Below are 71519 nucleotides of genomic sequence, written 5' to 3' on the forward strand. Positions count from 1 at the left end.
TGGGACTCTGCGGCTTCACAGAATGTTGCCCAGCCTGCCTGGCTCCCTGTCCCTTGCAGAGCAGACAAAATTTGGCTCAGTTTTGTTACTTAGTTTTAGTTTGCATTATTCTTTATTCAAAATAAATTAAAAGCCCCAATAGAATTAGCTTTCCAACCTTTCTGGCTTCTGGAAGGTCTAGAAATGAACCACTGAGTTATTTTTTCCATGAAGTTACAGTGAAGCTTGGTTCTGCTTTTTTTTTTTTTTTTTTTTTTTTCCAGTGCTGAAGTGAAATTTCACACTCTGTTGCAAAATACATAGATAATACATAAGCACAGGAAATCTGTGGTGAAGTAACTTGCACTGCTGCTTGCATACTTGTTCCTTCATAACATATAAGAAAGTGTTACAGAAAAAAAACCCCACATCAAATCAAAATCCAGCAAATGGAAACAAAGAAAAGAAGGGAACATAGTTTTTTAGAGAGGCAGCAACAGCCAGAATACTGACATACGCAGTTCACAGGATCAGATGACAATTCAGGTTGGAAGGCACTTCAGGAAGTCTCTAGTCCAACCTTGTGCTCACAGAAGGTCAGCTATGAGGCTGGACCATGTTGCTCAGGGTTTTGTTTAGTTCAGTCTAGAAAACCTGCCAGGATGGAGCATGTAGAACATCGTGGTGCAACCTCCTCCACTGCTTGTCAGTCATCGTAGTTCAAAAGTTTTTCCTTATATCAACTCTGACCCCTCTTGCCTCAAGTTACGCACATGATTTATTGTCCTCCTGCTATGCACTCTTCTGAAAAGATTGGCTCCATCTTCTCAGTACCCTCCCTGCAGGTATTGCAAGGCTGCCACTACGTCCACAAAGTCTTCTCTTCTCCAGGCTGAACAAACCCAGCCTCCTCAGCTTCTCAAGGTCCCTTTGCAGAATGTGAAATTAATCAAAAGTATAAATAGACACAAACATGAACTCATGAAAACAATGAAAGTGGCTCTTTGTAATAGAGAAATTTATGATTTACAGGCAGAGGGATTTTCTCATAAGAATTTCTATATTGCTTGTGACTGTATGCTTATCCTCCAAGTATAATGTCAGACCTAGAAGTGTACTGAAGAAGTGCTTGTCGAAATCCTCATACTGTTTCTGCTACATGGACTTGCTGCAGGAGGACTTTTTTAAGAAAATAACTTTCCCTGTGAAAATGGGCAACCGCCTTATCCAAACATTCTTCCTGGAGGCTGAACAAAAGTGAAAAGGTTGTGAGAAGAGAGAAAGCAGACTTTCCATGGTATTTTAACTCTTTTCAGAGGGCTCAGTGCCTGCTGCTACCAGGAACTCCACAGCAATTGCAGGGACCTGTGCAACTAACAGGCCCCTGAACTGAGAGCTGTACTTTTATTTGTGCCAACTTCAAACTTCTAAAAATGTGGGTACTTTAGCCACCATTCTTAATGTTTGTTGGTACATCCGTGTCCTTTGCTGGTTTGTCAGTATTGCTTGTTGGTTTGTGTTTGATTTTTCAGAACTGGCAGACTGAAAGCCCAGGAACGTCCAGCTGAGGCTTCCATGTACAGTTATGCAAATGGTTATAAACCTTCTTGCTCTACTGACTCTGCAAACATAATCACACTCCAGATTTCAGTCATAATAAGCAAGGCTAAAGGCTGATCCTTTATGTTGTGGAGATGTGAATCCTCACCTTTCAATCTTTCTCTTTCCTTCCTGAATATATCGGCCAAAATTTCATCTGAGTTAAAACACTGGTGTCTAAAATTTGGTTCTATATAGGAACCTAAAGTAATGAATACTCAACTATCTGAAACTTGGTATTGATATTGCAATGAAACTACACGACATATAGTTATACATTAGAACATATATTTTCCAAAGAAAACAAAAGCTGAAAAGCTTAAGAGCAGGTAATTACCTGTCCACATGAGGTAAACAATTTTAAGAAATGGCTAATCTCAGGGGTATGCTGAAGGAGAACTCAAGTCATTACTGAAACACAGGAACCACCATAGCAGCATAAATCACAGCATGACATTAGAGAGAACATTTACCATCCTACCTCTGTATGCTCCTTTATCAATCATTTGAATGATTTTCACGTGTGTGTGCTTTATTCACCTCTATCACAGTACTGATTTTAAAAAATAAATAAATAAAATCCCTTCTGGGGCTCCTTCCCAGCTAAGCTTACATTTCAACTAAAACTTGAAACCAAATTACTAGGTTAAGAGGACTTCAGCTTCCTCCAGCTGAGTATGTGTATGCCCAGCATGTGGGCGAGCTAGTAAGCTGTGACAGGAAGTATTTTTGTGAGAGATCCTCAGTAATTTTATCAGTGTGTCATGGTCATCTTGACTGTGCGTTTGTTTGTCAACATGTATTTATGTACCAGGTCTGATTTAAAGATATGTGTTGATGCTGCATTTACTTCATTGCCTCTATAACAACTTCTTATCAACTCCAGCTATTGGTTTCACTTAGATTAATATCAGTGATTTTTGGAGTGTTTCCTAGACACAAACTGGGGAAGAATTTTTCTTGCTTTGCTATTTACATTATGCAAATTTTCTTCTTCAGGAATTTTTGACAGATTCCATTTCACAGAAAGTTCTGGAGATGATCAGTTCACTGCTCTTTATAGTAGAACTGCACAGGGCATGGTCTTTCACTTGGTCTCCCTCACGCTTTTGTAGGCACAAGCAACACCTGAGCAAATTCAGTATGTCTGTTCGTGCAGTCTCACTCACAAAGCAGTAAAGAATGGGATCAGCAATGCAATTCAAACTTGTTAAGGCCTGTGTGATTCTGTAAACCTTATACATCAACTGCAAAAGCTGTGGGTCACTGGTGTAAGGTTCTTTGATGCTGCGAATAAACAACATAACATGATAAGGAGTAAAGCAAACAACAAAAGTAACTGTGATATTCAGAATAAGTTTCCTTACTTTTTTCTTTTCTTCATCTATTGTGGCTTGATTACACCTTACTACTTGGTAGATTTTATGGTAGCAAAACACAATGATTACCAAAGGGAGCAGGTACCCTGAGCATATCCGGAATAAATTTATCCGTGCCTGCCACCCTTCCAGGGGGTATTTGTCATAGCATAATATATGATTAGTGAAATTGCAAGGATCATTGAACACTTCTTTGTATACCAATATGACTGAATTGAAGGTGCTTTCCAGAAGCCAAACAACTATGCTGACAATCAATGAAAATCTTCTTGTGCGCAGGTGCTGGAGCTTCAGGGGGTGAACTAATGCCAGATACCTGTCAACAGAGATGCAAGCAAGGAATGCAGTACCAGTGTAGAAATTCATATACATAAGGAAGGCAGAAATCTGACAAAGCAAGGCAGAGAGTCTCCAGTTGTCTCCATTCCAGGCATAATCAATCCACATAGGCAGAATTAGAGAGTACAAAAGGTCAGCCAGGGACAGGCTGAAGATGTAGACTGCTAACTCATTCTTCTTCCTCACCTGAATGCAAGATGCATAGAGGCTTATGCAGTTGATTGGAATACTGATGATCATCACAATGCTGTACACAAGTGGAAATAAATACTTATCCAGGGTGTGATCATCATGGCACTCAGCAGTGTTGTTCATTCTCCACTCTGAGTAGTATCTTTGGGCTAATTCCAGCCTGGATGCGATAAAAACTCCTTTGTAGTCTGATGGGTGGTCATCTGTTTGTTAGTTCTTCAGGACCTGGTTGGTAAGATTCCAGCCTTCTGTTACCAAAGAGGAAAAATATCAGCTATAACTTTTTTTTTTTTTTTATGGGCTTCTTGGAGGGTGTCATTTTTAGAAGAAAGAAACTGTTGTTTGTATGAGGTTTTTAAACACTTCTAGAGTTAGGAGTAAATAGTAAGGGGAACCCAAATATCTAAAGTGATCAAGGTAAGTTAGATTCAAGCTTCTATAGCAGAAGCAGAATGAGTAAAGACACTTCCAGAGTGGTAGGGTCCTGCAATTTCAGGTCTCTCCTGTGTGAGAGTTGAAGGAGATGAGAAAGTGCACCACAAATAAAATACAATTCTGATGAGCAGAACAGGGTTTTGGCCATACAAATATGGCAGATTTCTTATCCCAACTAACATCTTCCCCTGTAAGTCAATGCAGACAAGGATAGAATGACACAGATTCAGGTACCACTAGATGTTCAGAAAAGAACGTGTGGCTTGTATGCAAATCCCTCTTCTATCTTGTTGAATCCTCATGCTTCCCCGCTCCCCTCCCCTCTTTGTATGTGATCCCCCAAGAACTTGCCATCAACTGTGCTACTCTAGCAAAGCTTACTCCATGTTCCAGAAACCCTCAAGTGAAACCTGTCAGGCTATTGGGTTCCTGCATGCACAGGAGAATCTGTTGGTGTGTCACTCAGCCTCATACGAGGTGGAGACTTTCTGAGTGCAATTTTTCATTTATGCTTCTTTCCTCTAAAAATTGCAGTTGCCACATATGAGTTTACCAAACCATCAGCAATTAAGGTTAACTTAGGCACTACCAGGGCTGTGGTGTCAAGAGTTTCAACATGTAAATATCAGTCAAATGGCAGCCCTGACTAAAGCAGTGGGGATGGAGGAATTGTGTGCATTAGCTTTAGAAGCAGTCAACAAAGCTGACCTTTAAAAAAGAAAGGGTGTACAACCATAACTATGACACAGCTGGTACACACTGACTGTATCACAGCTCTGATGCTCAGTAATTCTGTTCTCCAAAGATCTGTTAAGGGAATTCGAGAATGGGGAACATTTGTTGTAGTTCAGTTCTACTGACAAAAATACTGCTTTGGAGACTGCCTGTGATAACTTATCTGTGGTTTGAACCTAGACTGCCAGCAGAGTAGGTGAACAGGTGGTAGAATGAGTGGGTTGCAAGACAGCACTACCTACAAGTGTTCCCACATAGGCAACAGCACAGACTGAAGACAGCTTGGGTGCAGGGATCTTCCAATGTAGCAGGCAAATTCATTCTGCCTATTATTGGTTTGATGCATGTGTGTATGTGTGTGTGTAGGTCTGTGTGTTTATCAGAGAAACCCAAGTAGGTTTATTGCCTCTGTTGAAAGGTTATTATACGGATCCCTTTTCCAGAAATAAAACCACTTAAATGTGCATTCAAAAAAAAAAAAAAAGGAGCAATGACAGAACTAGTCAGAAAGCACATATTTAAAGTTACCAGCCACTGCTTTATTTGATCAAGTTAGCTAACTCTTCACAGTTACAGCTAAATACATTTACACGCTTGAAAGACAAGGAAAATTCTTGAGAAGGACTTGCCAATCTGGTCCATTGAGCAGCTTTACTTACATGATAATTTGTTAAAACTGCAGATGTCTGGTTTTCAGTGTGGTTTAGTAAAACCACACAGTAAATAGGGCATTGTAAGCTTACCAGTACAGATAAGTATCATGAATCAAAAATCTAGCTCTACAAATTGGATCCCAGGGTTTTGCTGACCCACTTCTCACCAAAAGCAAAGCAAACATATGCAGACTGACCAGATGAGTAAAAGACAGACTACCTACCTCTTCTTCTAATCATATTTTAGCATCTCTTTTCCTATGACAGGTCTCTTCATGTCTAACAGGGAAACATGCCCTTTCAGAAGCATGTGTGTAATGCAGCAAATGTATGAGGCAGTGTCTACTAGTCGTGTGACTGAGAAACTGGAATTCCTTCTCCCTCCCCCACAACCTCTTTCTCCATTGTTAGTTGAGTTGTTACATTACAGACTCATCATCCTTACAAGATCCCAACTTGTCTCCATGTTACTCACAATAGCTTCTCTCAAAGTTAGCTTTATCAGCTCTTTCATATGTACTCACAGACCAGCATGCCAATTTCTTGATATCACCCACTTTTTTTCCTTCAGCTTTCTCTTTTTACCTCATTGTTTCTAGAAGTTGTGTCTGTTGATCTTACTGATCGTAAGATGAAATGCTTGTCCTCATATTGCACTGTCTGAATAAATCCCTTTTTTGGAGGGAGGGGGGACAAGACTTTGCTTTGGTCTGTTGCCATCTGCATTAAGGAACCAGTATCTTAAGATATAATTGGCTAATGGCAGGCCAGGATGCTGAAGATGGGATTCAGAGTTGAGTCCACATGAAATTTGCCACCTCGGCACTTTTTTCTGTCCATTTCTCACAGGTCACTGTAGCCAGCGGCTTTAATTTTATCTTTAACCAGTATCATCAACAGCATCTAGGAATGAAGCCCTGGAGGCTGTCTGAAATCCCCCAGGTAATGTCCCAGTTTTGATGACACATGGATGCTGCTTATATGACGACATGCTTTCAATGATAGTAGTAACAAGAAGTGTGTCATACTGGCATGTATCAGTGACCTATACTGAAGTGTGTTAAAGAACCAGCAAATGAATTATACCACAGAGCATGCAGCAGTTTCTTGTGCAGAAATATAAAAGCAGAAAGCATTGTTTTGCCGCAACTACGACACATTTCATTACAGTTACTAGGGGAAAGTGGTCTGTATCATACCTCTTTGCTTAGGTTTTCACTGATAATTACAACTCCATAATGCAAAATGATTTGTCCTACCTGAATGCAACATCTGAAGCATTACCAGGTTTTGTCTCAGCTGCCGAGCGTACCTGCTGGTTTTGCCCAGGAGGATATTATTGGCTTACAGCTTTCCTAAAACACAACGTTTGATAATTTTTCCCGCTGATTTTTAAATGGATTTATTTTTTATTGATTTCTTTTTTAATGGATTTTTTCTAAAAAACTATCGAGGAATTTCTGTTTATTGATATGTAATTTAATGGTTTGACTTCCATGTACCAAACTCACTATGACTAAATCTGTAGACTTGTTACTTATTTTATAGGCTTTAGTATCAGATGTGTTTCAAATAAAACAAAACAAAACAGCAACAAACCCAACAAACAAAACCCTGCTCAACAGTAATATTTTCTTTTAGTCACGTTATTCAATGATTATCATTGTCCCTGTTATTTTGCCACAGAACGCCTGCTGTACAAGAACTCTGACAAAAGTCAGTCAGACATAAAATTCAGAGAAATGGACTAGCAAATGCTATGCTTTGATTAATATATGCAAACAAGCCCATAAAGGAACCTTGGGAAAGTTTTTGGAGGCAAGTACTCATTACATACTGTATTTGTATTGATGCATTCCTACAGTACCTTTTCCAGATTCAAAAAGAGCTTCATGAGGCCTTTCCATTTATGACATTTTGAAAGTAATAATGTAAGTATAAAGTTATACTTTCATAAACACAAATACAAAATGATATTCCATATTCTTATCTCTAAACAACTTTCTAAGGGAAGAATGGAAGAGTCTTTTTTTATTTTTCAGATAATTCTGAATATAGAATTCTACTATAGCTTGGGGAATTGGGACAGATAGAAGACTGTAAAGATTTTGTGTTATTAACAGAAAAGATTAGTCACTAAAAAAGAATAAATAAAAATCTTTCATAAGCTAATAAACAGCAGTTTAATTTTGGAAACATCTGTAACATTTCACCCTTTATTTCAAATTCAAGTTCATCAAAGGGCAAATTGCTGTAAGCGGTACTCATTATAATGTGCTAAGTTTTTGCAGGTACTTTGCTTTTTAGGTAAGCTTCAGGGGAAGAAAACAATGCTGTGTGAACTAGTGCAGCAGCTGCTGTACTGGTGCTATTGTATATCAGCCATGAGATGGAAGGACATATGGTTTTCTTACTTTCTTTTTTCTCTCAAAGCAATCTCAACAAAGTAGATACTGCTTTGTGCTCTCAAAAAAGTTATAGTGCTAAGCTGATCTCCTCAAGCACAAGGACCTTCCACAGCTGGACCTTTTTTCTTCATGAGCAGATCTCAAAACTCAGTTCGAAAAAGCTTCACAGTTTGTGAGATCTGAAACATGCCTTTCTGTAACATAGACGATTTGCTTAAAATGCAACACTAAATGTATTTGCTTCTTATGCAACACTAAATTTCACTCACATAGTCTCCATAAGATTCTGTAGAGACTTCAACAGGTCTAAAAGAACTCTCAGTCTTTTTAGCTTTGAGATAGACTTTATGGAACACATAGCAGGGGGGTTGGAACTAGATGATCTTAAGGTCCTTTCCAACCCTAACTATTCTATGATTCTATAGTTCTATGACTGTTTCATACAGCATAAAAAATCTGTTAAAATGAGCAAACAGAAAAATAAAAGCTATGTTTTGTTAGGATGTAGGCCATGTAGGCAAGTAATATTTTGCTATATCCTTATGTGCATCATATTTTCATATCTGCATACAGAAAAATGCTGTACCAAATATTTTCATGACACTTGGTATTCTAAGAAGCTACTTTTTTAGCATAGCTTATATTTCTGCTAAGTTTTAAGCATTGTGTATATTCATATAAATAGTGCTGAGTATCTTATTAGTGCCCTAAAATTTGAAAGAACAGTAATAGAAGGGCTACTGGAACCACCTGTGGGGTTTGTTGCATTTTTTTTTGCAGTGAAGACAGGACAATTCAGAATCCTGAAAACTCACCCCCAAATACTGCCTTTCTCCATCCTTTCCCCTCTCCTACGCAACAAGTATTCTGATCATGGCAATACCATTACAATAAATCAAGCTGGCATGAATTTCCTAATTCAGTCGTTTGATATCATTTGCCGTTTGTCTCATGTTTCGCTTGTGCTGGAAGTGAAATACTCCTTCTCCCAAAGCAATCTGTTCAGTCCCCTTTGTGTCCCTTCTTTTTGTTGTAGGATGTCAACATCACAGTAACAGAGAGCCAGGCCAAAATCTGTACCAGGAAGTAACATTTGTATCTCACTTCTTGGATTTTGAAGACTTACCTAGGCAGATGTTTCACCACGGAGCAGAATCACTGTGATGCCATCGGTAGTGTAACCCATGTCTGCTTCTGAAAAGAGAACTGTTTCACCAGATAAAGCAACAGGAAGCTGTTCTTGAATACACCAATGAGGCAACAGCTCACATGTCTCTTAATTATTTTTTTCCTCTTTTTTTTTTTTTTTTTTCATTTTTAAATATCTTGTTAACTTATTCATGGGGAAAAAAAAAGCAACATAGCTTTGTAGAAGTATGCACAAAGGATGTAGCAACCTTGGTAAATCTAGGAATACTTTCAGTAAATTGATCAAAGTTTTATTGAAAATATTGCCTAATTATGTAAGTGGAGTATATCATAAACCTCTTATTAATGTTCAAAACATAGGGTCTTTTTTTTTTTTTGACTGAAGGGCTTGTCACTTGTCTTTCCCAACAAATTTATGGCAGAAACATCTAAGAATCCACCAAAGAAGAGCACACAAAAATACACCACAATGACTTTAGGAGGTTGTGCAAAAAGAATTAATTCTTTTCAGAATTTGTATTACTTTTTTTGTTTGTTTGCCTACTGAGGGGAGGAAGTTTGTGAACAGTTCTAGTTAACAAAGATAACAGAATTTATACACTGCGATAAGTTGCATATTTATATATTTTTATATAAATTGAATCTGAGGTTGGATGCAGCTTGCACAGGAGTGATTCTTTTAACAGATAATTCTACTCAATTAAACAGCTGGAAAGTTTTTAAATAAGCACACTTTCTCTTTTCACTATCTGATAGTAATTTATTGTATGCTCTGATTTTTTTTTTTAAATTCTGTTTGGAACAATTCAATTAAAAAATGGGTACAATTTCACTTTAAAAAGTGAAATTACATCAATGGGGTAATATAAAAACTGGCCCGTTTGATGATTAAGATGCAGAGGAAAAATGAAACAGATGAGGAAATTTAAAAGCTCTAAAATAGGACATCCTGACATTCTTGAGAACAATACCAGGCAGCTCTCTAATATTTACCACTGCATGCAGAGATTTGGTTCCTCTTTTCCAACCAGGGCATGACTTTCTCATCCAGTTTTTCTACTAATTCGCTTTAATATGAAGCCTGAATTATCAAAACTTTCCATACTTGTGGTCACTCCTGAACTGATATCATAGCCCTCTCCAGTATGGTAAGAAGGAAACTTCCAAGCCACTTGTTAGATCAATCTCTAAATTAATTTTTTGTCAAACCTCTATTTTCTCTGAAAGAAAGGTCATTATACAAAGACCCGATTTATCACTTTTCACCAGCCTTTTCGTAACGTGGTACCTACTAAGAACAGTGTCCGGTTGAACTGGTTCTGCTGTTCAGTTGTGGGTTCCTATACTTCACTGAAGAAAAGGCATTTAATTTCTGATGCAAGCAGAACAGTTTTCCAAGTTTTTTTTTTTTTTTTTTTTTTTTTTTGAGATCCATACATGCACAGTATCTCAAATCAGTCATCTTAGAACAAAAGGTGTTCTTCAGGTTGGCTGAGATTAACGCACTATCAAGAAAGAACAACTGAAATAGAAAAATATTAAAAGTGAAAAATTATTTTATCTACAAAAGAAGCAATGAGTAAGTTCTCAATAATTTTGTTGGCTATACTGGGGCTTACATAGGGTCCAGATCATATTATCTTTGGATCATAGACAAAGGTAAAACAGGTAAAAAAAAAAGTAACAGGTCGGGATTCTTGATGCAGAATAAAAGTCCTCAGAGTCCCACCGAAATATTCTCTTCTTTCCACCAAAACAGGTACTAAGAATGTTTTCCTACACCTTTTCTTTCTGAAAAGGGGAGGCACTCAGAACATCACAGGATGCAAGTATGAGTTTTGAAAGCTGACATTTTAAGACACCTATGAGTGAATAAAAGACTGAATTCCATAGCTGAAGCCTTCTACCTGGAATAAATTGACGCATTAAATTAAGATATTATCAAAATTAGCCCATAATTCCTGATGATTTTGCAAACCTTCCAGGTGTGCAAAGCTGTATGGTCCGCTTGAATGAATGTGAATTAGGACCATGAACGTAATTCTACCTCTGTCACTGACTCACTGTAGCCTTGAGGAAGTCACCCTGTCCTTGCATGCAATAATGACATCGTATAGCTCATTTGGGTGTGAGCAGATTCATTAGTTTGTAAAGTGTAAAATGTTTTGTGTTTAGTATTGTTATTAAAAATGAAACAAACAGGAAACGTCAGTCAGGTAATGTCATCACTGAGACATCAGATCCCTCAATGACATGGACAAGAGAGGCAGTGGCTCGAATAACAGCATTCTTGATGGACAGAAATGTGCAAAACCTGGGCTTTTCCATGGCTCTGACACACTGCACACAGGATGTCAGCTACTGCATCTCCTCACTCATCAAGCACATGGAGCATCGCCTCTGTAGAGCACTTAGGTCAGCAGACATACACTTCCCCTTTAAAGGGTATTTTTGTAGGATAATCGAGCCGATCACCAATCTCCTTTTTACTCTTCTCTGAGTCAGATGCTTTCATGAGCTGGACTCTGAACGAACACCCTGGTTACTCTCACGAAGCCTTTCGCATGTGGCACTGCACTGTCTCAGCTGGTCACACTTCCGTGTCGCTGCCCCGCCGCGTGCCCGGTGAAGGCTCTAAAACAGACACCCACGCTCAGGATCCCTCTCTGAGGACGCAGCTGCCGACCCAACTGGGACGCCTCGGGAAGCCCACAGGCTGCCACCAGCCCTCTCCCCGCTGCACGCCCGGCCCTGTGTCCCGGGGCCGCTCCCTGCCTGTTCCTGTGCAAGCAGTCAAAGGTCTTTCTCACAGCGCGCTGTGGTTTTCTCCTTCAAAGTGCCCAGTTTTGCCTACTTTATAAGTGATTTAGTGGCAGCCTGAGAGTGCGGCAAAACCAGCTAACTAGGTGCTGGCGAGGGCTTGAAAATGAGGTTCACTGGGAATCACCGCTCCTCTCCCTGGAAAACTGACATGCCTTGCCAAAGGCCCCCCCAAAAAGATCACTCTGGTGTTACCCTAACATCGCTGCTCGAGCTCCACTGAACCCAATTTCGCTGTGTTCGCGCAGAAAAAACGTGTCTAGCCGTGACGCCTGCCACCCCCCCCGCCGCCAGCCAGCTTTCCCACAGCCAAGATGCCTCCACAATAGCTTCGCTCGCCGTTCAGTGCCCAGTTCCAGCATGGCGGCAAGCTTCCCACCAGTTCGAATTTGCCTTGCCCTTTCTCAAAATGGCAGCCGCTAACTTCAGCCCAGGTTTTCGCGTGTGCCGTAAGGGCGGACAGCTTTCCCCGTCCCGGGCCTTTCCCTTTACCAAAATGGCGGGGAAGAGCTCTCCCGCCCCGCCCCTCAGGTGATTGCCAGGTTGTGCTGTCACGTGACACGCGGAGTTGGGCAGCGGAGTGTTGCTGCAGGGGCGCGGCAGTGCAGAGTGCGGGCAATGGGGCAGTGTGCTGCTCTGCTGTGGGGTTGGCTCCTGCTTGGCTGCAGCTGGGGCCCGGCCCCCCCCGGGGTCGGTGCTGCTGCGCTCTCGACGGCCACCTACGAGCTGGACGATGCCTCCGGGCTGGGGAGGCAGTTCGACGGGATCGGCGCTGTCAGCGGCGGCGGGGTGAGCGGCGGCGGCGGGGTGAGCGGCAGCGGCGGGCTGGGCGCGGGGGTCCTGCGGAGCTGCTGCTCGTGGTGCTGCTCCTCGAGGCGGCGGTTTCACGGGCACTTAGGCGGGGAATTCCGTCAGTGCGAGCGTTCGGTGGCTTCGGTGCAGCCCCTTGATGTGTCTGTGAGGGAGCCGTGTTGGCTGGTGGGGGGCTGCCAGGGAGCCGTCAGGAAGTGGGGATGTGTGAAAGGGAAGGTGGTGGAGATGGGAGGACGTGAGTGGAGCTCTGAAAGGGAGCTCTGCCCTGAAAGTCCCGATGGGAGCCGTGCCGTCAGCGGTCGTGGTTGCTGGGACAGCTGGCTGGAGCCTGGCCCTGCTTTGTGCTTGTCCCGCTGTCAGATGTCCAGTGGCTCTTTCTCACTAGGCTGCTTGGGTAGCCGAGGGCCAACCACTTCGTCAGTGCTGTTGGAGGAGAGCTAACCAGGGCGGGTTTTTTATCTGTAGAGGGTCTTCCTCACTACTTGTCTGTGTGAGCTTTAAAGTGCTGGATGAAACAACAGCCAGTCGTATGGTCTCCTGTGGTCCAGCAAACAGAGCCAGGAGCTCTTGCAAGTTCTTACCTGCTCTTGGACATGCTGAATTGCTTTCCTTTACCTCCTGCCTGTGTGCCCAGTGAACTCTCATAGCCTTTGGAGTAAAGTGCATCGAAGCAGGGAGATACGAGTAGAAGAGGATAAAAGGTGCTGGGAGGGGACTGCATTTTGCTTGTGCTAATTCTTCTCTCTGGATTCTCTTTGCATTAAATTGCAAGTAGCCGAAGTACAAGGCAATTACAATCTATGAAACCAGAAATGCACTACTGAAGGATTAAAAAAGACTTTTGGTAGGGGCTTAGCTGAGTTCCTGGTGCTAGAATTCCTTTTGTTGTTTTGTTAGCTATGTGTGCCTCAACTGACAGACTGGGATGTACTTATATGTTTGAAAGTTAAGTTTTCATATTTTTGTTTTGTTTCCATTTTAGGCCACATCTAGACTCCTGGTGAACTACCAAGAACCTTATCGCTCCCAGATTTTGGATTATCTGTTCAAGGTAAGGTCGGTTTCACTGACACAATAATGTTTAATTTCATCCAGAATTTCTTATTGCATAATGTTAGACTCCTATAGCATATTCAGTACTATGTGAAATTGGATGAAGTTCCATCTTATAAAGCATCTGCTTTAATATTAGCTTTTGTTTTTGACAACCAGCATATGGTTCAGGAGCCTATTTGTTCTGATTATTATGAAAATTCCTTTTATGTTTTCACAGTATGTTTTAGAAAACATGTTTTCAACATGTTTTGATCATTCATTTGGGCTTAATGAGGATGAAATAATTTTTTTTAAACCCTAAAATGAAGGGTTTAGCTGTTTGTAGGAATTGCAGGATGTGCAATCATTGAGACAGTTTTGTTTATTTCTTTGGAGTACAGATTCACATAATGTGAAAACAGCTGTGCGGCCTGCAACGTTTCGGTACCATATCTATTCCAAACTAGTCCAGTATAAGTGCAGTTAGTTACTCTAGAAGGTGTGTGAATGTTACTGGTTTGTAAGAGCTTTAACCTTTAAGAGCTTTGTAACCTTGGAGTTACCCAACTTATTATACAGTAAAATTATTGCACTGGACAATAACTTGTTTTGCTTTTGGCACTATAAATTACTCTGGAAGAGGATGCCATGTCACTTTCAAGTAGTGCAATTCAGGTGGCTGGAGGGGAATAGTTTACTGTGTAGTTTAAAGAATTGGTTTTAAAGGGTAAGGTTAGGCATAATGTGTGACTGGGGGATCAAACCTATGTGTTACAAATACGGGTTTACTGAAGGAATCGGTATACATGTGGTAAAATAAAAATCTCCCAGAGATCATGATTTTCAAAGACTTTTTGACATGTTCTTTCACCAAAACCTCTTAAGCTGTCATGAGATACCTGGGAGGAGTATACCTTGCCTCGTTCTCCCTTGTCTGTTAATGTCAGTCAACTTTTGTGATGGGGATAGGAGACCGAATATGTTAAAGTTTAAAATCAGAAATGTGAGGAAGAGAAATGGTAAATTGAGAGTATTTGCTTCTTATTTACAAACAAATAAAGAAATCCAAAACTTGTAAGCCAAGCAAAATATTGTCTATGCAGCATATTTTTTTAATGAAACTGCATTCTGACCTCTTAAAACTTTTTTTTAGGTGCCAAAATTATACTTGGGCAATTCCATTGAGGAGGCCAGCTCATTAGTGGTTATTAAAATGACAATTAACTGCAATTCTGGCTTGAGCAACTCTTAAGCCCCTAATGGCTGGGAGAACATACTAGGAGTAGGATCACCTGTATGAGCTTGAATTTTTTATGCTGCTCCACTAGTCAGAATGCCAGGGAAAGACGATAGTGGACTAGGCAGCCATTTGTTTCCCAGTGTGGTGGTTTTTTCTCTCTTGCCTTTCTGCCTGTAGCTAGTAGATATTTTTGACCCATATGTATGCTGTTTCACATAAGCTATGCAACCCTTTTCATCAGAGAATTACAGAAATATTAGCTTCAATTATTTCTTTTTTTTTTTTTTGAGAAAACAAACTCGACTTTAATGACATTAAAAATACTGTTGTGTTCCTCATAGAGCCCATGTTCTGTTTAAAGAGTGCTTCTGTATTTTTCTTGAGCATAATAAATTAAAATCTGCAGTTGGGGAGAAGTGTCATTAATGATGCATGAGTCAGTGAAACTGACTAAAGATAAGTGTACTATTTATCTTGCTCAATTTTCTTGTGAAGAAGAGTTTTGTGTTATCTCTCATTGCATTTATAATGGATGGGGTTTTTAATAATAAAAAAATTATTGAATTTTTAGCATCCTCAATGTACTGTTATTTATTGCATTTTTCTTATTAACACCAGGATTCTGTTTGCTTTTCTGTCTCTTTTTTTTTTTTTTTTTTTAGCCAAATTTTGGTGCTTCTTTACATATCCTCAAAGTAGAGATTGGAGGTGATGGACAATCAACAGGTATGGATTTAGCATGATCAGGGTTTAATTTTTGGTCGTAGTGATGCAATAAGTAACATGTCCTGCATGTGACACTGCAGCTGAAGCAAGGAGGTGCATTCTGTAGTGGTAGTGAAGTTGCAGAAAAACTTAAGCTATGTTTGCTAACTTGTAAAAGGGAAATTTACACTAGGGTTCTGGAGGCAGTTCTCTGTCCCATGATTTCAAGGTTGCATTCTAGAGCAAGCAAGTTCTTTATTTTTCCTCCCTAAGATTAAGGAAGCTCTAGTAATTTTCTGAATTGCAGGACATTTTTCAAACACCAGTTTTGCAATACAAATTGTAACACTTGTGTAGGACTAGCTGGTTTATGTCTTAAAAGCATGAAAATGCGAAGACAGCTTGTCAGAAGCAATTATTTTTCTTTCATTTAACGAGCTGCCACATTTCACTGGAGTTGCATTTTCTGACAGTAAACCCACTATTGTTTGGTTGGGTTTTTTTTTGCCTGGCCACAATTGCAGATGAAAATGTCTTGGTGTAATTTGCCTAGCCTACTACGTTTACGTATAAGAGAAACTGTTTAGTAACTGCTTGTGATCAGATGCTTGGATGCAGTAACTAGACTACAGTTCCTTTTTTTTTTTTTCCTCTCCCCCTCTCCTGCCCACCCAAATTAAATCAATTAAATCTAGAATTAAAGCAGACTCAGTTAATAAATAGAAGGAGTAGCATTTGTAGCATTTTATTTATATTTTTTTAATGCTTGTGTCATTAGATATTCTTTATCATTCTTTGGTTTACTTTCCTGAAGAAAAAATAACATGGAGAAAACTATTATATTGGGTTTAAGATCTTTGTGTTTGGACAATAAATTGCTGGTTGGAGGAGAATGGAGCTGTCTTTCTGCACACACAGACCTTCTCTTCAAATACTTTCGCTGATGGCTAAGGAGAATGTTACATACTTCTGTGATGACTTTCTAGATTTTAGGAGATCAGCAAGAATCATATGTATTAACGCAGTAGACTGCAGCTCTTATTCTGACCTCAGAGGTGTGATCAGGAGTTTAAATTTGGAATCTAATTGCTGTTCTGTGACTCTGACAAATAGAACTTCCAAATAGTCAAGTGTCTGGTTAAAAAAAGTCAATCCTCTTTTCTGTAATGAAATATACTGTTCTAGGGGGAGGGAAGGAAGGTGTCATTGGAAGAAATCTGTAACAATTAGGCATATAGTGCATGGAATTGCAACTGTAACTTATCTAAACAAGTTATTGACTTCTGTGTGTGATGACTGCCTATGCAACACTAATTTTTTTGCAGCTTTCTAGTTTGCTTCCAAACCTTTTGCCTGAGGGAATTCAGTGCATTCCAGAAGATTTTCCTATAGTCACAGAACACCATTGAAATTATAAACTAGATCTCTACTATAAATATAGAAAAATCTCTTTCCTGTCACTGAAAAACTTCACGACAGTTCTTTTCTCTTCCTGGGCTTGCCTTGCACAGAGGCAGCAGGTTACAACCTTATTTTGTTTGCCTTTTGGTTTAGATATAACCTGCTTCTATATCTGGTTTTTCATTCCTGATCTCAATGCTGTAACTTTCCTAGTGGTTGTTGGAACCAAGATAATCATGAATGATTTAGTATTATCATAGCTAGGGATAGAAAATGCCCAATAGTTAATCTCATTCTGATGTTGAAAGCAGTCCCTTAAGAATAAAAAAATTTTTTTTTTTTTGCAAATTTAATATGCTAAGAAGGGTGGCAAGTCTTTTGTGTTCCCTCCCACTATTCCTTTTGCTTTGAAATACATACCAAGGAATATGTGAACCATGTTGGAGATATGTGCTTGCATACCATGGCAGTGAGCAATACAGAAAGCTTTATAATGTGTAACAGCTTATGACACAGAAGATAATTGTGAGCTGTCTCTTTCCTTCCTAGATGGTACTGAACCCTCCCATATGCACTATGAAAATGATGAGAACTACTTCCGGGGCTATGAATGGTGGCTAATGAAAGAAGCTAAAAAGAGGAACCCGAAAATTAAACTTATTGGTAAATTGCTTCAAGTTTCAGGATGTTATTGGCTTTTTCCTGCAAAATAAATTACATATCAGACACTTAATTAGGATATTTATTTTAATGGACAGATGTTTTGATGTTGTAGTAGATAAAGTAGAATCTCTGGTATTTGATAAGCTTGCCTTGATGCTTCACTTAAACTTACTGTGTTTTACTTTGTTAGAGAAGCATAACGTTCTTATGCTGTGCTACTGTAACAAGTAGCATAGGATAAGAAATGACTTAATGCTTGGACTGTCACAGGAATGAGCATAAGTGATTTACCATGAGAGCTGAATTTCTGAATAATAGAGTGAAAAAAAAAAAAAAGGATAAAATAAACTTACAGGAAGTATAAATCTGTAATTCCTATACACACTAAATTGCATGTTCTCAAAACATCCCCACTACAGTGGTTCTTGTCTTCTGTTTTGTCTTATGTACATTGTTGAGTTGTAAGAGGACTTTCCTATCTCTGTGTTTTGATCATGGGTTGTGTATGTGCTGTTATGTTACAAATGTGGAACCCTAGATTTTAACTGAAATGCTTTACAAAATGTATTTAATGTGAAATAAGGTAAGAAGTCTATCAATTAAAAAGTATCTAATCCCCCCTGTGTCAGGGATCCAGGATTTGTGAAGTCCTGCATGACTTGGTATAGGATTTCCTAGTCAGGTTTTGTTAGACAGGCACTATGACAAGCAGTAAGCTTACCATCTAGGACTAATCACTATTATTAACCTCTTTCTTCCCTCATATCAAGCTGTCATAAAAGAAAGAGAGTTTGCCTTTCAATTAGCCTATGGTGTCTTATACGAAGTCAGCTGAAAACTTCACAGGATTTGCTTAGCTTAATTTGATGTTCCTATTTACTACAAGATCCAGTAACAGCTGAGACTTGGCAGTGCTTTTTCATGATCCTAATCTTTCTTCCTCTATTATGATCAGATCATCACTTCTTCTGAAATTCAGATTAGCAATTTTTGGTGTTCAGTATTGATTCCTTTGTCTGTAACTTTGTAATGTTGTGTCCTCTAGTAATGCAGGTTTTCTAGCTAAAAAAAAAAAAAGGCAGCTATAAATGTTTGATCACAATTTATATTAGAGCATACTTTCCACTTAAGTTATGTTTCAAGTCTTCACTGGAGCTATGTGAATTTGAAGTGGATATCCCCTCCTTTTTAGGAAGAGCAAATTACAGCTTGCTATTGAAGCTTACTGAGTAATGTAGACCAATGACTTATTAATTTGTTTTTCTTCTCTTTCCAGGATTACCTTGGACATTTCCAGCATGGATAGGGAAGGGTGAAAACTGGCCCTATGACTATCCAGATGTCACTGCTTACTATATTGTTTCTTGGATATTAGGAGCTAAACACTATCATGATTTGGACATTGATTATGTTGGGGTTAGTAAAGCAAAATCTCCTGTATATATCTTCATTCCTAAGATTTTGGTCTTGTCTCTGATTACTGGAGGAGGGAGATGGGGAGAGAAATTGTTTTGTAATTGCTGTTTTGGCTTTTCCTGTTGCAGGGTGAAAGGCAGAAGTTATGTTAGTTTACAGTCTTTCTGTGGTAATGGCTGTTAAGGCAGAACCAGTGTAACATGGCTAGTCACCTGCCTTTCCAATTCTAGAACAGTTATCAGAGAACTTGAGAATTCTGAAATCTGTTTGAGTCTTGGGCTTGTATTTTTCTGCCTTGTTTGTTCTGCTTGGGTTTCGGTGGTTACTAGCTAACAAAAAAGTTCAGTCAGAGATTGTGAAAGTCAGCTAACATTGCTTCTTGGCATAAAAAATATGGTTGCTGTTTTTCCGCAGGGCAATCCTTTACAACTTCTTCCATTTTTACCTGCATTATGTATAGTAGATAAAGGTGCATGTGTTACAGTACATTAACTACTGTACTGTGTTACAGTGCAATATATGGAAGTAGTGAATAAATGTCTGAGAAAAATCCCATAATTTGGAGATGAGACAGAACCAGACAATGGAAAGATGCTTTTCAAGGTCATTATTTGACTGAGGTTCAACTTTTTATTTTTTTTTTTCTGATTAAGAAAATATGTGGCTAGGATTCTTCTAAAATCAGTCCTATACTTACTGAAACACTGTTTTAGACTTCTAAGTGTTTTGATATGAGGCAGTTGTTTAAGTGCAGAAAAGCTGGAAATCATTTTAACAGCCCAGAGCAAAGCTTCTGAAACTGTCATTCTCATCGCTCAAAGGAAGTCTGACCTTTCTGTAATGTGGGAAGGTATATCTGATGTTTATCTCCTCTGGAATGCATCTCCCTTGGTGTTGATGATTCATTTCAGCTGAGTCAGTCTTGCACTTTGGCTAGCACAGTGGTACTGCAGCAATTCAGCTTGAGGGGGGACAGGGAGAGCAACTGCTGTTGTTTATTCTCCTCACTGCTCTTAGAGTAGACGGGAAGTTCTGTACTTTACATATTTCAGTAATGTCTGGTTTCTGTGTTGTTACTTCACGGTGATTGGCCTTCTGAACTCTATACTTCTAAGAAAGGGGAATTTCTGCTTCTACAGGCAATGTGGTGACATTGCGTATTGTCTGCTTTCTTTGTGGGTATAATCTGTAATACGGGAAAGCAGTGAGGCCTATGGAAGCTCGGAAACTGCCAAAACAATTTTAATGCTGTTCTGGTTCTACATTGTTATACTATAAAGCAAAAGAGCAGTAAAGACTATGTTATATCATTATTTGCTTTATGATGAAATAAGCCTTTCAGTAAGTAACTTTATGATTGGCTCATTTCTGAAGTCATGTGTTAGCTGTCATGCATTGAAAGATCTAGAAATATCAAAATCAAATGGACATATGCCATCTGTAAGAAACTGCTTGTACATGATTGGGTAATCTACACCTATGGGGAGGATACTTTCACCTTTACAGGTGAATGTGAGTTACAGTGTTCATGTTGTGGCTAGAAAAAAGAAAGGTTTCTGACTATGCATATTATTGCTCAGGATATTTGGTAGAAACGAAGACCGTCATTTCTCCTTTTGAATTCTGAGCTGTGTTTAGCTTAAACACTCTTTCTATAAAAGATGGAAAATCCAGAGCAACAGAAATTAGATTGTTTTGTGTCTGTTTACTTAAACTACGCTGGATCTGTCTTGTGTTCAAGTATGGGTATAGTCCTGTGTAAATCAGAACTGTGCCATTGAATAACCCACTGAATAACCCACTGAGGCTGTAGCTCAGTATGTAGCTTCTAGCTCTGTCATTGTATTGCAGCAGGGCCCATTCATAGTACCACACCTTGAAGACACAATGTGTTTTTCAAAGGCTTATAAAACTGTAGATGTATTGGCAAGAAATGTAACTGCTGCCACTGTTGAGCTCAGGTAGGTCTGAAGTTCTTTTCGGCAAGAAGGCAATCAGTAGACCTCAGAGACAGATAGATAAGCAGCCGTTTTGAGCTTTCATACAAAATTTTCCCCTGAAGAGCTGATAATAAAACCAACCAGAGTGCTTTCCTCTAGCAAATGGAAACCACAGAGTTCATTAATAGATTGTGTAATCTTACGTGTACATAAATCTTCCATTAATCATGACATATCCTGATTTTTTTCTAAATGGCTTTTTACTTTTCCATTTTAGATATGGAACGAAAGGGCATTTAATAGCAAATATATTAAGGTATGTATTTTTTCTTATTTCTCTAAAGTGAAATGTTTGTTATCATATGTAAAGATAGATAGCTTTTCTTTCCTTTTCCCTTATACTTAGAAAAGGGACCTTAATGCTACAACTACTTAATTTACTGGACTCTGTTTCTTGTAGTTGCAGGCATAGAATGCTAACAGGATCAGATCTCTAGGTTTTATTTTTTTGTGTGTGTGTCTGAAACTTATTTGGAACTTGAAGTGTGTTAATGTATGCTAAATGTTTAGGACCTCTACATTATGATGGAAGCTACGGTTGATGCTACTGATATCATACAGATTCATCATCTTTATACTGGCTTGGATATAGTTATAAGTCCAAGATTTAGAATTATTCAGAATTCTGTAGCAAAGTAACAGTCAACATAATGCCCTTAAATTATTACTATAGAACTCCAGGTTCTTATTTTATGGAAAACATAATAAAGGCTCTGTGTTTTCAGCTGTGCAAAATTAAGTATGTCCTGTTCTCAAAGTGTTGGAAGAACATGGTATTTCACGTAAACAGCCTTGACATATGTCTTAATGCTGCTGCCTGCTGCCTCCCTGCACTTCTTCAAAAACTCACTTTTGTTTGTTATGTTATGCTACGTTATGTTGAAGTGGAACCTTAAGTACGAGCTTCTGCTTTTTTCATTTCCTTGTTTCTGCTTTGAGGCTAAGAAGCAACAGCTTTACTTCTTAAAATTGAATAAGTGTTAAATTGAATGTGCAGAAAAACTGTTGATTTTCTTTTTTCCAGAATTTGGCAGGGATTGGATCCCATCTACTTAAAATCAGTCAATTAGTGGCTTTTAGAAAAGTTTCAGTTCTTACAGTTTGTGTACACTGGATGAGGTTAGTCACATCATTTGTCCTGGCAACTTCTGTAGTTATTTTGTTTAAAGATTAGTTTTAGTAGAATGATAGGGAAAATGGTGTGCAACTGTTAAACTTGACATTGCAATAAGAGCAAAAAAAGTATCTTTAAGTATCTTTTCATGAGGTTGGCATGTATAAAATTCCACCTACTTTTGAAAACTGAGAATGATCTCCTATAAAATTTTTATTTTTAAAATGATATTTCATAGAATGCAGAATTAGATGGTTACTCCTACAGCTGTTTCCTGTTATTTGTGCAGTGCTTTGACTGAAGGAGGGCAGGAAGCACTGGCAGAAAGCTCTGTGCTGGTTGTATACCTTGTGCAAAGAAAGAGGAATACCTTATATCCAGCATTATGGGTTTTTTGTTAAGAAATATGTTAATCAACATGTTTTTAAAACTGGTTTTCTGGGTCCACTGCCACTACAGCAACTTAGTTTCCAAGTCTTACCACCTTTTAGATCCCCTCTACTCTGCTCTCGTGAGACCTCAGTAGGAGTACTGTGTGCAGTTCTGGTGTCCTTAACGTAAAAAGGACATGGAACTGTTGGAACAAGTCCAGAGGAGGGCCATGAGGATGATCAGGGGGCTGGAGCACCTCCTGTATGAAGATAGGCTGAGAAAGTTAGGGCTGTTCAGCCTGGAGAAGAGAAGGCTGTGTGGAGACCAGTATCTGAAGGAGGCTTATAAGGATGCTGGCTAAGGACTCTTCATTAGGGACTGTAGTGATAGGACAAGGGTAATGGGTTAAAACTTAAACAGGGGAAGTTTAGATTGGATATAAGGAGGAAGTTCTTTACTGTTAGGGTGGTGAGGCACTGGAATGGGTTGCCCAGGAAAGCTGTGAATGCTCCATCCCTGGTAGTGCTCAAGGCCAGGTTGGACAGAACCTTGCGTGACATGGTCTAGGGAGAGGTGTCCTTGCCCATGGCGGGGGGGTTGGAACTACATGATTTTAAGGTCCTTTCCAACCCTAACTATTCTACGATTCTATGAAATCCTATTACATATACTTCACTCCACCACTGATTTCATTAAAGGTATATTCTAGGTTCTCACTTTTGTAGGCTTAGGCCATTAGTTCCTTTTGGATAGAAAGGTTTGGCACTAGATTTTTCTAGTGACTAACAAAATCTATTCCAGAGATAAGACCAATACACTGAAGAGTGACACAGCAGGATATCTTGGCCTCTATATGAAGTTGTCTTGTATCTTTGGGCATGTCAAGTAACAAAACTCTGATGGTTGTGTAGATGCTTCAGATTTTGCCAGCAAATCTACCTAAATCCCTGTCTAAACTTGTTCAGTGGGTGTGCTTCGAATACTCCTAAAATATCCAATCCCAGTGTGTTTTCAGCACAAACCATAGCCTACCTTTTTTTAAAGCTAGGAAATGAGTTCATAGGGTGCGTCTTTATGACAGAAAACCCTCAGGATATAGAAGTTTTTTTTTTTTTGTAATAGATAGCCTCAGAAAATGTGGATTTCAGGCTTTTCTTTTTCAAAAAGAGAAGTGTTTGACTAATCAGGTATAGGCTAGTGGAGGAATCACTAAGGATACCTGTAGTCTCCTAAAGGATAATCCTAACCATAGGTAAGTTATGCTAGTAGGGAAGAAGGGGGAAATAGTGTGTGTGTACTTCAAGTAGAAATCTCTAGTTGTTCAGTATGTATGTTACAGAAGCAAACACAACAGAAATGAAAATACTTATTTGCAAGCTGGAATAAAACAGTGCAAGTAAGAGGGAACATAAATAGTGAGATTTCCTTTTTTTATTTTTTCTTCACTGACAAGATGTTATATTGCTTGGAATTCCTATGAGACTGAACTGTTTGTAAAAAGAATCATCAGAGAGAGAAGGCAGATCGTATGATTAAAATACTCATTCCACTATATCACTGATTGGCTCTTTTTTAAAGACTGTTTTTCTGACTTCCTGTATTTCTTGTAAGAAGTATCAGTGTTCTGTTTTACTTAGCCTTGTGTCACCTGAAGACTTTCACATCTATTTGTCTTGGCTTCCTAATGTGGGGAGAGTGAACGTGGAGCACAAACTTCCCAGTGTAGGTGTGGCTTTCTACTTGTTAGCTTTTTAAATGCTGTTGATCTGGGACTAGGCCTTCAGCTTCTACAGCTAGATATTAAATTTAAAATTTGATCTTAAAGTCACCCAAATATTTGCTGAAAAGTGGTAGCCTTCCTTCTACTGTATGCTAATTGATACAAGGCTTTTTAAGTAGGACCTGTTTTACCATTCATTCTCTTACAGTCTGCAGTGTTGCGTGACATCTTTTCTCTAATCAGCACAATACTTCTGTTTGCAGTCTGCCATTTTTAAAAAGGTCTGTTTATTGTAATGTGCTGTTACACAACAGACGTTTTCTTTGATGTCTGACAAATACATGACATAGATAAGCACTTAGTTATCTTGCTGAACTTTTACTTGTAAGAAGTTATTTTAGTTACTTCATCCACTGAGACGCTAATTGTTTTTCTTATTGAGTAGATATTGCTTATAAATTCTTATTCAAGAAGATCCCATTCTTTCAATTGTATTTTTAAATTCTGTTATCTTTAACCTAGAAATTTAAGGAGCATCTGTACATAAACATGAATACTGGGTGTGGAAGACCCATCTGCATATGTTGCTAAGGGTGCATTTTGAGTGCCTACAGTTCTGTGTCCTTGACACTTAGATTTCAACATGGAAGTTCTGCAGCCTTTCTAGTTGTTTTGTTCTTCTGAACTATCTCTATGGCTTGGCAGTTTTTCTGAATGTCTAGCTAGCTAGAAAGCTTTAAATTGCAAGGACCATACTGTATGTATTTCTACCAGTATGAATTTTTCTTCTGGTAAACTTTATACTTCAAAGACTTCAAGGAGCTGAACAAAACTTCACTGCTATTTTTCTTCTTCTTCATAAGTTTATGTCCTTTAGATCTAGGCTTTCATTGTCACCGGTACTTGAACTTTGCTTTGTATTCTTATTTGATTACATGTCAAAACAGATATGCTCCCTATTCTCTTTCACATTGATGGAGGGCTCTTACAGGGAATTATTTCAGGTTTCACGCGTACTAATGTTGAAATGGCTGGAAAAAGCTTTCTTATAAATACATACAGCTTGTAGGACACCATTCCTTTATATCCAAGACTGAAAAAAGGGCTTTAGACTGTGGACTACTGCCCTTTTTCAGGTGCGGCTGTATGTGAAAGCTGCTGAACATACTTTTTGAAACTTTATTTTTCATTGAGTGTTCAGATAAAACATGCTCGTATAATACCACCCGTCTGTAAGCCTGGTTCATTCTAAACTGTTAGAGATGGGTGTATTTTGTCTATGAAGTTCCATAGTCAGATGTGAGAGGTTTATCATCTTTGACAGTAAAATAGTAAGAAGAATCTAGGAATACAGAATAGGAATTCTCTTCTGTTGGCATGTTTGAACTCATAGTTGATTGTCTTTAGTTTTGTTGTCAATATGCAATTCCAGTTTTATGCATTACATTGCTGAAAATTAGTGAGACATATGAGAGTCAAATAGTGGCTAAAATTAAATGTCTGACACTTGCAACTTCAAGGATTATTTTTTGTTGTTGTTGTTCAGTAGAATAGCCTTTGGAAAAAATGTTTAGGTGCTCTTCACTTGAAAAGGATGGATGTTTGGCAAAGGTTTCTGTTGTTGTAGATAACAGCATAGTTACAAGGTCTTTTCTATTTGAAAGTATCGATCCCCATTTTCTCAATATATTATTTTTGGAATCAGGTTAATTTTCACTTCTGATCATTGTGAAGGTATGTCCATTTCCACATTTCCAGCCAGTCATCATTTTTGCATGAACTTAAGGTGACTGACTTTATAATAAATGCATTACTCATATGTCACGAATTACATGCAAGCAATGGCCAGAATCAGTATGCTGAGATTGTCCAAGTGGAGTACACATACATAGGCACGCTGGGTGTCAAAAGTAATCAAAGTGATAAGCCCGTTTTTGGTTAACAGCTCTCTGAATGTCATAGATTACCCCTTCAGTGTTAAAAATCCTTACCATTAAATTTGTCGTAGTTGTCATTATGGTTCTCCTTTGAGGAGTGAGAACTATTCTTGCCCATCTTAGTCTGGAGACAAATGCTTCTACCAGCTCCTCCTAGAGTTCTTAAATTGTTTTCAGTCTTAAGTTTTCATGTTGCCTGCTTGATGAAGGCTGTACTTTAAGTGGTGTTATCTGTTACTAAGGTACTTCGACAATCTTTGGACAGACTGGGTCTAAGGAACATTGGCATCATCGCTGCGGATGGAGATTGGAATGTTTCAAAGGAGATGATAGTTGATCCCTATCTTAATGATGCTGTTGAGGTAGTCGGGTAAGTGTGGGAGAAGGGAGGAATTTTACACATTGCTTGTTACTTCACTTCAGTAAGTTTTCATCTCCCTTTTGAGAAGTCATATATTCTTATTTCATACTTCCCAGCCATTCACTGTTTGTCACCATCATGTACAGTGGTGACTGTTTGCTCTTTCTTGTCTTCATCTCTTCTTGCAGTTTGGTACCTGTGTAGGGTAACCTTACCACTCTTCCATCATTTCTTTCAAGTGTTCAGTTAGGAACTGTGTCGTAGTCTTCTTATCTTAAAACTAGCAAATGACAGGAGATTTCTAGCTCTTCTGCATGTGCATCTTCAAAATCAGAACACTCTTAGGACTGAAATCTTGGTTTGCAATCAGTTTTAATTTCAGGTGGACTTGAACTTTCACACTGGAACTTGTCACCGTGGGATCTGATGCTTGCACTGTTTCCTGTCACCTCCTGAAACTAGGAGTTTGTTACTTATCTGATAACAAATGGCGTTAAAAGTGCACACACAGACAGTGAAGTAGAAGTAAAACCAAGCATCTACCGTTTGTCTTTACACTAATATAGCCTATCAATTTTAGCAGCCAGGAATGCCCACTATTGCTGTTGTAGCAAATGACAGCTTGATTGTTTGCCAGCACTCTGGCTCCATAATACACTTTCTTACTATGTTGCTTCTGTCAACTGGCTTGATGCTTATTTTGCTGCTTTTGCTTTTTTGGTAATCTCTGATTTCTCAAAACTATAAAAAGGCTTTAAAAAATTGTAGCATGTTCTTCACAGTGGAAATTACCTGTATGTGTATAAATTGTTCACTTGTGTTATATTTGTTAACTTGCTTACCTCTGTTAACCTTAACTGTGATATGGACATGTGTGTGGTTACTAGTGTACCATTTATCCTCATCTATATGTAAAGGTGTGTGATAGGCTCCTAATTGATTAAAGTAATGCATGGTTCAAAGGTTATAGCAAGCCAATTAAGCAGGGATTTTATAACAAAACTGCTTTCATATGTGTTGAGCTTGTAAACACTGATCACCTGGAAGAGGCTGCCTGAGAAATACCTATTATAGTGCCAGCATTGAGTAACTCATTTGGTTTTAAAACTTATAACTTTCTTAGCTTAGGTAGGACTTGCATCTCACCAAGCTATAGGGAATTAAGAAATGTTTTAGTTATGATTTTCATGGCAATGACACCTGCAGAATAAATGCACTGAGTGTGTATGGTTCTTAATTCTTTATGAGCTTGACAGAATCAAGTCTAGGAGTGCCTGGTTTTGTTTGTAGGCTTTAGGACAGCGCACATGTTTTAGTTGTTCTTTAAGATGAAAGGTCTTTTTGTCATAGGTTTTTCTTGAATATTATTTGGATTTTTCCCCAACTGCCCCTACCCTGCTGATTACAAAAGAAGAACATTTAGGAGAATATTTACTGTGCGATAATGTTGTTGTCTGTCAAGAAATGAAGGTTAGTTGCAAAATGAGAACATAGCGTTTCTCAGCCAATGCTGACTTTAAGGCAGCAGCTACCAAACAGACTTATTGCTGACCTAGAAAAAGTTAATAGTATTTAGCTGTCTGTCCTTCAAATGCTCGGGTTCAGAAAGTTGCTTAAATTATGCAGTATCTGTGTGTCTTAGAGAGCTCTGTGTAGTTCGCAAAATCTGCTAGTCTGTTTTCCAAAAGAGTCTTAAATTCTTTTCTCAGAAATCCTGTCCTGTACATTGTTCTGTAATCTCTTTTCAAGTATAACCCTTTCTGTGACTTTTTCTTGTTTTTTTTTTTTTTTTTTTTTCATTTTGGAATGAAAACCTGGGTTTAAATTTGTATTATTTTGTTTAGAAATTATCAAGGCAATTGAAGGGATTGCTTTGGCATCCATCCACAAAAAGTAACTGACCTTTCCCTTTTTTCTTGTTTCTTTTCTTTTTCTCTTTTCGTTACCACATCAGGTAATTTTTACCTTGATAACTATTGCTCCTCATGGAGCTCTATCCCTGCCTAAAATACCATTTGCAAACTGAGGCATATCTAAGGTAGATTTAAAGTTAAGTTTAAAAAAGATATAGGTCTTCATGTTTTCTCATTAGAACAAAGGCTACCAAACTGTTATTCAGTGTGTTTCAACTTCCTTGGCTGAAGTAGTGATCTTCCTGAATATATTGTTTGCCATCATTTCATACCAATGACTTGCAACAATTGCCGTTCAAAACAGGAGTTGTGTTAGAAGAAAAAGCCTTTATCTACTACTAAATCAAATTATTTACCCAGTATTCATAATGTGCTTGAAAGTGGAAAAAAACACATTGTAATATAGTTAGCTCAATTCTTAAACTGTGTTATGCTTCTGTATTTTGTTTGCAAGACCGTCTTCACTACTGTCTTCTTACGCTATTTTGCTATTTCTGTGTTTGTATAATATTTACATGCTATATATTACTTTTCTGCCAGGGTGTGTTACGGCCCACTACTACATTATCTGTGTTAGACATGGATTTTTTTTTTTTTTTTTGCCATATTTAACAAAGTCTGTAGAGCCCATAGCTCTATTTGGCAGGTCCTTTCTTAAAGACCTATGTCATTCCACAATTAGCCTTGAAGATAGTTTAAGTTATCTTTGACTCTAAAGTCATTATTAGTGGACAGTCATTTTATGTTGGTTGGTGGAAAAAAATATCTGCCTCCATCAAATTATTTACCAGACAGAACAAATCATATTTTATTTTTAGTTAGTGTTGTATGAGTCTTTTCTAATACAACCATCAAATAGCAGAAACAGTTGCTGCTGTTTCAATTCGTATTTTTTTCCTATCTCCTAGTGGCATTATAAAGACCCCAAACCAAAACAAAACCAGCAAAACCTAAAAGATGGGATAAATCTTAATTGGTGTATTTAAAAGGTATTTGTCAATGACTGTGGCTTTTATGTAAAGGATTCTTGTACTGTTGATTTTCATAGTTAATACAGTTTCAACTTTAGAGGCATCATTAGTTTTATAATCCAGGAATGCTTTCTCAGTTCAGTAGGAAGAACAATCTTGGTTCATTGTTGTTTATTCTTTCTGGGGTTTATTCTTTCTGGGGTAATAAAGCGAGATGAATTGACTTGTCTAGAGTTATACTAAGCTGGTGGACTAATTATAGAAAATACTGGCTTCTGGGTTTATTTTATGGGTTTAGACCATGCTGCTTTTGCCATAATTTTAAAAGGGACTTTTTTGTATTACGTGGTTCAAATCACAAGCTAGAAATTTAATTTTGAATTTCTGTAACTGACCTCAAGACGTTATGTTTGTCTCAATTTAAAACAATAGGTTTTACTGGTAGAACAGCCTTGTTTAGGTTGGTTGGGGAATTTTTGTAGGCCTTATTTCAGGGGATGGTACCTGTAATTAGGTAGAATTATTGGCTAAGTTGGTTTTCACAGGACCTCTTTAGGTCATCTGATTGAACGCCTCTTCATCAAGCAGGTACAATTAGGTCATATTGCTGGGTCTTGTTCAACGTTAGTATTGTCACGACCCCTTTAGGCAACTTATTACAAGTGTTTAACCATACTCATGCTCTTTTTTCTTTTTTTTTTTTTTTTCTTTAAGTTTTTACACCTGACTGAATTTTTCGTCAGTCCACAGCCTGTACTGTTGCAAAGGATTAGTCTGTCTCAGGTGTAGGACTTTGTGTTTGCATCTGTTGATCTTGACAAGGTTCCTGTTAGCTTGTCTTTTTCCAGTCTGTTCATTTCCTCTAAATATCAGCCCGCCTTTTCAACATATAAGCATTGTTGTGGATTAACCCTGGTAGGCAGCTCAGCCCCACATACCCATTTGCTCACTCCTGCCCAGTGGGATGGGGGGACAGAATCAGAAGGGTGGAAGTGAAAAAAATGGTGGTTTGAGATAGACACCTTACTAGGGAAAGCAAAAGCTGTGTGTGCAAGCAAAGCAAAGTGTGATCTTCATGAGTTTTATTAAAGACATCAAACAGCATCTGCCCTAATACCAGCTTATGGTGACATCGCTAGCCATCTACACCCTAGTTGGACTTTTCTATCAACCATCATGGGAGACTGCTAAATTCAAGGTCTAGGACATCCACTGATTTTTACCTTGCCCTCAGAGGTTGTCATCTTGTAGAAAGCAGTCCTGTTTGTCAGGCATAATTTTCCCCGAGTAAATTCATGTTGACATTCCCAGTCATCCTTCTGTCATTTTTGTGCTTGGAAGCGTCTTCCAGGAAGACTTGCTCCATAATCTTCCTGGGGAATGATAGATTGATGTGCCTGTAGTTTCTCAGATCCTCTTTTTGGAAGACAGGCATTAAAACTCTTTAACCATTAGGAACCTCTCCTGATCACTGGATACTTTAGCCTTTGTATGTATGTTAAGTCTGCAAATCAAATACTGCGTTATTCTAATGCAAGATGTAACTGTGTCCTGGGTTCAGCAGTAGCAGTCATTTTTCTCCCTCTTAGTAGCTGGTGCAGTGCTGTGTTTTTGACTTTTAGCCCTGGGGAACAGTGCTGATAACATCAATGTTTTTAGTTGTTGCTCAGTGATGTTTACTCTGACCAAGGACTTTCTGAGTATCATGCTCTGCCAGGGAGGAGGGGAAGCTGGGAGGAAGCGGAGACAGGACACTTGACCCAGACTAGCCTACGAACTACATATTTTCTATGTAATAAATAGAATGCAGTGTTCAGCCAAAGTTAACTCTTTGGGGCTGGAAATCTTGCTGTTTCAGGCTACTGTTGGACTGCATATAAACCAGTTCAGATTCTGATCTGCGGAAAAAAAATAACTGTGCAGCACTGTTTCCTGCAGGTAGTGTTCCCTGTTGGAGAACATTATATATGGTAGAAATCTACAGAATGACTTGGAAGTTGTTAGGCGTTTGATGTTATCTGAGTTTACAAGTACAGCAAGTGCTGTTTAGGGGGACCTCTCCACTTTAAGAAACTACATCCTTAGGCTCGATCTTACATGATGTTTCAGATTTGTTTCATTGATTTTCAAGGCCTCTGGGGAAGTGCAAAGTGGTTGCAATTTGAAAACTTGAAATAAAACACAGTTCAGTAGGAAGGTTTGTATGTGTCTGGGTTTTTTTCTTATTGGTTGTGTTTAAGAAGAGCTGCTCTTGTTTGTGTTGCTTTGTAAACTGAAATAGTTGATTAGCATGGAGAATATGGGGAATCCAATCCTTCTCTTAATTAAATGTTTGCTGTGTTTTCACAAGGTTTATAACTTATAATTCAGTTTTCCTGTATAATACAGGACCCTGTATTGTAGTCCTTGTAGCCTAATCCTCAGCATTGTAACGCTGAAGTGGTTGATCTGCAAATAGAGTGTCTTGCATGAAATGTGATATGCTTTGTCGACCTTCGTCTGCAGTTTTTGTGTGTCAGAAAATGAGTCAAGTGTTTTTAATTTTTTCTGTTCATCGTGTGCTTTGGGGTTTGGCACAGTAGAGGAAGATGTCCTTTGAAGGCACTTTGTGCTTGACAATCTATTACATTTTGTTTGATGTAGCAGTTGTTGTCCAAGTTGTAAAAATAAGAATTGAAACATTATTTTTTTTTAAACATGTTCAAGTGGTGCTGAAGAAGATGCTGCCTTTCCCAACAGAAATTTTTGATGATATGAAAAATATTTATTTGTCTATTCTCTTTATTCTTTGCTCTCTCTCTTTTTTCTTTTTCTTTTTTTCCCCCCAAGCTCTTGAGATACACATTGGATAAGCATGGTCTGCAGCAGGTGAGGATCATAGCCAGCGATAGACTGTGGGAGCCCATTTCCTTTGTCTTGCTGCTTGACTCTGAGCTCCATGGAGTGGTCGATGCAATTGGGTAGGGGGTTCTCTCTTTTTTTCTTGGTAGATTGTTCGTAGTTTGTCTTCGTCATGCTTATTTGTAACTAGCACAGCCAAAGATTTACCTCTCTATACTCTCACCTGCAATGAAAGGATTGATACTATAATCTTTCTTATTAACCCGCATCAAATCACATGAAATGTTGTCCTGGTAACAGCCTTAACCCTTTAATTGCATCATGAGTCTTCTCTTGTGTGGAAGATTCCTATTGTCTGTGTCACACTTTTGATAACTTGAAGTTTTTTTGGACAGCGCTGTTTATTCTGAGGGTTGTTTTGGTTCCTTTATTTGGTAGGCAAAAGGTTCTTCAGCTGTACAGCTTTTTACACAGCTTTGTATTACTGTCTTCCTGGTATGTCACAGAAATGGGTGTGTGCCAGAAGTGAAATAGGGCTCTAATTTTTCATTTACAATAATGTCTTGATTTTTAGTTCCCATTTAGCTTGATGGGAAGGTTGTGTTAGGAAAGCATGTAGCCAGCTGACTTGTTTTGATAGTTCTGGGTTTCACTGTATGATGCTAATATTTTGTGAAAGTAGTAGACTAAATTTGAGATTGATTACTGACTTGTCGGCTGAATGGAAATGTGTGTAAGACTTGCTTACTCGCTTTTCTTTTCATACTAGCTCTAAATTTTAATTATGCTCCAGAAACTTGCCTGACTCAATCACATACATCAAATGTGTCTTCCTTGCTTCATCTTGAGTCTTTTTCATTCATCTTTATATACCTGACCCATAGGAGTTGTAGATATGAAGGCTTTAACTCCAAATATAGATAGGCATTTAGTGTCCCCTCAAATGAATTCCACACCCCAGCTTTTGAACAACAAAAAGTATCCTGTCAGTGTTTCACCAATGGAGTCTTGGATCATGTGTGGATCAACAAGTAAAAGGAATTGTGAACTCCCTTTAACTGGATGCAAATCTGCTGTAATTACTGTGATACCAGTGTAGTAGGTATGCTTCCTTTCTCATTTATGGCAGTTACAAGTATGTACCCAGAGTCAGTTCCTGAAGCTCAACTATTTATAATCTGTCTCAGTAAACTGTAGTTTCTTAAATCTTTGGGAGTGTTTTACATCCCTGCTCTGATTCAGTCTTAGCAGGGAGATTAAATACTCTCTTGTGTAGTAGATAATCAGTTGGCTGCTGGACATTTAGTGGTGTACATCATGGTATCTCAACAAAAGGAAAAAACAGACCCAAAACGAAAAAATCCCAAATCAACAAAACAGCCAAAATCAAAAACCAGAAAAAAATTGGTGGTTGGCTTTCTTTTTTTACTTCAAACTATAAAAAGTATTTCAGATAACCAGGATTTTAAATGAATGTACATAAAATCAATTTTGGACTTGCAATGTGATTTGTGATCTGTGAAGTGTCTCAGACAATTCGGATGGGAGATTGATTGTAATTCTCTTCCTGCTATTATTTTCATTGCCTTTTCTCCACCAAGATCCAGTCTTTTTCCCTTTTTCATGATATACATCAATTTTTCCTCTCTCATGTTTTTCTCTCATAAAGTGTCTTGAACCTCTGCTCTTTTGAGCAGAGAATCTAAAATCCTGCTGCTTTTGATGAGGCATCACATCTATAAGAATGCCTGAAAAGATGAGACTTTATGCATCATTAAGAAGGGTAGGTGTTTAGGAGTCTATGGTTTTTCTGAAACATTAAGGAGGATACACAAGTCTCCAAATGGTAGATGTCCTTGAGTAGACCAATTACAAAATTAAAACGTTGTAAGTGTGTGGGTTTTAAGTGGAGCAAAACTGCCAATAAAGATACACTGAAGGAGTCTGCCTCTAGAACCTCTTTATTCTCCCTGTAACTTTGACACTGCTTACCAGTTTATTTCCATGGCTTTAGTGTCTTTACATTGATTTACTTCTCTCTTGTCTCGGTGTTCCTGTGTGATCTTATTTATGTAAAGCGCTTTATACCCTGCTTTTGTTTTGTTTTGTTTTTGTAAAGTACAGCTTGTATTCACAGAAATGTTGACTCTTCACATTTAAGAAATAGCTCTTTAAGATATGGATTGTAGAAAGACAAATTATTCTTTCTTCGCCTTGTCTTTGCAAGCTACATATTTATGCCATTACAAAGAACTTTGCTCGGTATATAAGTAATACTTGTGTTTCCAAGCCAAAGGGGAAATACAATAATCTGTACAACAGAGAAGAATATAGATAAAATCTCTGCTATCTGTTGCATTATCCTCAGTGAAGCTGTGTATGAAGGACAGTAAGTGAAAATAATGGAAAAAAACCCACAATGGTCAGTCTAGAAAAACCGGTGTTTTTCATGTACCTGTCGCAGATGTATCGATTTGTCAAGTTTCAGGCTAATAGTAAAGGAAATATTTATCCCTTCCTTCTCAGTGCTGATAGTTTCATTTTAGTGTATGTATGTAATGTGTTCAATGAGTGTGCTAAGTGAGGGGAAAATAAGAATCCTGTTTTCTGCCAGCGATTTTAAAGATTTTATTTCAGTCAGACTAATCTGGCACACTGGATCAGTGTTGTGATTGAGTTTAACCAGTTTAACCAGTAGTCTTCATTTGGGAGAAAGCATGTCTCCTCATACTGAGAAGTATTTTGGAAAGAGCATTAACTTTCATTATATGCTTCAACTGTTTTCAGTTTTATACCTCTGTAACTTTTATAGTCTAATGAGCATCCCTTTTTATGCCTGCGTTTACTAAAAAGGTGTGTAAAACTAGCCAGGTTCATGTTTAGGTCCCTAGGCATTCATGCACTTAAGTTCTTAGTACTGTATCTTATTGTTGATTTTATAATTATTTGTGGTTTTGTTTAAGGTAGCACAAGGTAGCATGTATTTTGTCTATTTAGCACAGAACAGTTATGAAAATCTTCAAGCTCCATTTCAGGATAAAGCTTTGCTTTAGCAAGTTGCTGAAATTGCATGATGTATTTAAAACAAGATTTACTTACATGCTGACATATGTCAGAAGAGATAGTCATCTACTGATGTAAATACAATAAGCTACCGAATATTACAGTTCTCTCTCAATCCATTTCCTTTTATTCCATTCGTATTATTCCAAAGAAAATTTGTTCTTTCATTTCAGTTTGGAGTAGGTGTATCATTGCTGCTGAACCAACTTCCAGGCTTTCATTTTCCGTTTTTTGCTAAGTGCTTTTTCTTCTTAAAATATTGTGTAGGGCTCACTATCCTGGAACAAAAACAGTGCCAAATGCCTTGTTAACAAAGAAGAAACTGTGGTCTTCAGAAGATTACAGTACTTTCAATGATGAAGTTGGTGCAGGCTGCTGGGCTCGGATCCTGAACCAAAACTATGTGAATGGGAACATGACCTCGTAAGTGTTGTGCACTGTTGCTTGCTTTCTCAACTTAATGTGTAAGGATTGTTTAAAGTGCTATACAACCCATGCATCTGCTATGGTAAGATAGTAGGTAAACTGAAACTCTCCACTCAGTCTGAATTCTAATATAGTAAGGTGTGAAGTCTACAGTCCTTACCTCTTTCTGGGATAGAAGTCACACAAGTTTTAATGTATTCTTGAGTTACTGTTCCACAGTATCCAATAGCGTATGCAGGTGAATTCAGATGCCTTTGAGACTCTGATAATATTTGTTTGAAAAGAGAATGTTCTTAAGAAGAGCCAATAACTTCAAAAACTTTGGAAGAAAATAACGCTGAAGCTAATTTATCTGTATTTTTCTTAAGGTCTTTATCAGGTTGTTTGTCTTCAGTTAAAAGTTGTAGGTACAGATATAATTATCTAGTTTTTCCATGCAACTTCTTTCTCAGAATTCATTCTAAACCAGGCTGTAGTCTTTAGTTATGTTTACAATGTCCCAGATGTTTTCTTTCCAAACTGAAATCTAGAAGAAAGCTGTTCTATTTAGTAGGAAAATGCATAACTTGAAGTTATAGAAAACATACTTTGATGTTTCCTGTGCAACAACTACTAATCTGAAAAAAAAAAAAAAAAAAGGCCAAAAGAAAATGCTGGCATCAAGATCTAAGCAAAATTATTCAAAGCTTTTATTTTTTTGTATAACTTCATTTCGGAACAATAAAGAGAAGTCTTTCTGCCTGAAATGCTTGAAATAGAGCACAGCACAAAGCACTAAGGTTGGAAATGTTATTTTTTTTCCTCTTAAGCTTCTTTTCATTGTATGCTGGAGGAGAAAATAAAAGAAGATTAAATTCTTTTATTAAATTAATCTAATATTATCCATATGAATGGAGCAAACAAACCTGTGTTTCTTCTAGAACCATTGCATGGAATTTGGTGGCTAGCTATTATGAAGAGCTGCCCTTTGGTCGATGTGGATTAATGACAGCGCAAGAGCCATGGAGTGGCCACTACAAAGTAGAAGCTCCTATTTGGATTACAGGTAAAAAGTTTGCAGTCAAAAGTTTGCTGTTCTAACACAGGGCATAATGTTATTTTCTGAGGCCTTTATTTATTTAGTGGGTTAAATTTGGTACAAAAAATTATACTCAAAAGTAGATTTGTGGAAAGCCTTGTGAATACTTTAAAAAAAAAAAAAAGAAGAGAAAATCTCCGTTTAATAGAAAGCAGAAAGATCTGATAGCAAGGGAAATCTTAATATGTGACCACTAGGTACATCAGAAATTAATACACTACTGCCTTTTATAGCTGTTGAAATATTTTGATCTGAAGTGCTGATAAAGGTAGTGTGCTCTCCTAGTTCCTTTCCTCCTTCTTTTTCTTAACCCTTAAGTAGACATTTGATGCCTATCAATTTAGGAAAATTAAAAGAATCTCTGTATTCTTGTCCTGCTGGAGATTCTTGGCTTGTGTAAATCAGCATTTCCTTGTGCTTGGGGAAAGAGGAGTATGTCTATAGACACCTGGATTCAATGGCTACTTTGTAGTCCTTCTGTAATATCTTATGGTCTTTGCCACAGTTCAGTAGAGCAAGTAGCATGGGCAATACCATAAAGGAGAAACAAGGCAAAAGCCTTCATTTTCGGTCTTCAGCTAGTTACCTGCATGTATAAAAGCATTTTAAAATATAAGAGAGATTTGGGAAAATCTATAAATTTTGATAAATATTCGTATTGCATGTACTTGATTGACTTACATAGTCGTGTAGTGTTTTCTTTCTGTCTAAATAATTGGTATAATTTTTACTGTTTTCTCTGCCACAGAGCTGATTTTGTTTTTAGTTGTGCTTGAGTGTATATTCATTAATCTTTGTTCTTCTATAGGTAAAAGTTGTTTTGCAACTTCCATTATTTTCTTCCCCAAATCAAATTTTTGTTCTGTAAGCATGTATGAGAGAAATTTCAATTCAGATCACAAATGGTATATTTTTTATTAAGACTTAATTATTTTCTTCTGATTTTTTGTTTTGATTTGTCTCAGCACACACAACACAGTTTACTCAGCCAGGCTGGTCATACTTGAAAGTAGATGGACACTTAGAAGGAGGCGGCAGTTTTGTAGCCCTGACAGATGGCCTAGGAAACCTTACCATCATAATTGAAACTATGGTACGTGCATCAGCAATTCTGATGAACTAGAAAAGACAAAGGAAATATCTTGTTATTAAGAACCTGTCCTGATTTATGTAGTTCATTATCTGTGAAATATCTTCTCTAATGCTTGTAGCTTTGTCAGTGAGAACACTAAAGGTCCTTTTTTCTAAATTTAGATATCAGCTAGAAAAGCCAGTTGAATCTTCCTGGAAACTGATGTATATGTTATCTTTCTAACAGAAATTAGCTTTAATTTGATGACACACCCTGGGAGGAAATTAAATCATTCTTTTTTTTAAGCAGTACTCAAAATAAAATTATTACACTGGTATAGTTGTAGTTATGAAGATAACAATGAAATAGATGGCTGCAAATTGGTCCTATGTTGCTGTTTTAATTTCAGTTTATGCTGTATGTTTTTCATGAACATTGCCAGGTGATGCAATCCGCTAATGTATGTTACTTTGCACTGTTTTTTTGTTCAGACTTACAATCACTCACAATGTATCAGGCCTCCACTGCCTCATTTCACTGTGACTCCTCAGAGAGCAACTTTCTACCTCAAAGGGTCATTTGTAAGTAGATCTTGAATACATTTGATCAGTCTTGTAGAATGAATTGCTATCCATAATCAAATAAATGCAAAACAATATTTCAGGTTAACAAGAAACTGGAGTTCTTTACCTCCAGTACCACGGGCTGTTACACACCTGGAAAAGTGTTATGTATTCTGGTTCTGCTTTTTACCATGAGATGTAACATCATAACTGAATTTGTAGAATTACTGCCCCCCTGCCTAATCATCTATGTATTGAAGAAGAAATTCCCCAGAACAGAAATGCAATTGGATTTTTCTGTAGGATTTATTCCAAGGGTGGGTGCTCTGTTGTGCTGATTTGCTTGTTGGGTTTTTTTATTTGTTTCTTGGGGTTTTTTTAATTTTTAATTTTTTTATTTTTTATATTGTGTTTCATTATAGTACATGGTAAAAACCCTTCAAGTGTGGCATTCTAAACTTGATTTTGAATCTGGAAGCTCTAGTCTTTTCCAGCAACTCCATCCTGTAAAGGTAAGTCTATCAGTTTTAATTACAGTCTCTGCAATTTCAGGTATTTCTTCCTGCTTTGCTGGAACTCCTTGACTTTCAAGCCTAAACTGTATAATTAGGGTGTGTTTTATTAGCTCTTTTGATGGCAATTTTACTAGCTATATGTAAGCTTACCTGGAGTTAATAAAGAATTTGGAGGAAAAAAGGATTTTCAAAACAGCTCAGAGATATTAAATGCTGAGGCAAGAATACAGGCTTTTTGCCTTAAATCAGGACTTTAAAAGATATCCTTTAATTCAGGAACTTGGGTATTTTGTTATTTAGTTGTTTGATTTTTTTTTTGCAGCTTGAACTTTCTTTAATTCCAGGTGTGGAAGGGAAGTTTTTCTTTAGATTTAAATGTGGATGAAGTTTATACATTAACCACACTCAAAACTGGGCAGAAATGTGGTTACCCAGAGCCTCCACCACCTCAGCCCTTCCCTTCAAATTACAAAGATGATTTCAATATTCGTAAGTCAGAATTCTCTTATCCAAAAACTTAATTCACACACAGATATGTCTTAATATAGAAAAGCAATAATAATTACATTGAGTCCCCTAATGAAATAGTCTGAATGTGTGTTTTGTTTTTTGTTTGTTTATACCTGATTCTCTAACAAGCTTGTACCTGTATTCTTCACTTGCAGTGAGGTGTATTTAATTCTGTGTCTCAATGGGGAGGTCACTAATAGTTTTAAAATTCTTGATGCAAATCATATAGCTCATCACAATAATGAACTAGTTTTGGCAGGAAGATAGGGAACATGATAGTTTACTTTGTTCATGTATTCGAAAAAATGAGGTCTGCTTTAAAACAAAACCAAAACTAAAATCCCCTTCAAACTCCCAAAACTTCAGCTTTGGAGCCTGTGCTTTGATAAAGTCAGTCAAAATTCTGGAGAATATTTTCAGAAAACAAGAGTACAGGGAACAAAAATAATGTTTTGGTGTCAATGTGTGTTTTATTTTCTTAATAGGTAATCCACCTTTCAGTGAAGCCCCAAATTTTGCAGATCAGACAGGTGTATTTGAATACTTCATAAATGCTTCTGACCCAGGAGATCATGTGTTCACACTCCGCCAGGTGGTGGTTCAGCGACCCATCACTTGGGCTTCTGATGCAGATCAGACCATCAGCCTCATAGGAAATTTTAAGTGGTATGTAAACAATATGTTCTTGTGACATCTGGGGAAATGTCCTTCTTACCAATGTAAATTACGATCAGTTAATGTGTCTCAAGCCTCATTTCTCTTGGATAGCAGGCTTTTGTGTTCAGACTTTCCGTAGATGTGTAAAAATGATGACTTAAAGGGACTTTAAAAAGTCATTAAGCCCTGATCAGGGCTATTGCCAACTCTAAGAGATCAACTGAATCTTTGTCTAAATGATTCTTAAAAACACCCAAAGATGGAAGGTCCACCTTATCTCTTGGTAGCTTGGCCCACTGCTGCACTGTCTTGGAATTTTTTTTTAACTAATGTCCTGCTAGGCATATTTCTTCAGGCTGATTTTTCAGAATAATGGATCTGAGTTGGCAATACTAAAAAGACCAAATCAAAATCCTGATTGAAAGCATGCACTGAGTTTCAGTATGTTTTTAAATGGGCAAAAATTTGATTCAGTTTAAATTTGCCAATTTTGAGTTTTTTGCTTGATTGTTTGCTATTTGATCAATCTCATATCAATGAAATAGCTTTGGTGTTGATTTGGTTGCTTGTTGCAGGCTGCCATCTTCTGAGCAGTTCCTAGAATTGTGTGGATTTGATTCAACTGATGCTTAAAAGAGTTCTAGTTATGGGTAAACATGACTGAGATTTACGGGTTTGATCAGAGTATAGTTACGATTGATGGAATCAAGCGGCATCATATTTTAGGGTAATGTTTATTTAAAATTAAAAAGCCTTTGGGAAAGAGCCTGTTAACTAGTTGGTTTAGTAATAGTAAACAGTAATAAACTTCATGCTTAAGACTTTTTTCTTCTATTTGGAATTCTTTTCATATCTTTCTTTAAAAGGCCATTCTGTCTGGGTTTTTTTGTCTTTTGATTCAATCATCGATGCCTGAATTGTCACCTCAGGAAAACCAAATAATCTCAACGTATTTGAACACTCTGTTTAAAAAGGTTTGTCACAATTAGGATTACTAAATCTTTCCTCGAACAGATTGCTGTACAATGTAGTGAATGCTCTTCTACTTACTGCCTACTTAAAAAAAAATAAAATCAATTTATTGCTTCTTAAAACACTAAACTTCTCTTCCAGGGTAAACATGACAGTCACTTGCGACATCTACATTGAAAAACACCGTGATGGGGGAGTGTTTGTTGCAGGAAGAGTCGATAATGGTGGGATTTATGTTCGACGTACCAAAGGAGTTTTCTTCTGGGTTTTTGCAGATGGGACCTACAGAGTCACTGGTGACCTAGGTAAGCAGCTCTTTGCTAAGATGGATGCTTTTGTGTGGACATGCCATTTTGACAGCCTTGATAAAAATTACTAACATTCAGATTTCATAATTCAGTTGTTATCACTTAAGAATTTAACCTATTGTGCTCTAATAATGGCCGCAATTTGTATGTGTAGAAAGCATCTACTGGCTGGTCCACATCTCAGCCTCAGCTTTCTGGGTTTTTAAATTATTTTTTTTTTCTGCTAACAAAGCCTATTTTACACTAGCAATTGTAATTTATTTTGCTTATCATAAATAATTTTATGCTAAAATTATAAATACATCTAAAATACAGATATATACTGAAAAAATATTAAATACAGAAAGGCTTGATCTGTATTCTTACACTACACCTAAAAAGAAAATCGTGCTTGAAATGCCTGTTTTGTGGAGCAGCGCATGACAATGTGCATACATCCGGCTTAGGTGGTGGTGAGTGCCCTGCTGTTTCCACAAATTATACATTCTACTGTTATTCTAGCTCAGTGGAGTGAGAGCATATTCTACCCATGTTCATCTGTAGAGCACTTGATGGGCATATGAAAGAGTGTATGTCATAATACTTCATCAGTAACCGCAAGTTCTTTTTAATTTGCTTTGAAATAGTGGCAGGCTTTGCTGTTTAAATGCATTTCCCATCACTTCATGAGTGTAAATTAACATTTTCAATAGTTTCTCATAAGTCAGTGGGAACTTCTGGATCTACAGTTTATCTGTAGATATTTAAAAATAGTCTCATCTTCTATTTGGTAGCTGTTGTTTCTCATTTCTCCTCATTTTTTCTTTTTTAATGTTTTTGTTTGATGGGGTTTTTTTTGTTGTTATTGGATGGGTGGGGTTTTTTGTTTTCTTTTTTGCCATGGATGGGTAGCGTAAAGAAGGCTTTACATTAGCTTCTTTTAATGTACCAGTGCTCCTAAGAAACCTCCAATGTCTAACTCCATAGCAACTTAAGCTTTGGCTGTATGTGAAAAATCGTGCATGTTTAGAAGCAACTCTAGGATTTATTTTTAATAAGGCATAACATTACCCAATTAAGTTCTCTGGCTGTCAAAAATCATTTTTCCTAGATAAAATAAGAGGAATATGATTAACCATCTTGTTATTTCAAACTGAGACACTTGTTACACAATGTGGTAATTTTTTCCTGTATGGCTATTTTCAATGATCTTTATATATTTCGATAAGGGAGCCTGAATGTTAAATTGCAGCTGAAACTGTCCAATGAATAATTGAAGATTCTACTTGTAGCACTTAATCGTTTTCAGGTCTTCCCTCAAGGTGTCAGTAACACCTAATGTTTGCTTAGCTTAAATTTTCACTAGAACTAAGTAACATCATGTGGCAACTGAGACCCTCCAAGTTAAAAAAAAGTTCCAATACATAAACAAGGAGATCCATAGAACAAGCAAAGAAATAGCTACTGTCACACTTCATGAACCCATACCCTCAGCAGAGGGAATCCTTGTCTCAGGCTGAATTCCCAAGAACATTGGAGATTTCAGTGGAAAAAAGGTCCTGTCAAAACAGGAGAATGCACTGATAATGCAGAGTCCACATTTGCATCTAAAACCTTCCATGCTGCAGCTGAAATTGGTAAGATGTCAGCTCTGAATGCTTCTAAAAAATAGGTATTTTGCTTTTGCTTGCTTGTTTTTTGTCAATCTCGGCAAAGGGGTGAAATATCACTTTGCTGACCTTAAATGTGTTTTGCAGCCGGAAAAGAAATATTAATGAAAGGACTTTCTGGTGTCCGGAATAATGCGTGGCACACGCTTACTCTCAACATTCAGGTAAGGACAAAGGCAAAAAGCTAGAAAGCCAGTTATGAAACTTGCAGTCCTAAATGGTTTAGACATAACTGTGCTATACTGTTTACTGTGTATTAGATGGCGTTTTAAGTTCCCTTCCAACACAAATTCTATGAATCTATGATTAGTTTGCCATATCTAAAACACAGTATCTCTTATTTTAAGCTAATCAAGTTCTGTTGCCAGTGTTTTTAGAGATCTTGAGAAAATGGAAAGGGTATAGAAAATAACTGGAAAGATGAGTTCAAAGCTGGAGATAGGAGGGCTAGAGAGACCAGTCTTTTGTTTAATGAAAAGATCATGACCTGGCTTTGTTCTGAAGACTCATCATTAAACTACTAAACTAGCCTGTTTTACAAATCTAGTTCCCACCAAATCCCTTTGCATGAATTTGAGAACAAAATGATAAGGCCTTGATTGTGGAACTAGTTAACTACTTGCAAACTTAGTTGAGCTGCCATCATTCTTTCCTGTACTGAAAAAGCATGGGCTGTAAAAATGGCCCCCACTAATAAGAAGCGTGTCCACAGTTTTTCCCTTTCCCTTACCCCACCCCTTTTGGCCGTAGTCACTTGGTGAGGAAAGTAGTTCCAAGCTCTCCTTTACATATACCTGTGTGCTTAGCTGGGTGTGACATTGGTGCAAGAATATAAAAGGCTTTAAGGTCCTCTGCTGAATGTCTCATCCATTTGCCCAATGTAACCTTTGCAACTGCAGTGTGGCCTGAAACGTGGGAAATCTTAAATCCTAGGTGGGGGGATCGTGTACTGAAGCATACTCTTTTAAAATTATGCATTGAGTCTTCCCCTCATCCTAAAATCAGTAAGCACTAGAAGCTGTTTTTTGTCTTTTATGCTTTCACACTGGGAGACAGAAACACGATTGTACCTGAGGCATTTACTGGAATGAATCTAGTTTAGTTTGGGGTTTTGTACACCCACAAAGTGACAGCGATTGCCGTCTGTAAAATGTATTATTTGCTAACCTGAATGGGGGACTGGAGATGAACATAAATCATTTAAAACACAAAACAGTGATGGTAATTTTAAAATGATGATGTTACAAATTTCTGTCTATTTTTTACCAAATAAGTCTTCTGTGTAATGACAGAAGTGTGGGATCCACTTTAAAGAATCGTTATGTTGACTCCTTGAAATGCTTCTTTGCTTTTACCTGTGTCTATAATTGTCTTTTAGGTTAAGAAATACAAGTAAACTGAAGTTTTTTTTTTTGTTTCCCCCTAGATACTATTTAGTGTAACCCTGGCAAGATAAATTGTACATTTTCATGAAACTGTTTTCAGTTTTAGTGGCTCCAAACAGCTTGAATAATACGTGAAAGTTCTACTGCCTCTCTTCTTCTCAGCTTAATGACTAAAGTACATCTGTCTTTCCTTTTGACTTTTGTGTAATTCTGCAGAATCAGTGCCAGGTATATCATATCCACTTAAGGCAGTTGGGCTGTCTGGGGGAGCCTGACAAATACGGAAGCAAAAAACCAGTTTACCTTTCAGATTGCACAGTGAGTTTACAAAGCTGAGAGCTAGGGGAAGATGGGCCTTTTATATAGTCATTCTAAAGACATTAGATCTGTTTCACAGAGCTGATAGGCACTGGAGGATTCCATGCACTAGTCAGAAGCAACTCTGCATGGAGAATGTGTGAAATGTTGAAAGTTGACATTTTTCTGCCTTGTCTCCTCTCCCATGTGAGTAGGCTTAGTGTCAACAAAATCACTGGATTTTACAAAGCTAACTTTTTCCCTTTTTTGACAGGGCACTTCTGCCTCAGGACTGCTAAATGGTTATCCACTTTGGGAGAATGTCACCATTTCTCAACCACGTAACGGCTGGGCTGCTATTGGAACTCGCTCCTTTGAGTTTGCACAGTTTGACAACTTTCATGTTGAAGCTAGCTGAGGTGGCTTTTGCATTTAGGGAACCCAGTTCTTGTATTACTTTGGATAAGAGCCAGTTCAAACTTTGAGGACAACTTAATGCTATGCTGAGACTGAACTGTTGGCAAGGAATCTTAATTCTGTCATTATTTGCTAAAGGTTTACTTGAGTAGATATCAACATGACTGTAACTTTATCCTCTGGTTGCTGTGGGGGTTTTGCCCTTTGATTTTTTGGGGCTAAATTTTAGTTCATAGTAATAATGAAAACAAAATGATAGATTTAAATCTTTCTCAATAACCATGTTGTAACTTCCTAGCTCACTTTTAAGATAACTTTAGAAGTTAATAGAAGAGGCATTCAAGCTACATTTTTAACTTATATGATTGTGTCCATTCCTTTCACTCTGAAAGAAATAGTTAAATGCCAGTAAGCCTTATGAGCCAGTCACCCTATACTTTTGTAGGTCTGTCATTCTCAAATTTGGATGAAGTACCTATTTTTTCTATAGTAAAAACCAAAAAGATGTTTTGCCTGTTTTTCTGCTGCTGTCTGAGGCTAGACAGTACAATACTCCAAGTGCATTTGATTAGTTTTTCCTGATTACTTCTTCTAACTTTCATTGCCAGCAATAAAATATATCATATTTTTAGTGGAATGGAAATGTACCTTATGGCTGATCAGGCAGTGCAGGATGTGCCTTACTTCTAAACTACCTCCTCTTTCCAGTGAAATGGTTGAAATGGATGAAAAGAAACCATAACATGCAGTTTGTTAATGATAGCCTTACAGGGTTTTTTTGCATGGTGCAAAGAATCACAAGTTTGCATCATGGATGCTGGCAAGCAGAGTGCTTACTTTCATGTTAGATCGTGTGTGGAAAAAATGGCCTTTTTTTCCTAGTAATTTGGGCAACCATCTCTCACTTTTGATGGATCTGAAGGTTAGAGCAGAAAATAAAGGCATAATAATTTTATTTAGCTTAAGATAAATTACTGTAGCGCAGAGAAGATACAGATACTATCACATCCTGGTATAAAAGAAAACTAAAACCCCGGGCTTTGCCTATAAAAGCTTGCAATTTATTAGTAAGGTAAGTGACAGCAGATGGATGTAGACAGAATTGTTTAGTGTGTCAGGCAGTCAGATCAACACAGTAGTGTCTGGTTTTAAACTTCTCCTGGGCATCATGAAGTTCAGAGGGAATTTCAGATCCTTGGGAAATAAGGGATTCTGTTCTGCTGTTGCTTTGTTTGTGGGTTTTGCTTTTGGGGGTTTGTTGTTTGGTTATGGTTTGGTGTTTTTTTTTGTTGTCTGTTTGTTTTGATTTTTTTTTTTGTTTTGTTGTTTGTTTTTTTCCCCCAACATTCTGTGCTACAACAGAAGGCAAAAAAAAAAAAAGGATTGAGACTATTGAGAATATAGTGAGGTACTGAATGAGATTTTCATCACACACACTTGAAATTCAGTTGGCTTCTGAATTTTTCTGTTTGCTGTTGGTCAGTTTGTATGAAGATGATGTCAGTTGCCATAGCAAAACATGCTACCTGTGTCCTTCTACTTTTCACATTCACATCCTATGTAATCGACAAGCAAGTAGTTCCACATGCTTGATAGGACGTTAATAGCTGTATGGGGCTGTCCGTAGCAGGCAATATCTTGATAAAAAGTTTGCAGTATACTTTGATTTATATAGATTAATATTCTGATTCAGTTTATTTTGAAGGCTGATTCCAGTAAGTGTTAACTTTAGTCTTCAAAGTTGTCATCTAATGCAGAATTAATCATAATATCAATCATAATCAAAATAGAAATCATTACTGAAAAACTTTCATAGAGGTTATTTATTTTGCAAATTAGCCTTTGGAGAAGAGTTCTTAAAATTCCATCTGTAATAAGTAAAATTTTTTTAGCTGTTACACTGCTATTGATTGGTTAGAAATCATTCATGCATGCAACTTTCATGCATGCTGGTAACCTTGAAAAATGGTTCAAACCACTGAAACTGTAGGTGGCTTCCAAGTATTAAGTAACAACTGGGTGAAAAATGAAAGCCATTTTTCCACTTCAGTTTCATTTGGTTGAAGTTTGGATGCAAATCTGTTTATTACTTGCTTGATTTCAGAAGGGATGTTACTGGTAACTCCAGATGTGAAGGAATCTAATTTTATGTCGTCATATTCAAGTAATATGAGTAGAGGAGAAGTAGTTCTTGATAAACTTCTTATCTGTGATGGATTTTCCTAGTAGGATACTTCTTGGAGGCTTCCTAGTAGCTTGTGTGGCTGCAAGCAGTGTTTGTGTAGCAGAGAGATCAGCAATGATGCAGTTATTCCAAAGCAGTTGTCCTACCTTTTAATGCACTAGTGTAATAAACTGTACTGTTACATTGTGTACTAAACAGAATGTATTTTATCACTGGAAGTGTTGATTTATTTTTTTTTTCCCTAATCTTAATTTATACTGTTTGATAATTAAACTGTTATGAACAGAGTAAGTGATTTAATGGTGATATAATGTTATTCATCTTTTATGTCTGTAATTCTTCACCCTTCAGCAGGCTGTAATATGTTTGGCAATAACAAGCTGTCGGGTCTTTCACTGAGGGGTAGATTTATGTTGTTGGTTATAAATACTAATCATTCCAGATGGACAAATAAAACACTTAAAATGCCTTTATTTGTGCAGAATGCTTCTGTAAATGGGTCTTGGTTTTCCCCAGTATGAAAGCTGACAGTTTTTCCATTATGATTCTTGATAAAGATGGTTGGCATTAACTTAATTGGTTTGGAAGAGTTTTTCTGACACTGAATAGCCAGACAGTGCTCATTAACAAGTGTCTCAAAATCCATATGCATTAGGACTTGTGCTGTTGATAAAATGATTATTTTTTTAGCGTTCAATGTACATTTTACTTATTTATATTTTTTAATTTAGTTGAGGGAATTAAATTGTATTTGAGTACCAGCCACACAAAGCTACAGAGTACTTGTGAGATTTAGCTGAAAGCCTGTTTCTATGTATGGAAACAGTGCTGTACAGATGTAATTTTAAAGTTTAAATGAGGCTTCTTTACTTTGAGTATCTTTTTGAATCTATCTTCAAATGTGGGTTTTGTGGGGGTTCTTTTTTTTTTATTTTATTTATTACCCTAAACATAAGGTTTAACTTTAAAAGGGGAGGAAGAAATTCCATGGGGCTAGCCATGTTTTCAAGGCTCTCATGCCAGTAGATTTAAATTACCCTGGAAATACTGTCTTCCAGTAGCTGGGTATGTGCTATCACCTATGCAAACACTACATCAAAATCAATTCTGTCCCTTCTCTGCCACTCTGCCTTTGAGGTTGGATATGGTGAGCAGTTCTTGGGATTTTCAAATTCACGCAAAACACCAGGAGTCCTTTGCTTTAAAATTATGGGAGACTCCCTTACTTTAGGCTACTGATGATGGTTCCTTTTGCAGCTGCTTCCTGATTTCACTGTATCAAAAGTAAATTTCTAGTTCAGCTTTTGATTAGGAGTGGTATTGGTTTGGCCTTTCCTTATTGAATCAGTTTTATTGTGTGGTAGCAGCAGGTTGCTTGTTTTCACTCATTTTTTCATTGGTTTAGCTAAAGTTCCTATCCAGAATCCATTTTTCTGTGTGTATATTATGAAGATAGCACCATAATTATTGCTGGTTTTGACTATTTCAGCAGCATGGCAGAAGAGGGACAGTGCTCAGAGACCTTATTATCCTCACTTGGAGGTTCTGAGGTTTTTTTGGGTGTTGGATTTTTAAACCGCTTTGTAAGTACATACAAGTCTGGCGCATGCTGGGAGTAGGGGGGAGGTTGTCAAAAAACCCAAACCCTAATTTTGAAAGACTTGCTAGGCTTGTAGCAGAATCATCAGGAAGCTTGGAGCGTATTGTACTTTGATACTTGATGAGAAGAAATATCATGTGCCAGTTAATGTCAGGGCTTGCAGAAACAGAGAAATAAAATGCAAATAATTATCCATTTGCTTAAAAAAGATATCTTGGGTAAAGGTTAAATGCTTTTTGAGTGTGGCTGGAACCTTAGCAATCATTCTGCCCATATTGGTAGTGCATAAAAATTTAGAGTGAGTAAGTTCCTTGCCACTAGATATGCTCTTTCCATTTATGCTTGTGTCACTGAAACAATAGAGGTGTTGTTTCTACAGCTTGTGCATTAAAAAACCCGAATTACCTACTAGCAATTGAGCAGAGGAAAATGTGTGTTGCACCTGTGTTGCCAGGCTTTCACTATGTGCCAAGATACTTCTGTGTGGTTTTCATAGTGACTTTGACAAACAATTGTGAAACAGTATTTTTTTTCTCAATGAATTATATTTCAATAAGGTTAGAAACAGATACAGAACCCAAACATTAGTTTTGCCAGGGGGCTTCAAGTAGGTTTGCAACTAGTGTGTTAACCCTGTCCTTTCCTTTGGTACACCCCAGGAAAGCCTGGACATATCTCTGGGAAGTGAATACAAAATGCAGAACTGTAGTAGATGATGGCTTAGTGTGGTACTAACTCGAGGGTTTGCAAAAGAAAATGGAACCTAGTGCACCCGGCTACTCTGTGCAGCTATGGTCTAAAGATGATTATTCTTAAAAAAAAAAAAAAGCCAAAACAAAAATAACAAAACTCCCAAAACAGGCTCTGTGCACATGTACCCCAAAAATATGGAGAAAGTCAAAGAACGGTCCAGGTTTAACTTGGCCCCTTTGTTCAGTTTCTGCTGGGAAATGCAGTTGTCTTCCATGCTGTTTTCCATGTACAATAACTTAATTAAAGTGCATATAGAGAATACAAGACTTTATTGTTGCTAAAAAGCAAATGTTGTTCAGCTAATTATAGACACTGCCATTTTCCAATGACAGTAGGATTAGAAAAGGTTAGAAAACATGTCAACAGGTTATGTAGCTGACAGGCATGCCTGTGATGTGGGAATCAGCCCTGTTCCTGATTGCAGAAGGTTTCTTCTCTAATAGCATAGCAGCGGAGCTGTAAGAAAAGGGAAGATGTTTCTTGTTACTGCCACACTCCTTCCAAGATTTTGGGAAGTTCCACTTACATCAGCCAATGTGGGATTTCACAGGAGCAGCTCCGTAGCCTCTTAGCTTGATTATAGAGAGTTAACCGAGTGATTTGAAAGAGCATGTGGCATTGATGAACAGCAAATCCTATTAAGGATGTCTGTATTCCCTTCTGATGTGATTGCTCTTGTAGTGAGAGCAATAAATGGTAGTGTTTGCTGGCAAGAGATCAGACAGGTTTTACGCTGAGCTGAGGTGCATGCAAGTGTCTCGGTGCAGAGATCTATAAAGCTGCATTGGGATGCAGTGTCTCTGGCATAAGCTGCTTATTTCCTTTCAGTCTATGATTGCTGTTTAATGGTTCAACTTCCTTTTTTTTTTTTTTTTTTTCTCACTGCTCATCTGATACTTTATCCTAAAAAAAAAAAAAAAAAATAAAAAGTTTTTCCAGCGTTATAGGAAATGTGCTCAACACAGCAGGGCAATTCTCTCCCAGGAGGAGGGTGAGAATACCCTGTTGATCATTCAGGCCCTCTCTTTGCCAAAACAGGTTTTTTTTCATGTTATATATTTTTGGGGGGCTGCCTTGCTTGAGTGCTGGGGCAAAAGGGTGGAAGAGCTTCCGTTGCTCTTTTGTAGATGGCTATTCTGCTATTGATTTAAAAAACCCAGCATCATTACTTTCATTTATGATTTGTGTAAGGGGTGGAGGGAGATAGTTCAGCTTTTCTTCCCAATTCATAATAAAAACAAGGTTGATACTGCAGAATGTGTCTATTATTTATTGAGCTCTACTATTTACTTGTAGGGTGGCTTGAGTTCTTCATTAAACAGCTGTGCTTCTACCTTGAGTTACAAAAGCTTGGATTAGATGAATGCTTTCACATAGATACATCAACTATGAATACCCGCTTCCTAAGCCAATAGGAGTTTCTGGTATGGTGTTACTGAACCAATGTGGGAGACTCCTTTCAAATGCCATAATTTGAAAGATGTAAATATTTTTTCTTAATAGTTCTAGTAGATCCCTGCAACAAAAATCTCACTTTCCCCAGATGTAAATAGATTGTTTACATCCTTTGATTTCATTCTCCTTCCCTGTTTTCACTTTTTAAATGGTAAATACTCATAGATATCTGTTGCCCTTCACACTCCAATAGTTACCCGGGTGAAAATGCAGTAATCCTCATCCTTTGTGCAATTCAAACTTTTTAGCTCTGCATTACAGATAGATAATTTTTTTCTTGCACTAAATCTGAACATTGTCTCTTCACTGGATTATGCCACATTGTCTGCGGTTAATGAAATTGAATACATTTTCACTGGAACCTGATTTTTGTAATAAATAGAATTCATTTGAACCAGGGTCTCAAGGAGGCGTCAGCAGGACCCTGTAGACTACTAAACTTTCTTCTGGTGTCTTAGCTGCTAAACCACAGGTTATCTCACCTGTATTTTTTTTTTCCCCTACCTCTATTGCCCCACTCACTCCTCAGTGCCACCCATATAGGATCGCTACCAGGGTAACATCCTCAGTGGTAGTAATAAGGATTGAAGGTGAGTGTTTTACTTGTGTTACAGTGGTGAATTAGGAATGATCTACTAATTGGGTAACTACCAATCTTCTGCACCTTCTTTGTAGAATTCGATGTCCTAGAAGTCAGGTAGGGTTTTGATCACTTTTCTTGTACACTCAAGCATTGGAGTGTCAGGAGTCTATTTGTCATACCTCCTTTTACCACCAAAATGTTCACATTTGACACTTTCTTTTAATTTTTTCCCTCAGAAGCCTGATGCAGAAGGGGTGCTGGCTTGCTTTTGTTACATCAAAACCTGATTACAGTAATTATGTGTTTAACAACCTCCCTGTGAGTATATACTGCATCCTCAGATGCCTTTGAAGACTTCTCCTGGAGGTAGTTATCCATACCAGGTCATTTCGGAATGCAGTTTCTCTGAAAAAGTTGCTAGCTTCCACTAGAGTAATGTAAGTGTGGTGATGCGAGGTTTTAGCCGTACATTGCCTAACTGAAATGTAGTTAGCTGAATTGAAATGGAGTTTCTGCCAGTGCTTGCTTGTTTCAAAAGATCGTGTACCACATCCCACATCTTTAATCCTGCAAGGAGCTCAGTACCAATTAAATATTACCTGTGCCCTCTACTGCAGATAAAAGAGAAGAGCATATTGCATGCTCTATGTTTCTGATGATCTCCAGGTTCTCTAAGTTTATTTCTCTTGCAGACAGTGCTTTGAAAGCAGAATATAATGAACTTACCTGTGAAGTTGCATTGACTTTTCAAAATGTACTCTTCTGTTTTTAGGTGATGATGGAGCACTGTGTGCAGTCCTGGATTTTTTAATAGCATTAAAATTCACTACACTTACCAGAGCTTTAAGTAAATGGTGGATGAAGATTTGGTGCGAACCAAAGGACAGAAAACTGCAACTGTTGTTCAAAGTGCCTGTGTGACCCAGAGTGAATACAGTCAGTTTAAAGATTCAAACAAGTCTTGGATGTCATAGTATGGTATTTATTCCTAACATGTCATCCTGGGTTCACTCCATGCCTCAGTTTCCTCATTAGGAAGTGGATGCAACACAGGGATATAGTGGCACTGAGCACTCTTGCTTAATAGACCTGAAATGGAGCTCTTGCTTTAACTTCTTTCCTACAAAGCGGAAAGTGTTAGCAGGGAAAAGCACTGATTAAAAGCTTGGTGTAGCCTGCTATCAAATGTGTAAGTGGGAAAATGACAGTGCTCTAAGAGCAGGCCACTGCGGGTGTCTCTGCTCAGCAGTTGTCAGCTCTTCATTAGTGACGGTGGGGGACTGGGAGTGGTGACTATTTCCTTTTGAATCTGCCACTGAACATGCTGCCTTTTCTATTCCTCATGTCAGCTACAGTGCATACAGTGGTTATGATGCTCTGCCTCTAATGATAGTCACACTACTGGTGTGGGTCTTTTCACAGAGCTTTGGAAGGGACTCACTGGATTCCAGTACGCTGGTGTCCTGTGGTTTCTCTGTCCAACAGCCTCACAACAGGGAAAAAATAGACAAGTGGAGTCAGTGAGCTGAAACAGGCACATCACCAACAGCTGCCTCTACTCGCAAGGAAGTCTGGAGAAGGTGAGAGGCAATGTGCTGTGTGACATGGAGCTACCTATCTAGTGGAACTGGTAGAATGAAGATGATTAGGATAAGTTGGAAATTACTTTGTTTGGTGAGAAACACATAGAGGAGTGATGTAAAGGTTGCATAGTGTGTCGCTGGAGTTGTATCAGTCCCTGTGTGCTTATGACTTAAGGTATGAGCAATTGTGTTAATGCATCTGTAAAAAGCCTGACTCCATAATAAACCCCCAGAAATGCTCATCTCCAGCTGCTCTTCCTTCTCTTTATTGAAAAAAGAGGAAATAAGTTGTAGCTAGCAAAAGAGCAGAGTGATATGAGAGGAAAACAAGGCCAAGTCCAGTTGTTACATCTGCAGCCACTTTTTCTCAATGTTGTATTCCTGAAGCTAATGAATGCTGCTTATGTTATTGCTTAACTATAGCTTCTTCTTTTCCTCTGGACACCTAATTCCCTGTGAAAAGTCTCTCCGTCCTAACCAAAATCAGATAAACGGCAATGCTGTTGCACTTCACTGAGTGTGACTGACACGGTATTTGAAACTGCCACTCAGCCCAGACAGTCAGGGAGGGTAGCTTGTACTTTAGGCTGCAAAAAAACCCCGCCTCATTACAGCAAGTCTGAACTCTACTCAGGAAAAAAATCTGTAGTGGTATCACAGAGATTGGTTTCCCAATGAAAAATTGAGGTTTGACATGAACCTCAGCACTTTTAATCTTTTATGGCAAGTTCATAAAGAGAACCTTGCAGTCTGTGCTGGAGGCACTAGATGGCAGTGGAAGTATGACTAAGAAAACAGCCGTCTTGAGGGGTTTGTGGCCAGTCTCTGAGCCACAAAAAGGAGTGGAGGCAGATTTACTTGAGAAAAAAGATAAGGTTGAGACTACGGATAGCCTTCTGTGCACAAAACCCTATGTTTCACTTACAAGGAGTACTAATTTATCTCTAAGTAATTTTGCATCTGCTTTAAGCAGATTAACCTATAAACAACACCCTCAGAAACAAAAACCCAAACCCCAAACAACAGATGCTTTGTAAGGTGTCTGTTACCTCCAGTGGTTTGCCTGGATCAAAGTCATTAAAATAAGAAAAAGCCCCAAATGTGCAATTGCTGCCAGTGGCATAGCTTTTTTTTTTTTTTTTTTTTTTTTTGTGGGTCTCAGTAATCTTTGTGTGTTCAAGCTATGAAAGGATCTGCAATGATGATTTCTAGTGAACAATGAGTTTGCTCTTCACTGATAAGTATGCTGCGACAGCTCATGTCCTAAAAGTCTCTTATATGTAACAACCCTAATATTGGAAGGTCTCTCTGCGAGCATGCACATGTGTATTGCTGAACATGCAGCTGTATGTGCTCTGCTGAGACTGTACAGGAGAGCTGCACACATACATGCACAGACATGATCCTGGGGTGAAACCCCAGACTAGATGTGCGTTGTGGTTTAAGCCTAGCCATAACTCAGAGCCATGCAGTCTCTCTCTCCCACTCCCCCCTTCCTCTCCTCACTCCCAGAGGGATGGGGAGGAGAATAGAAAGAACGTAACTCCCATGGGCTGAGTCCAGTAACCAAGGTATAACACAAACCACTACAGCTACCACCAATAATAATAATGATAAGAGAAATAACAAGAGAAGAGAATATAACCGCTCACCACCCGCCGACTGATACCCAGCCTGACCGAGCAGCGATCTAACCCTTCCAGGTAACTGCCCCCAGTTTATATAGTGGGCATGACGTGCTGTGGTATGGAATACCTCTTTGGCTAGTTTGGGTCAGGTGTCCTGTTTCTGCTTCCTCCTGGCTTCCTCTCCTCCCTGGCAGAGCATGAGACTCAGAAAGTCCTTGGTCAGAGTAAACATTACTGAGCAACAACTAAAACCATCGGTGTTATCAGCTCTGTTCCCAGGCTGAAAGTCAAAAACACAGCACTGCACCAGCTACTGAGAAGGAGAAAATTGACTGCTACTGCTGAACGCAGGACAACGTGACAGCAAAGGAGAAAGGCATAAAGGAGCTTTTTTAAAGCGTACAGCTGCAAGATTGTTGTTTCCCATCACTTTGAGGTTTTATGAGGTGGTGGGTTTACATTTTCTGCTTCAATTTTAAGATATCAAATTGTCAGCTTGGGCAGCTTCAAGGGACACTGTGAGAAAGAAGAGCATGTGGCACTGGCAGAGGAATTGTCATCCAGCTTACCCTTGAACAAGGCAGCTCTTTGCTAAGAGAGGTCTGGAGACAAGGAAAGGCAGCAGCCTTCTAAACACGTGTGAGGGGAGGACAGAAAGAACACATCAGAAACTGGACCTGAATGACTTTGGGGTGATTAAGAAACTTATAAAAACAAAGGGGTCAACAGTGTGAAAGCAGAAAGGGAGGATGGTTTTGGCCATTATCAAGTGTTTCAGAACAGCATAATCAGAAATATGGGAGAGGTAAATGAGCAGTGATTACTGCGAAAGCAATTCACTCCCTCATGCCAGGTTTTCAAAAGCTTTATGTGCGATAGGTTAATAGCCGGCTATTTGCTCTTACTGTGGATTAAGCCCCAGATTTCCTGAGGTGATGTCCTTCCCTGTCCCTCACAGGGCGTAAGCATGGGCTCTCTCAGCGCAGCCCCTCTGGTAACACCTTGTTTAATGAAATCTTTAGCTATGGGATCACGAAGTTAGGTTTTTTTTTTTATTTATTTTTTGTTTTTGTTTTTTATGTGTCCTTTGCACTGACACAGAAAGGGGTTACACAGATGTATGTAGGGACTGGGGGGCAGAAGGACTTGTGGAATTTAAAAGAAAGATACAAGATTCTGGCATGGATCCAAGGTATCGCTGTGCCTTGCATCCTGGAAAGTAATGTGAGAAATGTTTCTGATTTTGATGGAGATTGTGGCAGTACCCAGAGGTGTGTGAAACTGATGTGGGAACTGTTCTTTAGTCCTTCTTTAATGTAAGGCATCCATGAGGTTTGCTTCTCTAAAGGGTGAGTACATCATTTGTGTGGTGGGTAAAAGGCACAAGGCAGGGAACTTGGTGCTTATTTGTCTGAAGCAGTTCTTCCAGCCAGCATTTCATATGAGTTTCTGTGGAGGAGGAAGATAATGTTTTCTGCGGGAGTGTCATTCCCCTCTGTCTATAATGAGAAGGAAAGTATTTTTTTGAAGAAATTTTGCTTATTGGTTTATAACCTTAATACTGTCTGTGTATTTTTTAGTTTTTTGTCCATTTTCTTGGTGAAATTCCTCTGAGTGCTGTTTGTTATCCTTACAGGTCCTCAGGTGCTCTGTGCTGTCTGGGTCACAGCTCTTTTTCTTGAAGTTTGCTCTGACAGAACATGATCTTCAGGAGCATTGCAGGTTTTCATTTTGCCTTTTCTTGCACCTTTCTGTGGGGTGCTAATGGACCTAAATGCAATCATTAAACATTGATAGTTTTTCCCTTTCACCCACAGTACTTTGAAAGCAAATTGGTTACTGAAAGTGTGCTTGGATAAGTGAAGGTTATATAGAAAATCTTGGGAGAGATCCCAAGGTATTGTATGGCCTGTAGAGAACAGTGGCTATTTACAAGCGTCTTTGGAGCAGGTGAGATATGGCCCTGTCTCAGCCAGCAGGATAACACCAGGAAGATAACATCAGGATGACTGTGTTTTGTGTAGTCAAGGCAGGCATGCAGCTTGGCAGCCTGTTAGCAAGGTTTTGAGCAATTTTGATAAGTTCCTTCTGGATTATTTAGTGAGTGAATTTACTGAAGACAGAGCCTTCAGCTCCTGGGAGAGAAGGAAGATCCCAGACGAGTCGCTGCTGTAAATCTGTGCTTGCCAGTCACTGGTGAGAGCTCCTGTTTCTGGCTTCCCTGCCCGTAATGACAAACCACCTGTTTAGCCCCAGTGCTGCAGCGCTGGTGGGCTCTTGGGCTGCTTTGTGCTGTAATACATAGCACAGAGCAGTAAAGTTAATAAGAAGGAGTTCTAATAGCAGCACTGAGCTATAAGCTGATGCCTTGGAGAGCCATATATAACGCTCTGCAGAGCACAGTCTTCTGAGAGCCTTAATGTGGAAAATACCATATCAAACAGAAGGCTCACGCCAGGCTCTAGACCAGCAGAGTAAGGTAGGGTATTTGGGAAGAGCTGTCTGAGGAGCAACCCTCTGTTAGTTATGAGATGTTTTAAGTGAGGGAATGGACCCAGCTCCCAGAGAAAGTGAAGATCCTTCAGATGGAGCTGTGGGTAGTTAGCCCTTTGGCAGATCAGATCCATGATGTTTTTCGATTAGGCTTCATTCGTTCAGTCTGTCCTTAAAACTCACTGGGTGAAACGACAGGAAAGCTACTCAGATAATTAAGGAAGTTTAGGAGGTAGGATTTCACCTTCAGACCAAGTGGAAAGAATGCCATCATCTTAATCTGCTACTGGCTTTTAGTACCGCTGATACTCCTGTAGACTGATAGGCCAAGTGTTGACAGCCAATTGGTAGAGTTCTAGGACTGGAGAAAAGAAACCCTTCTGTACCTGAAATTGGGATGTTTGTGAATTATTAAAAAATACCTAGTTTTGACATGATTTCTGGAGTCAAGATTTTGTAGTCTTTTGCTACTGATGTGAGTTTCTTGTATCTGAGATTCCCTGTCTGTAAAATGGTGTGCCAGTGAGATTATTCCATTCTCACACCACTGAAACTTAATAATAAAAATTATATCACAAATCCAAAAAGTATAACTCAGACAATAAAGACAAGAATTAAATCTTTTGCCTTTTAAAATTTCTTTTCTCACCCTCTGGAAATAATAGCTTCCATTACAGGAAGTCAGCATCATGTAATAGAATTTGCCCTGGAGAACTGGAATACTAAAACTTGGACTGTAGTTAGGTGATGGCAACACAACAACTGAGAAATGAAAGATGAGTTGCTACACACACAAAAATGGTTTAAGCTGGGACACTGAGAGTTGCTTCAGGCAGGGAATTGTGGCCAAGACCTAAGAGGCATTCTTCTGTTGTGTAAAGTATGCCTAAATATTTAACTTCATTTGGATACATGAATTGATAAGGCTTTCTTTTCATATTTTATTTATTCATCTTTTTATAACTGTCATGGAAAAATGGAATTTCCATCCTGTGGCAAAATATGTCTTTGGTATGGGGAAAAAAATAATCTTGGAAAATTCTGGGGGAAAATTCCACTTGAAGAGAACAATGACAATTGTTCAGATTTCTTCCTAGCTCCTATCAAGGAAGCCAGATCTCTGGGAAAGCTTCTCATAAATAAATGATGGCATTGAACCAGCACTTCTGAGGTAGCAAAAGGGATGGCAATATGTTCCTTGTGCTGTTTTCAAAATAATTTCTGCAAGAACAGAGAAAGTCCCACTGATGGGCAACTTTCAAAGCCATCTCATTGTCTTGTGCTCAGTGAATGAGACAGGGTATATGTCACCTGTGCCTCTGATTGCAAGGGGAGGAAAAAAATATAAAGGCAGTGATGTTTGTAATTACGGTTAAAAGGAAAAGAAATGTATCAGTTGTTGCTTGAGTGAAATCTTTCTCTGAGATTCCATTGATTACATACAGATCAGGATTTTAACTCTAGGGGAATTAAGATTGAGAAGCCAAACTGCACCCACTGTTCACAAAAAATATGCAAAAGGAGCATAAGAGGTCTAATAACTTTACTGGAAAAAAAAAGAATTTTTTTCAGTATGTTCCTTTCTTGAATCCACTTGGTGCATCTGGCATGTCTCCTTGTCTTTGATTCAACCGAAAGCATAAAAACAAGTGATTTCAAGCTTGACTTCAGTGCTTCCTGTGCATACATCATGGCTTACAGTAGATATGGGCAGCCCTTCCTAATGCTGATCTTAAAAGGATATATTTCCACCCCAGAACAAATCAGCATTTGTCAGATAGAGGAAAGAGGAGTTCGTACTTCAGAGCAACACACAGTCTGGCAGCCATGTTGGTGGGTCTGAATTTGGAATAAAAAGATTCAGACCTTTGTTCTCTCTGATTTAATCCTGAAAATCAAACTGTCATTCTGTTTTTCCCTAATGTGAAGGTTGTTAGCTATTTTGGGGTGGGGGCGTACATGAGGGTTCACTCTGGACTCAGTCTCATCTTATACTGCTTTACAATTGCTGTCAGATGAGTTATGGTATTTGAGGTAAACTGTTGCAAAAGCATATGTACGTTCTTAGCTTGCAACAAATTTCAGTAATTTAATAATGCTTAAGACAGCTCCAGCATAGAGAAGACACCCTATTAAAAACAGTAAATCAAGCTCTGCAAGCAGGATAGCTGAATTGGAGTTTGAGCTATTCCATTGTCTTTACATTCTGCTGCTTTTCTGATATGTACACACACAGGCATATAAAATATTTGCATTTATAGTTTTGCAATTCAGTGTGTTGCTTAGAGCCACAATACTTTTTAAGAAAACAGCACAGATTTTGATATCTTCGCAACATTGGGCCAGACATCACCAATAATGTTAGTTTTGCTTCATCAAATCTTCTTCAATCCATTCCTTCTTGTCCAAACTGATTATCTTCATAAACCACATCTTGAAGCATCTTGTAAAAAGACTAAATACCTGAATAATGACAAAATCTGTTTCCCATTCACCACTGTCTGAGGGCGCAGGGATGGAGTAATGTTGGGGGGGAACTCTTTTTCCTGGTTCTGCGTTGAATGCTTCTAGCAGTATCCGTATCTCAGCAGAGTGGACAAGGGAGAAATATCAGCAAAGGCACTGTGACATAAGAAGGCATCTTGAACTGTGCTCAACCTTAAATTCTAATTTCTTTTATGGAATATGAATGTTAAATACCAATCCCAGTTCACTCTGACAGATAAGGTTTAACTTATGGGCTCTCTGAATAGGAGATTGGTACCCATATTATCTCTGGCTTCAGAGCATGGTCAGCTACTTCCTTTTCACCCACCTTCAGCTTTTTGTATCATCTTTGTATCTTAGACTACGGGTACACAAAGTCCTTCCATCTTTTACCTTTCAACTACACAAGGCAATATTGCTTAGAATTCCAGTCTTTCATATTCCACGAGCCTCTGGGAAGTCAATAAATGTCAAAGAAATGCTGGATTTTATATGTATTTATTAGGTCTATGCTACATTTCTGAGAAGACCTTGTAGCATTTAGTCATCACATCCTTAGAAGACATAACACAGGGTAACACACTGTAAATATATCAAAAGAATTTTGACATTTCCCACAGTACAATAAATCTGCATCATTCTTGAGAAATTACTGGGTTGATGAAGAAGGAAGCGCTTTTTCATTTCCTTTGCCAAATGACTTGCTCAGTGCTCTTTTTCTTTGTGTCCTTTTTTTTTTTTTTTTTTTTTTAAGAATCCATAAGCAAATGTTTAGTGTGAAAGGAACCAGGCTGGCCTTAGACTTGGCATATTTTATGCAATAATTTTTCTCTGAATCAATTCCAAGTCATGAGTGCTCTCTCATATGCAAAGACAAAAATCTCATCAGGATGATGCTTAAACCTTTCTGTAAGATTCAGGTGAAGATTTAGAGCTGTAGCATTGATGATAGTGTCTTTCTAGCTGCGCAGTTGGTATTCTGTAATGAGCTGCACTTCCTGCTGATACTGTTTGACCAGGAACACTCTGTCACTAAGCTTTGGCTAGTTATGGTAGGGTCAGCACCATCTACCCCATTGTGCTTGAATCATCTGGTGCAGACAGCAGTTTTCTCTTAAATCTGGGTGTCCCACCCATCGATGTGGTGAGCTGTGTATTGTCATGCCCTGCGGTGGTCTTTCTGGAAGTCACAGAGCTTCGGCAGCCTTTGAAGTAGAAATTAATTACAGAGACTAGAAAACCCAACCCTGGCATCAGGCAGTCCTAGGGGGTCCCCTCTCCCCTTCCCACTCCTCCATCCCTACAACTTCTGTACGCCCCTTGTTTTGACCGTGGGCTGTATTTTAGAGTTCAGATGAACGTGCTTATGGGTTGTTTTTCAGTTCATAAGGGAAAGACAAGCTGACTGTTAATGGTGTTTAGTTATCGTCTAGTCTGGTAAATGAAAAAGAAAGGCAGAATCCATAACTTTCATGGTTCTGCACTAAGATTTCAGATCAGCATGAAAAGACAAGGGACTGCACAGAAACAGAAATATGTGGTAAGCATAAAATAAATGTCACCATACACAGCTTTGCAACAAACAGGAAGGCGAGTCATGCATAACATGCAGGACTTGAGAAGACTGACCAAGTACACTGTTGACAAATTCTTTTCCTTTAATGAAAAGCTAATATGTGATTGTTATTACCCTGTCAGGGAAGACTGCTTTCTAAATCTTATCTGTGTTCAGTAAACATCCCGATATGTGGCCTATCATCCATAAAGGGACAAAAGGTTGTGTGGATGCCTAGATTCAAATCAGTAGTTCATGGGCATGCAAATATTTCAAACACACTGTGCTCAGATTACTGAGGCATGTCTTCTGAAATCCAGCATCTGCTGTGCATGATATTTAAAGCTGGTAAACTGGTAATACTCATTTAATGAATTCTAATCACTTCTTTATATGCTTAATCTGTCAATAAGCCCTGTTTTCTCTATGCATTTGTCCATTGATCTGTTTTCGTGAACAGCTTTCACTCTGTTGTTTACAAATCATTCTCTGCTGTGTTGTTCTCCTTTTGGAAAGTGCTCACAGCTGAGTGGACAGGATGATGTTTTTGATCAGATAATCGATGAGCAGGTCATTTATGCCTAACAAGAAATAAATCAAAGACCTTTCCAAATGGTCCTATGGACATTACTGGCCAGTGGCATTGTGGTGGAATGTTTATTTTCTGCAGACACTCGCGTGCACAAATACATCACTCATGGCTACTCGTTAAAGTAATAGGAAAAGCTGACATCATGCTAGAAATGAACAAATATCCACTAATACTTTATTGTTGTTTTGTACTATTTTCAAGGCTTCTGAATGAGTGTTGGTTGCTTTGCAGGCCAGACAGGCACATAAGAACAGATTGCCCAGATGATTTTGCAATGAGGCATAGTGTAAGTAACATCTGGGGCAGCAAGGAAGAGAACTGTAAAGGGGAATGAAGGTTACCTCTAAGATATTGTTCAGGTAGGTCCACAGCTTTATGGCTTATTCACTTGGACACAAATGCATCCACCTAAGTGTGCATAAAGTCTTATTACTTTTTTAATGTGTCAATTTAGGAGTAAGCCCAAGAATTCTAAGGTCAATTATTTGTATTTTTCATTACTCTAAGAAATAAATAAAATGGCTGCCAATGTCATTGGGGTACCATTTTATTGACTATAAAGGTGGAGCGCTATAGGATCTGCAAGTGGGTGATAATTTTTGGCAACACAGGCCTGCAGTCACCTGGGAAAGGAGTTTATTACTGACAGAATTTTTATTATGCTGGCTGTAAGTTTATTAAGCACTATACTGAGTAATTTCTGTCAGCATATTGCATCATTTTCTGAGCCATATAATAATATTGCTTTGAACTTCTACAGTGCCTTCCATTTCTGTAGCTTCCTAAAAAGTTATACCCATGTTAATTGCCATGGCACCTCAGAGAGAAAAAGAAATGTTCTTCTCCTCCTGGGATAATCAGTATTACTTTTAGCACTGAAAGTGAAGGGAAATGAAAGGCTCAAAATCAATCTGAAAGTTACTCAGGGCTGGGCTTACATAGGAGGAACATGTCGTGTTTTAGCTGTTAGGCTGACAGGTCTCAAAGCAGCTGGTCTTGGCCAGGCTTCCTGCATGAGAGTTAGTAACCCCCTTTTGCCTCAGTTCTGCAGATGTGGCTGTATTTTCAGCACCTCATCTTCACCTTTGCTTTCCTAGGAACTGGTTCTTTGGGGCAGTATGCTTCCTGGAGTACACTTTGCTCAGTGCAGGTGGCTGGGTTCTTCGGGCCACTATGCTAATCACAGAAAACACTAAACCCTCCCAAAATAACAGTGTGTATTTAAGAGTGTAATTTTTCCCTAGATGGCAATAATACAACTTTCCCTGCATAGTACTGCGCAAACATAGTTCCTCCTGCTTATGGACGCAGCTAAGGATGAAGCCAAGTGTCTTTGATTATCTCAGAGTATGCCCTGAGCACCAGCACCCAGGAACCCTGAGCTCATCAGTCTTCATAAGCAGGTCAGAACTTGGACAGGAAACCTCTGAGGGAAACCCAGGGTGCTGCAGGCCACTGAGGTGGAGATTTTTCTCACTGGCCCATGCATCAGCCAAAGGTACGCAGTGATGTTAGGATGCATGGTGCTTCCTCAGTAACTGCTTTTAGATGTGGTATGAGGTAAGGCCTGATTATTCGTAGTACTTAATTAGGCAGTGTCAGGCTTTGCAACACTAATGCAGTCAGCCCTATAACCTGTAATAATGTGCACTGTGCTCTGCCTACAGGTACTGGTTTCTGATTACTGATACACAGACGTTTTCTGCATTGCTGTTCCTCTGTGGTGTGACTGTTTCAGCAGTGGGTGTAGTGAGCAGGAACTGTTTCATAGGGAGTACTTGGATTACAGGTGTGATATGCAGTAACTGCTTTGTGATATTGTTCCAAAGTACAGAAACAACCCACCCATTTCAGGATGAAACAATCCCACTTGCTCTCTTTATGGCAGAGCAGGTGATGGAGCACAGAGGGAAAAAAACAGCGTCCACTTCTGCATCCTTCTTATCCTGTTGCCATAGGAGCTGGAGGCAAGGTTTCTGCAGAAGAGAACTAGGTCTGTCCAGCCTGGAGCAGCAGATGTGTTAGTTGCTGCCTTGATTCTCCTGTGTGAATGGCCTGGCTCCCTGCCTAGGATGCACAGATGCAGCCGAGGGCTCTCAGCCTCATTGCCTGCCTTTCCCATGTAAGCACTTCTGCTGCCTGCAGAGCCTTCTACTCCTGTTACAGAGACAAGTGAAAGAGGTTTAGAGTTTGACTTCTGTTTACTGTAGGAATCTTTAAACCACTGCCCCCCTGTAGACATGAATCCGAGAAAACGTGTTCCTTTCTTCCTTCATCTAAGCCCCTTCAGCCTTTGTAATGGACTTAGAGCTGTAAACACCTCAGTAGGACCAGTTCTGTGCTGGCACAACTTGCCCTAAGCAGGTCAGCAGAAAACCATCTTTATAAAAGGGTCACTGACACCCCTGTGCCTACTATTTAGTCAGCACGGTAAGGGTGACCTGCAGAATCAGATTTCTCCTCTTTTCCCTGTCTTTATTTAAGGGAAGAAGCAACTCAGAAGGTTTTTATAAAAAAAAAAATAAATAAAAATTCCCCTACATTTCTTTTCCACCTCTGTCAATGCTGGGAATGTCAAAATTAAGCTTTCTGGTTTGACTGGAGATTCCCCTGGAAGGTAAAGAAGGGATGAGAGGGGTTCAAACAGTCCTAAGAACAGGCAGAACTGAGGTGGTAAGGTATGGTTCTCTAATAAAGAGTTCCTCATTTTCAGGATTTTGACTTCCAGGACACTTTCTCAAGAGTGTTGTTGAAGCCCCTTTTACATGAACAGAGCAGCCAGCAGCTTCTGTTCTGCCCTGTGATATCAGTGATAGGGAAATCTTGAGTACTTTGGAAAATTAGGTCAGCTTTGATTAATGAGCTATTTGTAGAATTAATCAAAAAGATAGGTTGAGCATCCACAACTCATGTAGACTCGAGGAAGAGTTTTGAGATGAACAGCATTTCAGAATTATATCGTATCAAGCTGTAGCAACTATATTGCATCAGACTGACTCCTTGCTCTTCTGGCATCTTCTTTAACCTGCCTATTCTACCTTTTAATCTATTTTTATTCTAAAGAGGATTGGTGCAAAACTTGCATGAAAAATATGTTTTTACTTTTGTTAGATCTTGTAAAAGAAGTGCATGCGTTTAACATTGCCACAGAAGAGAGAGGAAAAAGGCAGTGGGACCTGGTGTTTACCCATCAAAACAAAAAACAGAAGCAAATTCCAGAGAGAGCTGTTCCAATTAATAGTCCTGCTTTTTACAGAAGGCAGAATTCACCAGCCTAGCAAAGGGGGAAATACTCTTGGCAGATCACTGGTGAAGGAGACTGAACTGAGCCTTGAGGATGAAATACCTACATTGATGAGAAATAGGTTAAGTAATGCTCTGCTTTTCAATTATGTTAGAGCTGTAGGGGCTGAAGCCTGCTCATTAGCTGAGGCTAAAAAAATGCCACATTTATTGTATCATTATTCTTTCAAATATTTGCCTGGTGGTCTTCTAAGACATTCAGCTCTTGATGCTTTAAATTCGCAGTGGTTCTACAGAAGGAAGCTTTCTGTCTGGCTCTATACTAAGAAATGTCAAACCCCCAACTGTTACCTCTCCCTCTGTTAAAGCAGTGCGTAGTACTAGCCTTTTGTTGCCTAGTTCTTGTGAAGACAAACCCCATGCCATACTCATCCTTCTGTTGACCACCAAATCTGAGTTGACTCTGAGGGATCATTTCTAGGTAGCCCTCCAGGTTAGTCCCTCCTGGAGTCTTACTCCTCACTGAACTCTCCAGCCACCTGAGGCCATTACCTGAGTCAATTTTTCTCCACAAAATGAGCATGAGGCAGCTTGGCTTTATTTCAGAGCCTGAGCTATTGCTTTATTAATCAAACAATAACTCTTTTTGCCTATCTTTAGCACTTGTCTAAGTCAACCTTCATTACTCTTCCAGCCCTTTTCTTACCCCAAACCATCCTTGAACTATCACATTTTGTTTTGCTACTCACAGGGCTTGCAATTTAGTATTTTGTTGTTGTTGCTTGTGCTTGAAATCACTTTCAGTGCTCTTTGCAGCGTGTGCTTTGCAGCAATGCAATGTAATTTCTGAGTTCATTTTGGAAGTTTGATTTTTGTCTTCCCCTTCAGTTCTGGCATCAGTCAGTCTTGTGTAGGAGCAGCATGAAGGAGTTGGGAGAGTTGGGAAGAAGTGTGTCAGTAGATGATTTGTAACTTAATAAGAATCAAGAATATAGTTCAATTTATAATATAAACAAAATATTAAATTCTCTGCAGGAATTAACATGCAGAGTTTTTCTAACCTGTGTGCTTGTACATACTCATAGTGAATTACTATTATTATTAAATCTAGGAGGGAGGGAAACACAGCATTTCCCTTTCTCCTCTGGGTCTCTGCAAATACAAACAAGCTAGTAGGACAGACAGCACATGCCGTGAGAGGTGCCTAGAGATATCTGTTTTGATAGTTACAGTGCTTGCAGTGTTTTGTCTCAGAAGCAGTGTTAGTATGCAAGGCAAACCATATAGCTGGTTTCACTCAACTTGCCTCTGAGCCAGTCTGTGCCTTCTGTGGAAATGTTTTGAATAGAGGATGTGGTAACAGCCTTATGAATTGAAGACAGAATTTAAATGTATCTTCAGGGACATCTGTATGCCAGGCTTGTACCACTTCGGGTTCAGACAATGGGCTCCTTTATTTCCAGAGCAGTGAGCCCACCCTGCCCAGTGGCTGTACAGACATCCTGTTTTAGGGGGTCATTTCTTCTTGCAGACAGATCTTGTATCATCTGAACTGTGGGTACCATCAGTCCTGTAATTCAGGTGGTTGATGTCCCAAGCCTGTCAGTGTGTAAGAGGTATTTTCACAATGTCCTTAATAATTTGCTTTAACTTTTGGTCAGCCCTGAAATGAGCAGACAGTTGGACTCGATTGTTGTATGTCCCTTCCAACTGAAAAATTCTGTTCTAATTCGGCTTTGAGTTATATTTCACATTTTCCTTCTTTTCAGAGTTCTCATGTCCCTCTGTTTCAGATAAATCATGTTATAGTATGGCTCTAGAAACAAGTCCAGACAGGTTTGTTACATATTATTATACTTATTGACAGTAGAGGCAATTCCCTCCCTTAAAAGTTGAAGTCTAAGTTACAAATTCAGTCTGTTTTGAGAGCTGTTCTTTCTTCATTTTGGAGGGTTCAGTTGTGCCATATACTGACTATTATTAGTGTAAGTTGTATGTTTGCAAAGAAATATGTAGATGTAATTGAAGGGAAGAGCAATGGGAATAATCAACAACCTAGAGAAACATAGGTTATGAGGAAAAAAAAATGAATGTGTGCCTGTTTGATCTTTTAATATACATGAAAGACTTCTGCAAAGAGGAAGGCAATAATTCATTTTCCATGCCCAGGGCACAAGTAGTTATGGTTTTAAGCTTCAATTCTGAGTCTCTCTGAGCATTCTCCATTGCCTTGTATTTCTTTCAAGTGACTGATTAGTCACCTCTTTGCTATTCTCATAAAATGTGCTCTAGTCAGAGCTATGCAGCGTGATTTGTGTGAACACTGTGACTCTCCAGACGGTGGTGCTGTGGGGCAGCTCTCTGCTTTAAATTAAGGTGGGGCAAAAATCTGGTGTAGGTTCAGCATGGAACTGGGCAACAGAGCCTGGGAAGAAGCTTAGATGTGGGAATCAGGGAAGACACTGTACAGAGGAGGGGCAGATGTGAACCTGCAAATTAAACCATTATTCAGGAGTCTCTTACCTCTGAGAGCCTGACTTCAGCATCTTCCTCTTTCCTTCTTCATGACCTCACTGATAACCATCATATGGCTGAACTTGCATGACCCAAATCATGACGTGACTACTCCTGTTCCAGAGTCTGTACCGGGTCAGAAACCAGTTGGGCTATCTGCTCTGATAGTAACACAAATGTTATCTGTAACTGAGGGAAACTTTATACTGTTTTTCAATCTGCTGGACATCCTGCTTGGAAGGAGGAGTAATTTTTCAGCTGCAGGAAAACCATGAAAAGGAAATCTTTTGTTGCTGTTTGGCTGATTTTTCACACTGACTAATGGAAACGATCAATGGAAGTTACCAGCCCAGGAAAGTCTATCTTCACTTTTTCCCACGTGAAAAATTCCCCAGCCTAGAATAAGATCAATTCTATCGTGAAGCTGAACTAGAATTTAGATATTAGCATTAAAAAGGTGGTCTTTCCTCTCAGACCTCGTCACGCTTACAGTGTGCCATGAATGCAGAAGCTGAGTGTTGCTGTCACTAAGGCAGATCTACTTCATAGAAATTCCAAGACTTAAAATCAGAGCTGTCTGGATAAGGCTGATATCACTTTAAGTCTCTGAGAACCTACTTGGTGTGACAGACTACGGGTTGATTTATGTAGTCATATCTGCCACACCTGCAGTCCTGATTTTGAATCTTTTGTTTTTTTTCTCTATTTAAAAAGGTGGCATTAATGTTGGGTGTATGTTTAATTGTCCTACTTGGGCTTCGCAGTCATCTGGTAACACATGGCAAAAACCAAAATGTATAAAGGAAAGGGAGCTAAAGATGTATCATTGCTTTTCTTATAAATGTCATCCCCAAAACCACAGGATCTTCCATAACAATCATTCCATCTGCTGTAGTATGGAAAATACTCTCTTAGGCTGCATTTCCCCCATAATAATGATGCAGGTAGTGTTTCCTTGGCTGAGGCTTCAGCTCCCTTTTCAATTCCCCTCCATCCCAGTCCCTGGATCTATCCCCACATGGCTCACAATCCTGCACGTCTGGCACTGGTGTGCATCTGCTGCTCTCTCCTTTCTCAGCCAAAGGGTTGGGGGAAGGGAGGTGTCTGTTCTAAATTATCATTTCTTTTGCTTTATCCTTGTTCTAAAAAGGAGGCTGTATTTGTTCAGATGCCAATGGGAACTGAAGACTCTTCCAGACAGGAAGGAATACCCAAGCAGACTTTATAGCATAAAGAACTAGGCCAGGAGTCTTAGCTCCTTTGTCACACAGTGGATACTTGGATTTTTGAATTCACTGCTAGCACTCAGTAACTTCGTTTGATCTTATTATACTGTTATGCAGATGATGCATTTCACCAAATTGTGATCCCTGCTGATTTTATGCCAGAGTTAGCAAAAAGCTTGTTGCAGCCTGAAAGCCCATCGGTCTTTAGGCCAACACTTTGTTGTGTAATTATGGCTGAGGTAGAAGAGAGGTGAAGGGGCCTGAAAAGCAGGCCAGAGGAACCATAGGGCAGTATTGACTACAGCCTTGTACTCTGCAGCTCATGATTCAGCTGGAGCTTCATGTTGAGAGATCAGGCTTCAGTCTCAGTTGAAATAGATCCAAGTTCTGTATACCGGAACTAGAGAAAGCAAATACACCTTCATCATATCCATATAATCTTAAAACCCCTAGTTTCCAGGTTTTGCACGTGGTTGGCGGGGGATTAGAAGCTTAAACCCAGAAGAATCCTGGGGGAAAGAACACCTTAGTTTTACATAATACCTTTGCAATCCTATAGCTACAGGCATGTCTGCCTTCCTTCTCTATTCTGCTTTGTTTTAGAGAGAAATGGCTCATTTTCTAGTTCAGTGGTAAACAGGGCTGATGACTGAAGCAGGGATGGTTTTAGCCAGAATAAGTACCCTGTAAAAAGAACGATCCACAAGAATAATTTTGGTTACTGTTGTTCAGATTCCTGCAGCACATAAAGTAGTTTGGAACTTCCTTTGCAAACAGACAGACCTTCCACAAATCTAATGCAGAATCTGTGCTGGGTCTGATAACTTATTTCAAGATATGCAATAGTTTGGTTATCTTTTTCTGTTTCATCTTTTCCCATTTTGCATTGGCACTTAGTCTGTGCTGGTGTGGAAAGCACTGACATTTTCTTTGCAAGCAGAAGCAGTGAAAGGGAGAAGTCTCATACAAGTCCTCCTCCCTGGAGATCCAGAAACTGGCTCAAAGCCCAGAAGTGGGCATGAGTACCCATGTATACTCATACTAGGCACCAATCTGACACGAAAGCCCTGCAAAGAATTGCTGTGCTGCTTTTGCTACAGTAAGGAAGGACCAAAGAAGATTTTATCAGAGGCTAAGTGGTGCTGTTCAGGCACAACTCTAGACATTGAAGAAATGTGTCTGCCTGTTGGAGAGTTTTAGGAGGTTTTGTGCTTGAGAAGCCATGAGAAACAGCACCTTGACTCTGTATACTGCTATTCACTCTCTGCATGCTCCACTCAAATGGGAAAGCAACTGTCAATCAAATCCAGTCTTACAAAATATAAACAGTCCCCACATAGGTACTCTGAGAAAGAGAATCTCTGCTTTGTAAGCCTGCCTAAAGTAGCCTTAGATGATCATTGTCTATTTTAGTATTTGGTTTACTCCTTTTCTATCAGCAGGATAGTCCTTGACAATTTTCTCTTTGGATACACAGAGTCCAAATGAAAAGGTACTCTTCTCAATACCAATAAGCAATTACATTAAAATAAGTTTATCTTAAACCAACTTCAACGAAATAAATTTACAAACAAACCATTCTGACATAGGCATGAGTAGAAAGTACATTTGTAATCAGAGATCACCTACACATGAAGAGGTGTCACTCCTTTATACTTACTGAGAGCGACACATGCTGTACCAAAATCATGTAAGATTTCTGGGGGGTTGACGTATCCTGTTGAGCATCACCTTTGCTCCATCTAATTTCCCTGGTCTTCTACAGCCTGTATTATTTTCCTAAGTAAAAGGAAACAATTTGCTTGCTAACAATACACTGGTTTAAATAGACCTTCAGGTATAGATTTTCTGTAAACCAAGAAACCAGCCCAGCTTATCTGTTGGCTTTTAATTCTGAAATTTATTAGCTCTCCACATCCATTGCATATACAAGCACAGTCTTAATTGCTCCATTTTTATTCTCACAGAAAATGCAGTAAATCTTAATGGTTGTGCCTCAAACATTAAGAGGCAATGTAGTAGCTGTAGGAGAAAATTATTCAAAAGACATTAAATTAGTAAGTGCTTAATAAAGTTTTCAAGATGTTCATCAGAATCTATTTTGAGTTTGAAAGGTAAATGTCCCAAGAATTCTTAAAGGAGACATCTAATAGGAACATTTTTTTTCCAAAATCCGTGAGCTTTCTGTGAGACATTTTCCCCATTCCTCCCCCCCTTCTGAGATTTTCAGAACTGCAAAAACAATATTTTTTTACTTTAATTATAATGCTAGTTGAGAATATGTTCTCTTATTTTGGCTGCATTACCAGCTCACACACTGTTTATAGCTCTCTGAAACGCCATTTTAATAAGGTCAGATTTGCAATTTAAATTAACTTTAATATTTCTTGCAAACTCCAGCTCTGTTTGTTTATGCAAAGGGTAAACATAGTGGAAATTTATTGTTTTAAGAGTACATTCCTTTGTTTTATTTTCAAATTGGTACATGTCAGGTAATAAACAGTCTTGTCATATATTTTC

At 38.6% G+C, this 71519-nt stretch overlaps 2 protein-coding genes across 6 annotated transcripts; one reads left to right on the forward strand and one right to left on the reverse strand.

Annotated features, from left to right (window-relative positions):
• Positions 1–441: 441 nt before the first annotated feature.
• GPR65 (G protein-coupled receptor 65) lies at positions 442–9880 on the reverse strand. Of its 3 annotated transcripts, none has more exons than XM_065685899.1 (4): positions 9862–9880; positions 8846–8913; positions 6571–6666; positions 442–3713 (listed from the first exon to the last, which is right to left on the reverse strand). In XM_065685899.1, the coding sequence occupies exon 4, from the start codon at positions 3609–3611 to the stop codon at positions 2574–2576; it is 1038 nt and encodes a 345-aa protein (XP_065541971.1). In that variant the 5' UTR covers positions 3612–3713; positions 6571–6666; positions 8846–8913; positions 9862–9880; the 3' UTR covers positions 442–2573. The 3 variants fall into 3 exon arrangements, with proteins under 3 accessions (XP_065541971.1, XP_065541970.1, XP_065541972.1); XM_065685898.1 differs by having other exon boundaries at positions 442–3736; XM_065685900.1 differs by lacking the exon at positions 6571–6666 and having other exon boundaries at positions 442–3736; positions 9862–9877.
• Positions 9881–12207: 2327 nt separating this feature from the next.
• On the forward strand, positions 12208–47756 carry GALC (galactosylceramidase). Of its 3 annotated transcripts, none has more exons than XM_065685896.1 (17): positions 12208–12477; positions 13484–13552; positions 15439–15502; positions 17432–17545; positions 18822–18961; positions 21179–21217; positions 26347–26474; positions 35521–35676; positions 36600–36724; positions 37723–37850; positions 38321–38410; positions 38815–38904; positions 39252–39396; positions 39903–40083; positions 41188–41351; positions 43091–43167; positions 44960–47756. In XM_065685896.1, the coding sequence occupies exons 1-17, from the start codon at positions 12307–12309 to the stop codon at positions 45101–45103; spliced, it is 2025 nt and encodes a 674-aa protein (XP_065541968.1). In that variant the 5' UTR covers positions 12208–12306; the 3' UTR covers positions 45104–47756. The 3 variants fall into 3 exon arrangements, with proteins under 3 accessions (XP_065541968.1, XP_065541967.1, XP_065541969.1); XM_065685895.1 differs by lacking the exon at positions 26347–26474 and adding an exon at positions 32179–32309; XM_065685897.1 differs by lacking the exons at positions 12208–12477; positions 15439–15502; positions 26347–26474 and adding an exon at positions 32179–32309 and having other exon boundaries at positions 13497–13552.
• The last annotated feature ends 23763 nt before the right edge of the window (positions 47757–71519 follow it).

The sequence above is a fragment of the Lathamus discolor genome, chromosome 6 (genome assembly GCF_037157495.1).
Source record: "Lathamus discolor isolate bLatDis1 chromosome 6, bLatDis1.hap1, whole genome shotgun sequence".
NCBI lineage: Eukaryota > Metazoa > Chordata > Aves > Psittaciformes > Psittacidae > Lathamus > Lathamus discolor.

Bases quoted from the DNA above. Each gene is read 5' to 3' on its own strand.
- GPR65 (XM_065685899.1), bottom strand. From the start codon at position 3,611: ATGAACAACACTGCTGAGTGCCATGATGATCACACCCTGGATAAGTAT.
- GALC (XM_065685895.1), top strand. From the start codon at position 12,307: ATGGGGCAGTGTGCTGCTCTGCTGTGGGGTTGGCTCCTGCTTGGCTGC. The intron at 32,310-35,520 runs GTAGGGGGTTCT...AATATTGTGTAG, and splicing joins GGAGTGGTCGATGCAATTGG to GGCTCACTATCCTGGAACAA. The intron at 41,352-43,090 runs GTAAGCAGCTCT...TGTGTTTTGCAG, and splicing joins CAGAGTCACTGGTGACCTAG to CCGGAAAAGAAATATTAATG.